This window comes from Melitaea cinxia, chromosome 8, assembly GCF_905220565.1.
Source record: "Melitaea cinxia chromosome 8, ilMelCinx1.1, whole genome shotgun sequence".
NCBI lineage: Eukaryota > Metazoa > Arthropoda > Insecta > Lepidoptera > Nymphalidae > Melitaea > Melitaea cinxia.
Window position 1 is genome coordinate 10281899 of NC_059401.1, and position 72089 is coordinate 10353987.

At 35.0% G+C, this 72089-nt stretch overlaps 4 protein-coding genes and 1 long non-coding RNA gene across 5 annotated transcripts in view; 4 read left to right on the top strand and 1 right to left on the bottom strand.

Moving 5' to 3' along the window:
- The first annotated feature begins 948 nt into the window (after nucleotides 1-948).
- Nucleotides 949-17350, top strand: LOC123656004. The gene is made up of 8 exons (XM_045591726.1): nucleotides 949-1072; nucleotides 2292-2471; nucleotides 3033-3051; nucleotides 3111-3237; nucleotides 3281-3671; nucleotides 3748-3980; nucleotides 15334-15439; nucleotides 15521-17350. Exons 1-8 carry the CDS (start codon nucleotides 949-951, stop codon nucleotides 17254-17256), a joined length of 2916 nt encoding a protein of 971 aa, XP_045447682.1. The 3' UTR covers nucleotides 17257-17350.
- Nucleotides 17351-28338: 10988 nt separating this feature from the next.
- On the bottom strand, nucleotides 28339-32904 carry LOC123655800 (mitochondrial import receptor subunit TOM70). The gene is made up of 2 exons (XM_045591554.1): nucleotides 31270-32904; nucleotides 28339-29906 (listed from the first exon to the last, which is right to left on the bottom strand). The coding sequence occupies exons 1-2, from the start codon at nucleotides 32757-32759 to the stop codon at nucleotides 29753-29755; spliced, it is 1644 nt and encodes a 547-aa protein (XP_045447510.1). The 5' UTR covers nucleotides 32760-32904; the 3' UTR covers nucleotides 28339-29752.
- A 4566-nt stretch (nucleotides 32905-37470) lies between these two features.
- LOC123656096 lies at nucleotides 37471-42305 on the top strand. Its single transcript, XM_045591820.1, has 5 exons — nucleotides 37471-37698; nucleotides 37770-37883; nucleotides 37957-38090; nucleotides 39585-39687; nucleotides 42013-42305. The coding sequence occupies exons 1-5, from the start codon at nucleotides 37672-37674 to the stop codon at nucleotides 42214-42216; spliced, it is 582 nt and encodes a 193-aa protein (XP_045447776.1). The 5' UTR covers nucleotides 37471-37671; the 3' UTR covers nucleotides 42217-42305.
- Nucleotides 42306-50525: 8220 nt separating this feature from the next.
- LOC123656005 lies at nucleotides 50526-54419 on the top strand. The gene has a single exon (XM_045591727.1). It carries the CDS (start codon nucleotides 50526-50528, stop codon nucleotides 54417-54419), a length of 3894 nt encoding a protein of 1297 aa, XP_045447683.1.
- Nucleotides 54420-60645: 6226 nt separating this feature from the next.
- The window catches only part of LOC123655963, a 13411-nt gene continuing 1967 nt past the window's right edge, over nucleotides 60646-72089 (top strand). The window contains exons 1-2 of the long non-coding RNA XR_006743475.1: nucleotides 60646-60743; nucleotides 66036-66042. This is a non-coding gene — a long non-coding RNA (uncharacterized LOC123655963). The remainder of the gene's footprint in view (nucleotides 60744-66035; nucleotides 66043-72089) is intronic.

Here is a 72089-nt window from a genome sequence, read left to right on the forward strand (position 1 = left end):
CCATTTGTTCATACAGTCGGAGGGTAATTTTTTTGTGCATAGGGTAAATTGCTATCTGTAGAGAACTCGGTGGTCGCGCTCAGTTCTGCCTCTCGACTCGTGCGGGTAACACATCAAAAAGTGTTTTGGCGCCAACTCTAGCCTACCTTAATCGCCCAGAAATTGTGTTTGGCAAAAAAAAAATCTCCTTACCGTTCGAGATTTCCCTGGTAAGTCTAATATTTTTATTTAACATTTTTATGCATTGTAACAGTCGCCATAGGATACTCTTTGAGTTGATTAAGTTTCTAATTTTTTAAGTTCTACAAAGAACCTATAATGTGAAGAAGTATACAAATATCTAATTACCGTTTATATAATTACCGTTTTTCCCGTTCGTATTTTGGCGAATGGTAATGAGCAATTTAAAATGGTAATTGGCACCAGCATATGCTGGTCTCTTATTATATTAAATCTTCTTACTCCGCTAGTCCAGCCCAAGGTAGAATTATTATTACCAACGCGTGACCCATTGTTGATCTTCCGGTATGAACTCGCACTTTCGCAACAAAAAACCTACTAACAGACTACCCACCTACCACTAACATATCATCATTTCAGCCTATTGCAGTTCACCGCTGGACACAGACTTCCACAAGTTCACGCCAAAAATGCGTGAACTCATGTGTGTAACCCATAGTCACCGCGGTGGGCGCACGAGTTGGTGACCGCAGGACTGGCTTTGTTGCACCTAAGACGCTACTGCCCGTCTTCGGCCCGTGTATTTCAAAGCCAGCGGTTAGATGATTATCCCCCCATCGGTCAGCTTCTTAAGTTCCAAGGATGTAGTTGTTATCCCTTAGTCACCTCTTACGACACCCACGGGAAGAGAGGGGGTGGCTAAATTCTTTAGTGCCGTAGCCATACAGCAGACCACTAATATGTATATATATATTTATCAGAGTAAAAATGCCTCGGAAGAAACAGCAATCGAAAGAGGAAACATTGGCCAAGGCTAAAATCGCGCGTCCGAAACGATACGCTAAAATCCAAGCTGAACCTATTTTGTATGCACTTAAAAATGAAAAAGAACGTCAGCGATACAAAAAACGAAGAGCTAGAAGGCTACAGAGGAAGAAATAGAGAGAGAACTTTAAAAAGCATTTTCAAAAAAAGAAATTAATGAAGGAAGGAGTTAAATATACAAGCGAAAGTCCCAGTAAAAGTGAAAATAATGGAAATAATATTGAAAAAACACCCAGAAGACAAAACTCAATTTGTGAAAATGGGCCACAATCATCTACATCTAACGATCTACACGAAACATTAGTCAATAACTTGAGATGAAAATTAAGGAAGATGCGCTACATAATACAAAAAAAGACTAAATTTACAAATCACAATTAGAATCTAAAATAAATATAAGACGAAAATAATTATAAGACTGAAAAAAACGACTGCAAAGTCCTAATTCTAAAGTAACAGCACTAGTTAGAGACAAAACCAAAGTAGAAGAAGCAAAGAAAAAAAAATATTTGGAGAAGCAATGAGAAATACGTTAGAAGCAAATTACAAAAATAAAAAATTGAAGAAAGAAAAAAGAGAATTTAGTGATGCTGTCATTAGTAATAAGCTGATTTTGAAAGATCTTAAGATTTTATCTGAAACTAATAGATTTCAAGTGCGAGAGATAAATAAAATTAACCAAAGAAATGTTAAATATGAGAAACTAAAAGAAGACATTCAATTATTTTTTGACCGCGACGACGTTTCTAGGGCGACCTCAGGCATAAAAGAATTTATTACAAAAAAGAAAGGGAGAAAGCAAAAGCGGTATTTGTTAGATACAATAACAAAACTTCACAAAATTTTTGAAACTGAATTTCGCAAGGTAAGTTACTCTTACTTTTGTAAACATAGACCATTTTGGGTACTTATATCTAATGTAAATCAAAGTGATACGTGTCTCTGCAAATTTCATGCAAACATAGATCTTTTGATTCAAACGTTGCACAAAAAAAAAAGATAATTAAATACAACAATTCTAGCAACTTAATTTATTAATTAGTATTAACATTCAGTTTTTGAGCAACATTGTATTGATTGATTATTGTCATTACATTGACTATTGTCTATTTGTTTATGTTGCTCAAAAACTGAATGTTTACTTGAACGGTGTAATTTGTGCAAAAATAAAGTCGATAACGAAGATCCAGTATCATTCAAAAAATGGGAAAACTCGATAAGCACTTACGTAGTTAAAGGCGTAGAGAAAACTAAAAAGATAGCTATTCCTAGATAAGCTATTGCAGAATTAGAAAATAAAATTCCTATATTTCTGAAACATGAAGGAACACGCAGGTGGCAATTTGCTGCAGTAAAAGATCTGAAGGAACATCTCAAGGGCAATGAAGCTATCATTCACATAGATTTCAGTGAGAACTATGCTTTGAAATATGGGTCGGAGGTTCCAGCTTTCCACTTTGGAGGAAGTAGGCAAGAGCTAGAACTTCACACTGCAGTTATATATATGATGGATAATATATTTTTTTAATTTTTATATAGGATCTCATCGTCTAACTTCAATTTCATTGAGTTTTGAACTAGTGTCTTAGTTGATTTTATTTCAATTACTAGACAGAAAGTATTATAAATTTTTGGGAAAACCGCTTTATTTTTGACTAATTATTATTATTCAATCACGTCGCTATATAGCTAAGTTTGAAATCATTTACTGTCACCTAAATAATTAATAAATATGTGATTCAAGTATATTATTCACTTTATTTCTAATTAACAATCACAAAGCATAATTACCCTTTTTATACACTAATTACCGTGTGTTTTATATCTCATCACCGTTCGACGGAAATTTTCAGCTTTAGATTCAGACCTATATATCATTTCAAATACTGTGCGCTTGATTTATTTCGTTAATCTGCACTATAAACTTTAGGTTAAATCAATAAAAGTTGTAATTGAAAGAAATATTTGACCTTAATTTACAAACCCTGAATATGTCTATCTTCAAATATTCACCCATATGTGCACAGGTGCAGCTATAACGTGCGGGTAATTCAAATTGTCCCTTTCAAAACATTATTTCATAAATTCGATCTATCCCGTTTCAGAGCTAAGAGACAAGTTTCCAAGCTCTCCGTTCTAGACGTTTTATATGCCGACGATGTTTGCCTTATGGCCGACTCAATAGAGTCTCTTCAAGCCTATGGTGGACTCCTTACACACGTCGTGCTGCAGGTTTGGTCTGGTTATAAGCAACAGCAAAACTCAGGTTTTAAAGCAACCTGCTCGTGGTTGTCTTGCTGATCAATCCGCTATCAACTTGGATGGCTCTGCATTGGAGGAAGTCCCATACTTCAAATACTTAGGCAGCAGACTAAAGCACGACAACACACTAGAATCAGAAATACCAGCCCGAATAGCAGGTGCTGCAGCGGCCTTTGGCAAACTTAAATCCCGTGTCTGGAATTCACACGATCTCAAATTGCAAACTAAAATATTAGTGTACAAAGCGATTGTCCTGCCTACATTATTGTACGCTTCAAAGACCTGGTGCTTCTATAAAGCAGATATAAAGAAGTTAGACAAATTTCACCTCAAATGTCTAAGATCCATATTGCGCATTAAGTGGCAGGACCGAATTTCAAACACCGAGGTACTACGTCGTACAGGTATGTCTTGAATTGAAGCTCTCGTAATGAAAAGTCAACTGAGATGGAGCGGTCACGTTCTACGCATGCCCGATAGCAGACTACCGAAGGCAGTCTTCTATTCTGAGCTTTCAAACGGAAAACGAATACAAGGCGGGCAATACCTTCGCTATAAAGACGTGTGAAAAACGCAATCTTGTGGCTTGTCATATACCAACTGAGAGTTGGGAGAGTCTGGCACGTCAAAGACCGAAATGGCGTCGAACCATTCACAAAAGTGTCGACCGTTTTGAATCTGCGCGTCTAGAAGAACTTGATGCGAAACGCCAAGTACGGAAGACTAGGCCAAAACCCTCCTACTTTTACACATACGATTCAGCTGGCCAACTATACTGTGCATCTTGCAACCGAGTCTTCAAAACTAAATTCGGTTTCGCTAGCCATATTAGAGCCCACCAGCGTAATTTATAGGAGTTGCCGTCACCGGATACGGTGTGGACGACATGATGATGATGATGATTATTTCATAAGCTCCTCTCCCTACTTATATTTTGTGTAGATCGTAAAAACAACAAAACCTATTTGTTTTTATTTAGAAATAATTAAAAACATCGTAAGCACAATGTATACTTAAAGATCATGGTCATATTGTACTCGATCGCTAGGTGTGTAACTGATATGTACGTCTGGTGTGAAGTAGGTACTAACATTCGTTTGGTAAATTGATACATCAATTCTCAATGTTTTCACCTGAGTACGTGAGCAGTACACATGATCAGTTTAATCGTCAACTTATAAATCTAGGGGATCGGGTTAACCACAATACCTTGTAAAATTAGAAATCGAAAGTTACACTCGGGATAGTGCAAATGTTTAATGAACGTGTTGAATGAATTGTAAATGCTAAGTGAAACCTAATTTGATATAATACTTGTTTTGTATTTTATACGCACCTTCGTTTACATCTTATTCATTACGTACTACGTTTTTCATCATATATTGCAGCTTTTTTTAAGAACTACCTAGTTCAATCAGGTCTATATGAAATCAATATCGCTTTTGTAAATATAGGTATCTATAGTTCCTACTTAGCATAGCCGACAAGAATACTAACAAAGGAAAACGTGGAATACAATAGGTAACTTCAAATATTTTGCGTGAAACTCAAATTAATTGATTGTGACCAAACTTTATTTGTAATTTATATACAATTTTTGGCGCGAACTTATGGAGGCCTATATCCAGCAGTGGACTGGGATAGGCTGAAGTGATATACAGTTTTTAGAAAAGTATTTTTTACTAAGTTGATTCTTTAATTCGCATGACACTGTTGTATATCGATATAGTATGCACGCAAAGACACACTCCCTCTGCCTATATGTACAGACTATGGAAACCAATATATCTTCCATGATTATATACAATATTAGTCTCTTAAGTTGTTACATATAGTTTTTTACCCACCTGGCTCTCTGCTGTGTGGCTACGGCACTAAAGAATTTAGCCACCCCCTCTCTTCCCGTGGGTGTCGTAAGAGGCGACTAAGGGATAACACGGTTCCACAACCACCTTGGAACTTAAGAAGCCGACCGATGGCGGGATAACCATCCAACTGCTGGCTTTGAAATACACAGGCCGAAGACGGGCAGCAGCGTCTTCGGTGCGACAAAGCCAGTACTGCGGTCACCAACCCGCCTGCCCAGCGTGGTGACTATGGGCAAAACACATGAGTTCACGTTATTTTTAGCGTAAACTTGTGAAGGCCTATGTCCAGCAGTGGACTGTATAGGCTGTAATGAAATGGCTCTCTGCTGGTTTTGGTCCGCGGAGGTCCGTCTGCAAGACCCCTACCACTCGCAGGCGAGTGGCGTTCCCCTATCCGCCACCTGCAGGCCTAGCATGCGTACAACGAGATATCTCTTGACGAGAGAGAGATAATGTCTACATCGAGTATTTTCTCGATTACCCTAACATGCGCACTACGAGAGACAAAATTCTCTTCCGAAGACTTCGCCTTGTCGAGTAGAGAAAATTGTGCTGCCCTTACAAAAAAATATACCATTTTTTAATAATGAAAAATATAAACACTAACTAAATATTACTAACTAACAACACTAACTAACTAACTATTAAACTAATTTAAAAAACAAGAAATACAAGAATCTTAAAATTTCGCCTATCACTTCCAAAATTCAAAACATTTTGTAATTCGTTCGATTATGAAATTTTAATAAAGAAGGAATTTAAAAAATTAAACATTATCAACCATAATCACAACTGAATATCATTCTTATTTCTTATGTCGTAAAGTTGAATTTACAAGGTTATTGACCAATCGTGCCAAACCGGGATGAACTAACGTTTGGATTCACAGTAGATATAATTGCAAACGAGTGACACATGTTTTATTTAACAATGTTCTCGGCCTTTTGGCTAAGATAAAAAGTGTATATCAAATTTAAAAAATCTAATATGGAAAATAAAACGGCGTAAGTAAATGAATTTAATTATATATGTAAAACAATATGCTCGTGTTGTACTTTATATCTTGTCGCACTTTAGATAATTGTAATTCTATCACGCATTGTTTTAGAATACGAAGCAACAGGGCGCAAATACGTTTTTTGTGCCATTATATGGCACACTTCACTCGACTTTTCGCGCTTCCCGCTCTTCGTATACCGAAATTATATAATTATAATAGGGAAACGCCATGGTATACAAAAAATAGGCACCCGGTTTTATTTATTTTTTACTTATCGTCTTTCTCGTCGATAATATTGAAGACGAGAAGTTTCTCTTCCTAAAACGACAAAATTCGACAAAATTACGATGTCATGTTAGCTTCCGTAGAGATAAATATCACAGATCACTAAAATTTAATGATTATCTCTTCTATTGACGTAACGAGAAGAGTATCACGTGCACGCATGTTAGCTACTGTAGACATAGAGAGATAATACGAGAAAAGGGGCAGACAAAATTTTATCGTGGCGCGCATGCTAGGCCTGCTGGGGACACGACCAGTAGAAGATCCAGCTAGTCTCTTGGGAAAAACAACCTAACCTTTTTTTTAACGTGGGGAAAATCCTCATGGACACCCTCCGGCGAGGGGGCACCGGAGTGGAGTCAGACTCTTACTGAATAAAAACCACCTACGTGTGAATAGACCTCCGCCTAAGTGGGACGAGATGGGGTCGCGTTAGCATGCAGCACCACGCCCCGGCGGCCGGCCCGACTGAAAAACATCCGGGCCCCGCACCCAGAGAGCAGATGCGTGGAAAACAACCTAACCTTTTTTTTTTTTTTTACGTGTGGAAAATCCATCATGGATACCCTCCAGCGCGGGGGCGCCAGAGGGTTATGTCAGACTTCTACTGACTAAAAACCACCACGTGTTAGCAGTCATCCGCCTGGGTGGGGCGAGAGGGGTCGCGCTAGCATTCGCCACCTCAAAACAACCTTTTTTTTTTTTTTACGTGGGGAAAATCCATCATGGATGGGTATCCACTGGAGGGTTCCAGCGCGGGGGCGCCAGAGGGTTATGTCAGACTCCTACTGACTAAAAACCACCACGTGTTAGCAGTCATCCGCCTGGGTGGGGCGAGAGGGGTCGCGCTAGCATTCGCCACCTAACCTCAAAACAACCTAACCTAACCCAACGTATAGGTACATACATATACATAAGGTACATATGTCGAATCAATATGATTATGGAAATTCGAATTATAATTATGTATTCCGCCCTAAGCATTATTTATGAAATGCTTTTTATTACAAGGTCCTCATATGTCTATAGCAAATAATACTATACAAAAACATTTTGCTAAGCGTGTTATTTGAAATTGTGTTTTATGTTCAGCAAGTTTGATATGCTAATAGGAAAAATGCTGCAAGAATAGTTAATTTGTTGTGCAATCAGTATATTTGATATGAAGTTAGTTTATTTTAGTTTATTTGCGTACAAAACAATTTTTTAACCGACTTCCAAAAAAAGGAGGAGGTTCTCAATTCGACTGTATTTTTTTTTATGTATGTTACATCAGAACTTTTGACCGTGTAGACCGATTTCGACAAATTTTGTTTTAATCGAAAGGTGGTGTGTGCCAATTGGTCCCATTTAAATTTATTTGAGATCTAACAACTACTTTTCGAGTTATGTCTAATAATGCGTTTTTACTTGACGCTTTTTTCGTCGACCTACGTTGTATTATACCGCATAACTTTCTACTGGATGTACCGATTTTGATAATTCTTTTTTGTTGGAAAGGGGATATCCCTAGTTTGGTATCATGATAAGGAAACCAGGATCTGATGATGGGATCCCAGAGAAATCGAGGGAAACTCTTGAAAATCCGCAATAACTTTTTACTGGGTGTACCGATTTTGATAATTCTTTTTTTGTTGGAAAGAAGATATCCCTAGTTTAGTACCATGATAAGGAAACCAGGATCTGGTGATGGGATCTCAAAGAAATCGAGGGAAACTCTTGAAAATCCGCAATAACTTTTTACTGGGTGTACCGATTTTAATAATTTTTAATTTAATCGAAAGCTGATGTTTGTCATGTGGTCACATATAAATTTTATTGAGATCTGATAACTACTTTTTGAGTAATCTTTGATAACGCGTAGTTACTTGACTATGTTTTCGTCGATCTACGTTGTATTACTCGTCGATGTAATTGAAGTCGGTTTTTTTTCGTTTGCGAGCAATCACAATTATTATTATTTAAATAAAGAAACAAATTTGTTGAAGTAAATTTTAATACTCATTTTTTTTTAAATGACAAACTGTATACAGCCTTTTATCCCCAAATTCAAACAAATGATAGAGAAAGATATTGTATAGGAAAGTTAGTTACTTGACTATTTTTTTTTTTCGTCGATCTACGTTGTATTACTCGTCGATGTAATTGAAGTCGGTTTTTTTTTCTTTTGCCTGCAAACACAATTTTTTTTTGTCTAGTATCTAAGCAAAAAAAAACAAGTGACTATTGATGTTATTTTTCGAAATATTGGTAATGTTAGCTTGTAGTCAATTGGTTTACTTGCTGTGAAATAATATATTTGATGTAGGTACCTAATAAAAAAAATCGGCTAAGGGCGAGCCGGGCTCGCGCACGAAGGGTTCCGTATCATTGACTAAGTAAATAAGACTGGGTACACAAATTTCATATTGTAACCCTTCATGACGTTATCGCTGCCCGAGCGGTCGTTGCCTAGCTACTGCCGCGCACCGCGCCGCATTTACCCCACCGCAGCGCTCCCACAAGTGCCCACAACAGTTTATAAACTTCATTTGTTGTATGGGAGCCCCCCATAAATATTTATTTTATTTTGTTTTACGTATTTGTTTTTAAAACGGCAACAGAAATACTTACATAATTTGTGGAAATTTCAACTGTCTAGCTATCGCGGTTCTTGAAATACAGCCTGGTGGCCAGTGGCGTGCATGAAGTTTTTAGACAGTGTAGGCAGTCAAAAAAAATATGAATAGCCACACTGCACCTACTTTCTCGCAATTTTTTCCTAATTTATTTCAATTTTGTCGGAAATAAAGGCTTTTAGATAATTTCAAGAACAGACAAGTAAATTATTGGACACGTAAAGTGCATTTATACTTATAATAATGCAGGCATACAAATACACGTACAGCAACCAACTGATACTTATCAAACAAATCAGTTACTTGGTAGACTGTGACCTCATAAGGCCGGCACTCGGATAATTTCGTTTGTGTCAAACATAGGAAATCATTGATAACACTATTAATTAGTTACGAAATTGTATGCTTAATGAAAGTACTTGTTTATTTATTAATAAATGAAAAATTATAACGTCATTGTTATTTATATGTTAAATCGATAAGCCTCAAGACTTTTTAATTTGTCTGTAAAATCAAACGTGTTGAATTTGAATGCACTACATACCGTTACATGTTTCCCAAGTAAACTTATTAAATATATTAATATTTTCACTAATAACAAAACGCACTAACGAACAATTCATAGCGAATTACTACTATTACGAAATTACTCTGTGGAATGTTGCGATTATGCGACCGTGTCAAAAATCATAATCTATAATATAATATATATAAAAGCGAAAGGTCACTCACTCATCACGAAATCTCCGAAACTAAACCATCTACAAACTTGAAATTTGGCAGGTAGGTGCCTTATAAGACGTAGGCATCCGCTAAGAACGGATTTTACGAAACTCGACCCCTAAGGGGGTAAAACGAGGGTTGGAAGTTTGTATGAAAGTCCTATGTTTTTGAAGTAAGAGACTTGAAATTTAAAATGTATGCTCTATAGATGGTGAAAAGGTGTCCAAATAATGTATCTTTAAAAATAACTCCTTTTTGGGGTTAAAACGGGGGATCGTAGGTTGACTCACTGATCACGAAATCTCCGAAACTATAATACCTACAAACTTGAAATTTGGCAGGTAGGCTTCTTATGAGACTTAAACATCCGCTAAGAACGGATTTTACGAAACTCGACCCCTAAGAGGGTAAAACGGGGTTTGAAAGTTTGTATGAAAGTCCTATGTTTTTGAAGGAAGAGACTTGAAATTTAAAATGTATGCTCTATAGATGGTGAGGAGGTGTCCAAATAATGCATCGTAATCTATATATATATAAAAGAGAAAGTTCACTTATCATGAGAACTCAATGACCACTGGATGGTCCATCCATCCAGGATGGACAAAGATGAAATTTGGCAGGGAGGTAGATTATAGTTAGTAGACGTCCGCTAAGAACGGATTTTGCGATATTCCACCGCTTAGGGGATTTAATTGGGGTTGATAGTTTGTATGAAACATATACAGCAGCTATAAGTTCGCCTGATAGGTTATTTATACTGCAGCCTGAAAATAAAACTAAAAATGTGGTGTATAGAGAGGTGTTATAAAAATAACTATTAAATTATACTAAATTGCACCTTTTAAAAAGTTACTCAGTGTGATAAGCACTTCAAATGACTGAAATAAAAAAATAATTTGCGTTAAACATCTTAATAGTAATGCATATCTTCATAACCACGCTAACGTAGTCGCGGGTGACAGTTAGTGTATTATAAAACAAAGTCCCCAAAAGAATATGTGAGCGATTCCTTCAAAATCTACTGAACGGATTTTCATGCGGTTTCACCAATGGAGAGAGGGCTTCAAGAGGAAGGTTTACAGAACGGCTAAGCCGATTTTGATGATAGTTTCACTGGAAGTTTGCTGGGAAAATTTGTGACACACTGATTTCTACGCGGGCGAAGCCGCGGGCACAGCTAGTTATTGATATAAACGGTATCGAATTCAAGACAATTTGATTTGACAGGTTATTCTTAGGCTGTGCCTACTCTCATTGTTAAACCGACCAATGTTAAAAACACAATACTTTGTTCGTATTCCATATGACGCGCGACATTATAAAATTGTAGGATTATATAATGTCCTACTGTCATTGCTAACATTTTGTTAGCGATTGTAGGCAGAAGTTTCATAAAAGGCCCGTTGTCGATTCGCGCGAAGCGCTGATATCTGATATGATTTAAATTGAATTACGGTTTATGTCTTTTTCAAAAATATGTGATGTTCATGTTTTATATATCATTTTTATTAAAATGACAAGGTAAGCAGTGCCTGTCTGCCTATATGGAATGCACGCTACGGCTGGTGGCAGACGGACGGTCGGACGGACGGACAGACAGCGAAGTTTTAGTAATAGGATCCCATTTTTACCCTTTGGGTACGGAACCCTAAAAATGATTTAATTCATGTACAGATATATATTGTTGGATGATAAGTTTTTTGATGTGCAAATAAAAATATCCCATAAAATATTAGTGGAGATTTAAGTGGCCCTCAACAGCCTCAACCTCTTTAGTAAGACCTCAAGTAAGCTCTTCAGGCAACATTGACTCTGTTACATACAATACACTGTTACGAGTGATTCATTTATATTATAGTCATAGATAGGCCATAACACCAATTTTCATTAATACCAGTGTTTTGAGTAATCCCAACAACAAGTATGTAACACATAAATTAATATTTCAGAGATAAACTTAATATTTTCGTTTTATATTGAAGAACGTCACTAAGCTCCTATATCGCCAATTGTATCCCACGACGATCACAGAATCGTTCGAGTTTTGTTTTTACTAAAATAAGTAGTTTCAGTAATTGTAATATTACCTAATAAATTAAGCAATGTTGTTTTATAAGCTTTGTATTTGTTTATTTACATTATATATATATAGAGTTTGCTTACATTAAAAAGATAAAAAGTTACACACCCTATTACGATTAAACAGACTACAGATCTCTGACAAAAATAATGAACTAACGGCTTTGTTTTAACGCACAGAACAAGTTGTCAAATATAGAATCAATAGCCTGAGTTGGAGGTTAAGAAGGAACCTTCTAGCAGCTCCACGATATTGTAGTAAAAGTACAAAAAAAACGAGTGAGCTTTAGACTACATGACTGAAGTAAAACTTCTTTAGCTTAAGTTATATCTCCTTAGCCATCTAACTTATATCTCCCTGTCAACTAACGTTCGCCTCGCCCGATACACTTACTTTTCATAACGCTCTCGTCACGCATTCGGCAGAAATTTTACTTCACAAATTCTTGAATTTGTAGTTATTTGGTTGAAAACATTATTATATATAGAACTATGATACAAGAGAGTGAAAGGACGTTGTAGAAGACAAATTAGATGCTAAACACCATACCCCTATTCCCGTCATGTAAGCTAATGTTAGTAATGCGGTGCACGCGCGGCTTTCACTGCGGTCGCGTCAAATGTACGTATCCTGGTAATCTGTCTACTGATCATATTTCTTACTAATTCCGTAGCCAAAATTGTTTCCTTAAAAGCAATATTTTTTTTTACTTGTGTGCTAAATAAGTTGTAGTTTTACTTAGTTCCGAAAAAATGTACAGTCTTTTATAGTTCGTAAATGCAGTAGATTTGCTGTTGATTATATAGGTAAGTATGTATCACAAATATTATTATAAAACATATTTTCATTTAAAATATTCTGAGGTCAATGACGCAAAAAGAATCCTTTGTAGATGGCCCGCTGGTAGTTAACACAAATTTTTAATCATTATACACGATAAATACGTTTTTCCATAATAAGTAATCGAGGTCACGTAATTCGCATACATAATCAAAGAGGATGGTTATAATGTTAAATTAGTCCGTCTTTCTTCCTGCCACGCCGCCCGGTATTTTAACGAGCGCGTTGCGTGCCAAAAAAATTCTTGTCAATCCACCATCGCTCTGATTGCATGAAATGGGTGTTATTAAACACTGAATTTTTAATTTTTAACCGACTTCCAAAAAAGGAGGAGGTTCTCAATTCGACTGTATTTTTTTTTTTTTTTTTTTTTTTTTTTTTTTTTTTTTTTTTTTTTTTTTATGTATGTTACATCAGAACTTTTGACCGGGTAGACCGATTTCGACAAATTTTGTTTTAATCGAAAAGTGGTGTGTGCCAATTGGTCCCATTTAAATTTATTTGAGATCTAACAACTACTTTTCGAGTTATATCTAATAATGCGTTTTTACTTGATGCTTTTTTCGTCGACCTACGTTGTATTATACCGCATAACTTTCTACTGGATGTACCGATTTTGATAATTCTTTTTTTGTTGGAAAGGGCATAACCCTAGTTTGGTACCGTGATAAGAAAACCAGGATCTGATGATGGGATCCCAGAGAAATCGAGAGAAACTCTCAAAAATCCGCAATAGCTTTTTACTAGGTGTACCGATTTTTATGACTTTGAATTTAATCGAAAGCCAATGTTTATCATGTGATCACATTTGAATTTCATCGAGATCTGATAAATACTTTTTGAGTAATCTTTGATGACGCGTAGTTGCTTGACTATTTTTTCGTCGATCTACGTTGTATTACTTGTCGATGTAATTGAAGTCGGTTTTTTTTTCGTTTGCGAGCAAACACAATTATTTTTTTTTTTATTTACGTTCATTTAATGTTCAGTTAATGTAACTATTGCACACTATTATGTTTTATGTTATACTTAATTATGTTTTTTTTTTTACCAAATTATGTTACTTTTAGTTTTAATATGCCTAACTGTACCTAGCATTTCTAAAATACCTATTTATTATCATGTGATTAAGAGAATCGCTTCAGCCTGTAATATCCCACTATTGGGCATAGGCGTCTTTCCCTATGTAGGGGAAGTATCAGAGCTTAATCCACCACGCTGCTCCAATGCGGGTTGGCGGATATATTCCCTACTATGAGTAACGATCGCTATCAGGCGTAGATGATAACAACCGGGACGGAGGGCTTAACGTGCCCTCCGAGGCACGGTGGGGAGACCCATAAGGACTGCAGAAACACCCAGACCACAGCAAACACCTGTATGGCCAATACAAATGTTTGTCATGTGTGAGGATCGAACCCGCAACCGCCAGCGCAACAAGCACAATCCATAGCTGTGACCGTTGCACCAACGCGCCGCGGATTAAGAGAATATTTATGGTTTACGATCAATATTGTAAAAACTACATTTATGCACATTCTTATAGACCTACATACTTATATTTTACAATATAGTAGTTATATTAGTACAAGTCACAGTATTAATAGAGATTTAATTTTAGGCAAATAAACCAGTTCTTATACTACGTATTCTTCGTAATTGTATCATAATTAGAGAGAATAAGGAAGGTATGTGTAACTGAAAAATAAATCTGACATACACATAACGTTCAAATAATAAAAATATTTTTCGCCAATAATAGCTGTAGGACTATTTCGCAATTTCTTCTTTTAAACTTCTTCATAGTTAATTTACTAATGCATTTCATTCATCGGTGTGATGTGTTGATATGGGTCGATAAAATATTAATTAAATTGTTGTGAAACTAGACATAAGTATAACAATGTTATGCATCATGTGTTTAAGCATCCCAAACCACGACAAATATAATTACGATGACTGTCAGACATTTGTCAGTTGAGGTGATCGTGTCTTCAACAAAAAGCGTATCATCCAACTACATGTGACTAATGCGACGATCAGTCTTTCGTTCATAGGAAATTCGACCATAATTACAAATTTAAATTAAACAAAACAAAAAAAAATCATGAACATAAAAGACATTTTTTTTAAATGTTCAATTTGACTACATACTTTGACAATCAACAAAAGAGTATGTGTGTGTCAAATACATGGTAGTGTGTGTAATGTATTTTTTATTGATTTAATATAGTTTTATACTCAATTAAAAAAAAAACATTCTGTACTCCTTCTCTATATAAATTATAAGTGTACGAAATTACATACTCCTCCGTCCGCGCAATTCTCGGAAAATGGGCTACTAAGTTTTTGTTTCACGTATTAATATATAGAAGATTCTCTAGCTTATTAGCAACATTCATTATGATCTAATCTCGAGAAACAATAAGAAACTTAAGATTCTTAAATGTTTAAATATTTATAACTTTGTAATTTATGAAAAAATGACTAATTATTCTAACAGCGGTGAAAAACGTTATTTTTTAAATCTTATCAGAACTTGAATTACTATGACCTTCGGTTTCAATCGATGGATTTTATGCATTAGGCTAAGTTTGTGTGCAAATCTTATATAAGTTTCTATTTTTTTAAATGATGTTTTTCTTTTTACAGAAACAGAGTAAAATGTTGCTGCACCCCATACTTTTGTTTTTAATTTTCGTTAAAGCGGAATCTGGGCGTATAGGAAAACTTTCAAAACAGCCAACAAATGCGTCCCGTAAGTTGAAAACGATGCATAATTCATATTGTTATTTATTTAGATATATATATGTATAACCTATTGCAATTTTTTTTCCAGATCTGACAGAAAACTTAAATTTAAACGGTATTGCTTCAATATTGTCACCTCGAATGGACTTCGATCAGTGGAAACCATTAACAGGACGTGGAGACCCTCTACGTAATGATCCAACGTACGATTATGAACCTCCCATTCTCGAAAAAGTTCATTATTGGGCGGATGAAATTCACTCTCAACGCGAAAAATATCCAGAGAAAAAATCTGAGGTCTTAGTGCTAGGTGTATCTTCTCGAAAACCAAGCGCTGCTGCAAGACCTGTACCTCCTGTTAGAAGGTTACCTCCACCACCTAAATTTCCCTCTAAATACGAAGATTTCTCTTACAAATTTAGCGATCACTATCCGATGACGATACTGGTTCCACCTCCACCGCCGCCTCACGATTATCAACACGCACATTTTGTAGAAGATAAATTACTATTGCATACTACACCTCCCAAGCAACATGACACAACTGTAACCTTCAAAGACACAACAACATCACCAGAAATATTGTCGTCTTTCGCTCTTCAAGAATCAAATCTTATTTATCAATCTTCCACAACCAAACAAAACTGGTATAATAACTACAATAAAACTACAAACTTACCAAACAATACGGTAAGTAGTGACTATGCAGGATGGGGTCCGACGACACCTTTTGACGATATAAACGAGGCCCACAATATTATATCTTATACCGATAGTTATAACAACGACATTACAAAACAAACCCTCTCTTATTATAAGCCTGTGTTATCTGAGGCTCCACCACCACCACAAGCATCATCGCACTTTGTTGCATTGCCTACATTTTTACCTACGGTTCTACCACCAACACTTTTTACAGTTGGTAACATACGAAGTACTTTGCAGCCTACCGAAGCGACTTCAGAAATGTCTACAGACGCTATAACCAGCTACATTGAAACGTCTACAGAGAACGTCAATGATGTTTTTGCTCAAACCACAGAAGAATCGTTACCCAAAATAAAACCAAATATAATTGACATGTTAGGTTCAATGATATCAATGCCTATGGTTACGGATCCAAATAGACCAGAAGATAATTTGTACGCTCATGCATCAGACTCTATACACATATATAAGTCGCCACCCGCTGAAGATTCTATTAATTTAGAAGTAATGCAAACTATGCAACCTCCGCCACCTGTGAAATCATCAGAAAGTTCAACAGCACCTCCACGAAAACAGTTTCAATTCAATCCTCACATTCTAAATAACCTACTTAATGAAAAACCGATGACGCATACACATGATCCATACTTACATATGCGTTTCACCACACCAATTTCGACTACGTTAAAGATTTCACAAAATATTAAACCTACAACCGAAGCTCCGTCTATACCTTCGTACTTAATTATACAAGGGCACTCTAAAGTTAAAACATACGGATCCAAACCAAAACCAGATAATAGTGGCACTCAAAATGAAATATCAGATCCGAATGAGACTAATGAAGTTAAGCACTTACATCCGCTTAAAGACAAAGATACAAAGAAATCCGACAAAAACAAAATAAATAGGGTCAGTAGAGCGCAAAATTTAAAATCATTAATAGACATTGGTTTGGGTTCAATAGAAATACAAGAAACTGATTTAGGTATTAAATACGATGTAAGTGATGGCAGTGAAGTACCAGTGGAAATATATAAGAAGGGCATAATCATAGATAGTGATGAAAATAATTACTCAAATAAAATCCAAGAAGAAAAGCGAAGTAAAAGGTAAACCACAAGTTTAAATTATATGATAAAAAATACAGTATATAAAATCGTAAGTAAAGAAATAAAATCTTAATAAATAATGTACAACAGCAACGAACTCATTCTTAGTTAACAAACATGGTGATTGACGAAGTGAAATAAGTGGAGGGAGACAACGATAGATTAATTGTGAAATAAACGAATAGATAAGTAATGTTTAAAACCTGTGTGTTAAATTTAAATAATAATGTGTTAGAGTCATTATGTAGCGTCGTGCCAAATATCGCTTTTATAAATAAATAAGTAACAAATGTAGTTATCTCAGACATTACACTACATACGTACATTTAAATTTTTAAAAGATATTTTGGTGAATTGTAAAAAAAAAATGTTTTAAGGTACTATAACTTACTAGTGCGCCATTCTGCTATATTTTTTCAATGTTACCTATTCAAAAATTCAGACAAGAATCAATTGCGCTAAAACGTCCGTATGTTTTTAAATTCAGAAAAATATATACCTACCTACTGTTAAGAATTTGCTTAAAAATTATTTGTGAACGGATATTTTTGCGTAAGTAAAAAAAAAAAACAATTTTAGACATTTATCATTAAAAATAATGTTATGTGATGTGATGTCTTAAGTGTTTTCTACCATGTGCCTAAAATGTTAATTTTGTTGGCTGGCTTACAGAGTAGGTAAGGAGGTACTTTTACTCCCATCACTACACACAAAAATATTTTGTTTATTTCTGTATAACATATTAAATTTTATTATTTACATTAAAGCTATTTATTATTAAGTTAAATGGAAAATTTAAAAAAATATTTATTAAATAAATGTTTCGTTTAAGACAAAAAAATAATATATTAAAAGTTTTACGTGAAAAACTGTCTTTTTATATATAAAAACACTATTACATAATCCCTTTATTAGTATACAATTTTTACTATGTAGGTTTAGATTGATACTCGTTTACAAAAAAAGATGTATGCGGCGGGCACAGCGGACGCGGCCCACTAACACAGACTTTTCTTACCATCCTTTTCGTAGAAAGACACAGGCAACTAAGATCAAGTGAAAGCTGTTTATAAACCCATAAAGTCAACGTTTATTGCAATCCATACAGCTCATAGAAAATCAAGAATAACAAACAGTCCATTACTTCCGTAGCCACCTTTTACGAGGTCGTATAAACGCATGCCGTTCAGGTACACCATAACATATGAAATATACGGATGAATTTTCTAAACATTACACAATAAGCAAGTAGCACAAGAGGAAAATGATAAGCACCTTTGTATATTTAAAAGGGTTTACATATCTGTATGCGGAGTTACACCAGTTAGCATTACAGAAACACACTCTATATTCTGCACCAGCAAGTCTGAAATCAATAAACGTAGTACTATATATATATATATATATATATATATATTAATAATTAATCGTTTTAAAAAGTACTTGTACTTTACGTAAGTAAAAAGAGACAGTACTTAGGTAGCTAGACACTAAAAGTTTTGTGAATAAACTTATTTTTATATTTCAACACTAGCTGATATCGAAGTTTTTCTGCTTAGCTTATTATTATGTTTATATTTATACATATGTATTACCTAGGCACTAAAATTTATACCTCATTCTTAAATTTTTAACATAGTGATTATTGGTTCGGTATGTTTTTTTTTAAACCTTAAGTAAACTAATTTATGTTTCACATTAAACGCGACATTACCCAATGTTAAAGCGTATCTTTATCACTTATTATAAACTAGCGATCCGCCCCGGTTTCGCACGGTTGCAAAAACTATCAGTGTTCCTCTACTATATTAAGCATATAATATACATATAAACCTTCTTCTGGAATCACTTTATTTACTAAAGAAAACCATATCAAAATCCGTTGCGTAGTTTTGAAGATCTAACATACAGACAGCGGGAAGCGACTTGAACAGCTTGACTATGTCATGAAATGGTATTATAAGTACCTATTGCTATTTATTTGCTTCTATCCTTGCTTGGGAGATCTTAAATTACGTAAACTCGTTGGCCCCAAACGTTATCATTTTCACTGAGATAAGCTCCAATTTTTACTTCACATAAGTGATCCTCACCTAACAGTTGGTCAGTTATATGCTATTTTAGTTTAGTTAATTTAATATAAATGTACATATCATATCAGAACTAAGTAATTTTCAAAACTAATCAATTCCACTTTTTTAATAATGGAAATGACCACTTTTGAAAATTACCTCCTCAATCACAACGTTGCCTATATTATTGCACTTGCCGTTCATATTTACAAGTCATCGCTCTGGTTGGCGTTGTCATAGCTCTTGGAAAAGGGTCTTCAGAGTTTATTTGGTAACATCCTCGTTGAACAATCCAGTGATGTCTGGCACGAGCTGTCCAAGATCGCACGAAGCACATTGAATTATCTGTATTGAATAGTTAAAATAAATAAAAAAGTAGATATAAAAATAAGTAATAATAATTAACGCTTCACACTCTATATCCTCCTGTAAGGTCGAAAGTATCCGGTGTCTGGAAAACAAATCCAAGACTAAGACATCTGTATCTATATCAGAACATAGAAAAAATAGCATGGTATAATGACGGAAGGAAAATCCAATTTATATTAGGTAAATTCATAAAACAATATTGTACTAGTTGTTTAAATAAATTATGATATGATGACTAGACAACTTCATGCCGTTTCAACTAGGTACATTTACATTGAAATGAACGTTAGTTTTTAGATAATAGTGTTAAATTTTACAGCCTATAGCTTTTCTCAAAATGGCGTGAACTCATGTGTGTTGCCCATAGTCACCCCGCTGGTGACCTCCTCGCTATGCCATTGGATGTTATGATTATCAAGTCCGATCTCTATACCTACCTATTAACGTTTATTGTAGTAAAGTGAAAAACTTTGTTTACATATGACTGTATTTTGAGCTATTTTTATGTTTATTAGCCTGCTTAAATTATATTATGCTGCTTATATTATACTGTGTGGTTACAGCATTAAAGAATATAGCCACCCTCTTTCTTCCGTGGGTGTCGTAAGAGGCGGCTAAGGGATAACACAGTTCCACTACCACCTTGGAACTTAAAAAGCCGACCGATGGTGGGATAACCGTGCAACTGCTGGCTTTGAAATACACAGGCCGAAGACGGGCAGTAGCGTCTTCGGTGCAACAAAGTCAGCCCCGCAGTCACCAACCCGCCTGCCCAGCGTGGTGACTATGGGCAAAACACATGAGTTCACGCCATTTTTGGCGCGAACTTGTGGAGGCTTGTTTCCAGCAGTGGACTGCGATAGGCTGAAGTGATGAGTGATGACACGCAAAAACAACCGACTTCAATTTCATTGACAAGTAATAGGTACAACGTAGGTATAGACAAGACAATAGTCAAGCGAATACGCATTATTAGAGAAAAGTCAAAAAGTACTCGTCAGATGTCGATCAAATAGAACCAGAGGACAAGCACGATCTTTAGATATTAAAAGAATAATTAAAGTTTGTACACCCCGTTAGAATTATGAGGTATAAATACAAAACAACGATGGACGACGGTGAACGAAAAAATAATCAAGAGAATACGCAATACTTATTAGATATAGGTAGGTAGCTCAAAACCTACTCGTCATATCTCAAACAAATTTTATTTGTAATAAATAAATAAAAGAAACATTATAATCGGTCTACCGAGTAAAAAGTTATTTTTTATATTATATAGTTATTGTTTATATAGTTATTTATTATATTCATTTAACACACATACAAATTGAGATCATCCTCCTTTTTTTAAGTCGGTTACAAAAGGAAGTATACACTTGGTTTTAGTCGGTATTCTGGACCGTTCTTTAACCAGTAAAACCAACATACTTGCTTATGATGTCCATAATGATTACGTAAAATAATATTCGTAAACCTACTCAGTAAATTTACAACGAAATGATCATAGTACATGAGGCAGTATCTAAATTAAACTAGCATTAATTTTTGATAATGAAAACACGCCACCTCCCGTACAGTTGATCAAATAATGTCGGCTGTTATTGAAAATAAACACTGGCTTTGTGAATACTCCTCCACATTGATTCCAACTTCTTTGAGTGGATGAACAATTATAGCAAAGTAAGTTAGGCGATGCACTCTCGATGACAATTATAACAAGTAAGCTGGGTACATTAAAAACATTTTTAGACATGATTATCTTTTTATCCAAACATATTATGAAGACCTATTAAATTCTTTTAGCTAACCTAATTGTAAATATTTATGATTTAACGTTTCGAATTGTCAATGTTCTTGACATAAAAAAGTCTGCAATATTTCACGCACCTTATACTTTTTTCATTAATTTGCCCTTACAAACTTCTAAGCGAACGACAATGCGAGTTGTGAGACGAACCGAAAGCTTAAAACACAGTTTATGAAGTGTGTTTGCAAACGAAAAAAATGGCTTTATTTACATGTAATACGACGTAGGTAGGCGAAAAAATAATCAAGTAATTTCGCGTTATACGAGATAACTCATAAAGAACTTGTAAAATCTCAATAAAGATGGGACCACATGACAAGTACAACTTTTGATTAATAAAAGAGAACTTCAAAATCTGTCCACTCAGCAATATAAGGTAACACACATAAAAAATACAGTCGCATTGATAACCTTCTCCTTTTTTTAAATCGGTTAAAAAGTAGGAGATACTGCCTTCCAGTGAGTGCTGAGGCTATTTGAGGAGGCAATAAAAACCAAAAATTAAATTTATTAGAGGGCTAAAATAGAAATCGAAGGAATGGATAATTGGAACATTAAAAATCTGAAAGTGAGTTAAAAAAAGGAGAATAATAAATCGAATTAATGACTAGTGAAGTGCTTCAATTCAATTTTATGCTGTTATTTTTGGACTGGGGCCAACAATTTTAGATGTTAAAAGAAATACTTCAGATTTATCCTGACTCGTGGACCATTATTGCACAATAATATCTTGTTTTACATCCCTTCACATACTCGAGTAGAAATTTTTTCGTCTTCCTTAGAGGGACCGGACCAGGCGTGCCTGATCAGGACTAGATAAGGCATGTAACGCAGATGATTGGTCTGGACCTGATCAGGATGAGATGAGATTTCCTGATCGGGTCCAGATCAGGAAATTTTATCTCATCCTGATCAGCCGGTTTGGTCCAGTCCTTTTAAAAAACACGAATGTAGATATATTCTTGAAAAAATTGTTTAACAAAAAAAAAAATCGAATTGATATTATAAATGTTACTTAACATAATTATGATGATATTTATTTCCATTTATTTTTTCCAATGTATTATTTATTTATGTTTTTACTTTAACTATTAATTATTTTTATTTATTTTTATGTTATTAATTAATTATTATTATTAATTAAATTTTATTTATTAACTTCTAATATTTACTACTAATTAACTATTTCCTATTACTTACATACTATTACTTACATAATATTACTTACTTACTGCTCCACTATGTAGAAATGGACTCCCTGCTAGACTGTCCTGATAACTGTATATATACTAAGTGCGCTTAAAAACATTAATAGCGCGATTCAGGCTCAGTTCGCGTAATTTCTTTCAGGCTATCCTGATCTGGACCGGACCGGGTCCTGATCCAGTATGCCTTACCATACTTGATTATATTTTACATCAGGCTATCCTGATCTGGACCAGACCAGGTCCTGATTCAGTATGCCTTACCATACTTCATTATATTTTACATCAGGCTATCCTTTTCTGGACCAGACCTGGTCCTGATAGAGCTTGCCGGATCTGGTATGCCTCAGGATACATCCTGATCCGGTCCAGATACATGATCTGGTTGAGCTTGACCTTTTTTCTAGTCGGGTAGCTTTTTAGTGGAACGCAGATACATAGTAGTAATATGACTCTTACCAAAAATACATACATCCGCTGAAGATAACTAATCGTTCTCCACGTTTAGTTTAACAATTGCGTTGCAGAAATATTTGAAACACTGGTCTAATAAATTAAAAGTAAAAAAAACTATTTAAAAGACAAGCTTTTATTTTAAATGCACTAAGTAGTATAAAATAAACTTTTCGTTTAAAAATTTTACTATCAACATAACGCATACACAATTTGTATGATAGAAAAGTTTGTCGCAAGATTTAAGTACCCACCTACCTACTTGTATTTACTTTGGTGAAAATTTTTAAAAATTAAAATCAATCATATCTAGACTCGAGAGCATCGAGAGCGCAGCACATCCTTACATTTTCTTTTTAACCGACTTCCAAAAAAGGAGGAGGTTCTCAATTCGACGGTATTTTTTTTTTCTTTTTTTTTTTTTATGTATGTTACATCAGAACTTTTGACCGGGTAGACCGATTTCGACAAATTTTGTTTTGATTGAAAGGTGGTGTGTGCCAATTGGTCCCATTTAAATTTATTTGAGATCTAACAACTACTTTTCGAGTTATATCTAATAATGCGTTTTTACTTGACGCTTTTTTCGTCGACCTACGTTGTATTATACCGCATAACTTTCTACAGAATGTACCGATTTTGATAATTCTTTTTTCGTTGGAAAGGGGATATCTCTAGTTTGGTACCGTGATAAGGAAACCAGGATTTGATGATGGGATCCCAGATAAATCGAGGGAAACTCTCGAAAATCCGTAATAACTTTTTACTGGGTGTACCGATTTTGATAATTTTTAATTTAATCGAAAGCTGATGTTTATCATGTGGTCACATATAAATTTTATCGAGATCTGATAACTACTTTTTGAGTAATCTTTGATAACGCGTAGTTGCTTGGCTATTTTTTCGTCGATCTACGTTGTATTACTTGTCGATGTAATTGAAGTCGGTTTTTTTTCGTTTGCGAGCAAACACAATTATTGACCGCAAATATCTTTTAAATTCAATGTTGTTTGCGAATGCAACTTAAATTAAATTAAAGCACCTACACATTGTTATTTTTCAAAAATTCCATTATGTGTAGCCTTGACCTTTGAAATAATTACAATAGCAACAAAACAATAGAATGACCAAATTCACTCGTTACAAGTAGCTCGGTTTGTGATACTTTGAGCAAGTATTAATTGTTAAAAAAAAAACATTTATTAATACGAGGTATTGTCTCCCCTACCCTGAATAACAGCTTCCTTTTGATATTTCATTGTAGAAATAAAAAAAAAATACAAAATCTTGCGGTATGCTGTCCCATTCTTCCTTAATTGCTGTTCGGAGTTCTCTTAGACTCGTGGGCGGTGCGTTTCTGACCCTTACTGTTTTTTTTAGTTCATCCCATAAGTACTCAATAGGATTGTGATCTGGGCTTCGAGCAGGCCATGCCATAGCGGGTATTTCAACCTCCTCCAAGTACTGGCGTACTATAGCGGCAGTGTGTGGTCTTGCGTTATCCTGCATAAAAATGAAATTTTAACACAGGTACAACACGTTCTTCCAGAATTTCTAGACGTAACGTCGGAAGCCAATCGTCCCGATCAACGGTCGGTATCGGTCCCTGTGATGAACACAAGTTCGGTCTTCGCTTCCAGTGACATGCCTGCCCAGAACATGCACGAACCACCACCGTATAAGACCCGTTCGGAGATGCTGCCCTGAGCAAAACGCTCACCAGATCCGTAACCTGTCCGTCGTTCCCATGGAGACACATCCTGGTTTCGTCAGAGAACAGTACCTACTGGCTTCCATCGATCCATTGTCCAATTTCCGTGATTTCGTACGTAATTTTGATAGGTACGTTATTAAAAAATACAATTTTTATCTGGGCATTTTTCAATCCAGATAGATTTATCAGGATCCCCAATGGAACTTAACATTTTAAATCGAAGTTTTTCCACAGAGTTAATAAAGACTTTAAAATAATAGGTCTTTATAACCCTGTAAAACTGAAAAGATCAAATATTCTGTGAAATTTCGTACTTTCGAACTTATTATTTTAAGTCTTATTAAGACATGAAGATTTTTTAACATTTTTTCAAGTAATATTTCCACCAGGGCGTTGAAAGAACAGCTGTACTTTAAAATAAATAGAGATTAGTCACGAACACACGCTTCAGCCTGTAATATTCCACTGCTGGGCATAAGCCTCTTTTCCCATGTAGGGGAAGGATCAGAGCTTAATCCACCACGCTGCTCCAATGGGCGATGGCGGATATATTCCCTACTATGAGTAACGATCGCTATCAGGTGTACATGATAACAACCGGGACCGAGGACTTAACGTGCTCTCCAAGGCACGGTGGGGAGACCCATAAGGACTGCACAAACACCCAGACCACGGCACATCTGTATAGCCAATACAAATGTTGTATTATGAATATATTATTACAGTTTGACAATTGATTTAGAGTATTGGTGTTGCTTTTTTCTTTTTCATTTACAATTTAACATTTATTATATTACACTGGCACTAAATTTGAAATATATTTTCCAGAAATCAATTATAATAAAAAAAAAATTCAGCAATTTTTTGTTTTTCGGACCATTTCCCGCCCATTCGGATCGAATCCGCAACCGCCAATGCAACAGTCACAAACCAGTGCTGTGCCCGTTGCACCAACGCGTCGTCTCAAACACAAATTGTTGCTAAAATAATAATATTTTGCTGTAACGATTTTGCTGTGCAATCATTTTTTTTTTTTTTTTTGCTTAGAATTGGGATTTTTTCTTAGTACAAAAATACATATTTTTATTTGCAATTAAATTCCACTCTTTACAATTAGTTTGATATTGAGAAAAAGAACGTATTTTAAGGACTTAGTGAACACATGACATAAATTTACTTAAATATGATATCAAAATGATATAAAATTTGTGTTTTATGTTATGAACATTGATATCAAATTTACGTAAATTTACATCATGTGTTCACTGGGGAATCATTTTTAGGGTTCAGTACACAAAGGGTAAAAATGGGACCCTATTACTAAGACTTTGCTGTCTGTCCGTCCGTGTCTGTAACCAGGCTGTATCTCAAGAACCACGATAGCTAGACAGTTGAGATTTTCACAAACTATGTATTTCTGTTGCCGCTATTACAACAAATACTAAAAAACAAAATAAAATAAATATTTAAGGTTTATCTTACACAAAAAACGCCATTTTTTGCCTATTTTTGCTCGATATCAATCAAAGTTATCAGGTAGGCACTTGAAATATTCACAAAATACTTAATTGTATACGTATTTACTTTTATAATAAATAATAATATTAAAATTAAAAAATTAGTCAATGGTACGGAACCCTTCGTGCGCGAGTTCGACTCGCACTTGACCGGTTTTCTAAAATATGTAGAAAACGCCAGATTACATCCCAATTTTGAAATTTAATGTTATTGTCAGTTATCTCTATCCGTGGTTTAACACTTCTAGAATAGGTGAAACTTTTTTCTTCTAATGTTAAATATTGTTAAATAGAGAGAAATAAATTTCAACGAGGGCAAATACAGCACCGAATCCGAATGAGATCCATCCCCAGTAGTGGGATAACTAAGGCTGAATCAATTATAAAAGTCGGTACTGGTGCATTCTTAAACCTACCTTAATTAATAAGAAATTCAAAAAGATTCAAAACAATTTAGAATGTCAAAATAATTGTAAATATCCAAAATTATTTTATGTTAAAAATAAAAATAATAGCAGTTTTCTAAATAATGAATAAAAATTATTAAATAATATGTACCGTTACACAGAAACGTAAGCGAGCAACGAATACGAGTCATTAGCTTTCTGGATGGATATAATGAAGTTCTATGCAGAGGATCTTCTCCATAAATTGTATTATTAAAAGTACCTTTGTAACAAAACAAACTGTGATTGAATTTAATCAGAATTAAATAAATACAAAATAAGGTGACATGCATGTTGACATGGCCAACTGGTTTCTCTTTATATTTATCGCAATTTATTAAAAAATATTATTACCATGATATAATATAGATTTTATAAAAATTATATAAAAAAACTATTTTAAAGCGACTACTCAAGATCCGTCACCTAGATGGAAAAAGAGGCTTATGACACCCCTGCCAGAGCCTGTAACACCCCAGTGCTGGGCAGTTACAGGCTGAATTTATTTGATTGACTAATCGAGAGTAAATGAAAAAATAAAAAAAATAAATGTAGTTTATATTTTATTCTTAAGTTTTCATAAATTGATAACTATTCACTATCGGTGAGGTAACAATTTAAGTAGAACCTTTTTGAAATCTATGTTCTAAATTCACAATCTAAATTTTTAATTCAAGGTACATCCAAATTAAGTCTCTATAAGACTTAAATGCTTTCCCAAATAGCGCTCTATTATATTTACGTTGTACATTCAGAAATATTAATAATGGATTTATACCAGGGTCTTACTCACACCACCATTTGACTCAACTCATCGCTTTGACACAATTTTATATTAAACTAGCTGACCCGGCGAACTTCGTATCGCCTAACACAAACTTTATCGTATGGTATTAAAGTTCAAATTGACCTTTAAGTATTATCACAAATCTTTTGTATGGGAGTATAGAAAAGTGTTGTTTTTAGACTTTTTCAGGAAATTAATTTTTTTTTTTTTTAGAATTTTTCTCTCCGTAAGAACCATCCTCGTACTTCAAGGAATATTTTAAAAAAAGAATTAGCGAAATCGGTCCAACCGTTCTCGAGTTTTGCGCTTAGCAACACATTCAGCGACTCATTTGTATATTATAGATTAGGTGCAATTTTCGAGATCTTTAAGTTCTTCATTAGTTTTTGGACCCAATAAATAATTAAAAATTTAAAAACAAACTATAAATATGTACAAAATAAAAAAGAATAGAGACTATTTGTTTTAATATAACAAATACGTCTTTTTAAAATACAAATTACAATCATTTATTAATTTTTAACTGAAAATAAATGCAGCAAAATACATTAATATGAAGTTACATGCGACCTTTAAAAGAAAATAGTCTATGACTATAGTAATTTTATTATATTTTTTATATTTTACAACCTTAACGGATTTATGCTATGATATTAAAAAAACGGAATATATATATATATATATATATATATATATATATATATATATATATATATATATATATATTTATTTATTCGGTTTCTATAAACCGAAACAATTATGAGTTAACAAAAACGTAATAATCGGCAAGAATTATACTAATGATAAAATAATTTACTTTTCGGTTGTTCTGGTGCAAATATACATAAATACTTAACAGTTTGATAATTTATATATTTTGTTGCATATCGTTCACACTCATGATAAATTTACGTAAAAAATTTAATAGACATTATGAATCATGCAAAATATAAATGACAATTATCAACATACAGATTTACGGATGTATACAGTATTTATAATAAGAATAAAAAATAAGCGATTATAATTATAATAACAATTTGATTTATACAGACAGTGATGTCGATAATCAATTTAGATAATAATTGGATATGCCTACTATTCATATCCATATAATTGTATGATACAAAATGGCAGTGTTAAATGCAATATTAAATTAATATAATATTTATAATGATGCACAATAATCTTATTTTTTTTTTTACAAATTTCAACGCTTATTGTATTGCGTATATTAAACATACAATACCAATGTATGAAATTTGACAAAACTAATCTAAAATTGTTTCAACTAGATTTATAGTATTAATTACAGTTATTACTTGGAATAAAAACAGCTTATGTGATTTATGTTGGAAGTGCTGGGTGGTTTTGTCACCATTTAAAGATTATTAAGAAATTTATTCAGCAAAGTTAATAGTAAATTTGAAAGATAGTTTGTTTTAGTACTGGTTAACTTTTTTACATGAATCTTTTTATTTGTTCGATTGTCAAAAACTGCAAGTATTCTACAAATATTTATTTACAAGTATGGATGGCATTACCCACTTCTATATTAAAAGAATTTAAGAATATTACATAATATTCAATTAACAGAATATGAATATTAGTCTGAAATATATTTTAAAATCACTTTTACACACAAGCAATCATTTTATATCACCTAAAAATTGCTATGCTTATAGCATATATAGCATAGCAAGGACAAAATTTTAGACATATTAAGATAATAACATTTTTTAACTGTATGGGAAAGGCTAGCACAGAGTCATAGAGCGACGAGTTGGCCACGGTACAATGTATTACTGTAGTAAAACAACACAATTAATTTTACAACAACATTCCAGTATAATATTCTGATACTGACCAAATACACGTATCTTTTAAGTAAATTGCAATTGTTTTTAAACTTACATGCGACAAGCAATAGGCTTCAATTACCATTCAAAAATATTCGAATATTGCGCAAATTTGCAATTCTGCTGTGAGCATGAAAATTAAGATTAAATATTATCACACATTAGATTAAAATTTTAAATGAAAAACTTTTTTCAAGCTATTTGGATGTATCACAATCATACTGGACTTTATTCTCATTGTGTAATTGAAGCAAAAAATTAATAAGGTCTAACTGACAGTCCAATCAAGTCCCCAACGCTCTGAAACCTTCAATTGCGCAGCAGCAGCATCTTTTAACGAGAACAAGTGTGTCATTTCTTGTTCAGTCTTCGCTAATGCAATTGCTTTCTCGAAAAGCTCCAATGACCGCCTTAAGTTACCTCTGTAAAAGTATAATTTTACTTTTAATAACAAATACAACTTTTACTTAATTTACTCATAAATAATGTATTATAATATATATATATATATATATATATATATATATATATATATATATATACTAGCTTTTGCCCGCGACTTCGCTCACGCAGGAAACCCTTCCTAAGGTAGGTTTCCTGCGCGAGCGAAGTCGCGGTCAAAAGCTAGTTAATGTTATAATGATGTATTTGAAGTGTGAAAACTTATAGGTAATTACTTATTTTTTTATTGGAGTACACCTACGAAGGTTCGAATTGAATAGTCACCCCATAGAGGTGAAACGGGAGTTTAGTTTGTATTGAGAAACAATTTAATTAATTTTGTCATGTCCGTCGCCTTAGACTTCGAAATAACTGCCATTTTCGCAATCAAAGTCCAAAAAAACATTAATAACGACACCCATGTCGATTAATACGTTTATTTACCCCATAAGGGGTTGATTTTCGGAAAATCACGAAAGACGTATTGGCTTATTTATTTTTGGGAGTAGTCCTATGAAGTTTCGAATCGAAATATCTATTAGCAGTTTAGAAAATAGCCACCCCTCTCTTCCTGTGGGTGTCGTAAGAGAAACTAAGGGATAACAAAGTTCCATTACCATTGTGAAACTGGTGAAGCCGACAGATGGTGGAATAACCATACAACTGCTGGCTTTCAAATGCACAGACCGAAGACGATCAGCAGTGTCTTTGGCGCGATAAAGCCAGCACTAAGAAACTTGATAAACCACGATAAAATCCAAAAAAAATTGTTTATATTATATTGTTTTCTGATAGTATCACGAATTTCACTCATTATAATGATTACATATATATATATATTATTATAATAAACAAATCCTTTATAAACACAAAACAACACAAGTGTAAGCAACCCATGTTGATAAATACCTACATGGACCTTACAAATATTTATCATGTGGGAATCTAAACCCACAATTACTACCACAAATACAGTTTCTGTAACCACTGCATCAAAGTATTGTCAAATAATTGATATTTTTGTCTTTAATAAATAAATATATTTTTTAATAAGTGCTCTCTGCCCCTACTATAAAGAAATAGCAACAGTCACATATTATGTAACATTATTTTTAAAAAATTATATTAGAATTTGGTGTTAAAATTAGTCTTAAAAAATTTATCATGCTTTTTTTTAGTCAAAGGAATTAAGCTTGAACAGTTATTTGGTTACAGTATAATTATGTACGAAAAAGTCTGTTATTATGTAACAGATATCAAAATCTAAAATCATAACTGGATAATATTTATTTTATTATTTTGATCGTAGTCCAATAAAAACCTAAATATACATTTCAAACTTACCTTTGAACTTCTATTGTTCCCAGGGTTTCATATGCAAAATCACATTTGTCATCAATTTCTATTGCTTTGTTAATTAATTTGACAGCCTTATCAAAGTCTGTGCTTTTTTGTAATTGCACTAGACCCTTATGAACATACAGTGTAGCATTATTGGGATCAACAGCTAGGGCAGACTCAAATAGAGCTTCAGCTCGACCCCATTCCTGTTGATCTGACAACACTTGAGCATATAAAATATAGACTTCTGCACATCTTGGAAATCTTTCTAAAGCTTTTTCAAAGTCAGCTCGCACTTGAGTCAAAGCTCCTACATTTTTATGCAACTGAGCATGTCTGTAATCAGCGTAACACTTCTGGACATACGCAATAGAAAAGTCAGGATTCAGTTCAACGGCTTTAGCAAACTCTTCAGTTGCTTCATCCATTCTCTCTAAGAGTAAATAAACTTGACCACGGTGATGATATATGTCGGAGTTGTTCGGATCTAATTTTGATGCATATGCAAAGTCTTCTAAGCAACGTTCAGTGTTTTCTAATTGAGTATACAGTGATGCACGCTTAATGAGAGCATTTACCTTAACCTTGACTGGAATGTCACTGTCTATAACTTTAGCAAGATCAATCTGTGCATCTTCATGTCTGCCGAGCAAAAGATAAAATGTTGCTCGTAAGAGTAAAGCTTCATACTTAAATTGTCCATCTGATTCTAACTCTTCAGTACAAGCATCTACCACTGATTCATAATCCTGAGCTTCTAGAGCACGTTTTGCTTTAGCAAAACCACTTGTCGAATCATTATCCACTTTAGCTGCCTTTATGGGGTCTTCAGAAAACGCAGAAAAATATGTTTTGATAAAGTGCTTGGATGGCATTACTGGGCGTCTTTTAGCAAGTGCTTCCCGAGCATGTTGCCTGCCCAGAGCTTTAAGGATACGATCGGCGTTGACTAAAGAACTCTGCACTTGAAATCTTTCTAATATACAAGCAGAAGTAACATCTTCTAAAGCAAGTACAAGATCACCACTTTTCTCAGCCGCTCGAGACCGCCGAAGGAATGCCTTAACATATTTTTCATTCAGTTTAAGCGCAAAAGTACAGTCTTCTTTTACCTGTTCCCACATTTCTCGTTTTTCATAACAAGCAGAACGATTTTGATAGAAAGTAGCCAAGTCGACGGGACGATCAGGTGGACAAGCTTCAATTGCTTCATTGTATAGAGCAATGGCTTTATCGTATTCACCTGCATGAAATGCTCGGTTTCCGGCTCCCTTCAGTTTCATGGCACGGTCAATAGCACTTTCTGCCGCCTTAGCATTGTCTTCATTGTCTAATGAAATGGTCGTCTTTGCTTTCAATTCAGCAATTTTCTTCTTTTCTGGATCCTCTAATCTATTTCTAAGATAAAGATAACCTAAACCGATAGCTAAAGGAGCCCCGAGTAGGATGGCCAATTGCCACTTTGGGAAAGGAGTACTACCCGTCGACGCCATCCTCGTTGTTATAAGTAGATGTTAACGTTTCAACATTTATTCCTTTTCAGGGAAATTCTGACAAATGAACACTATGATTTTACGAAATAATTCTTTCTATTTTATAACCTTTTCATTTATTAGTCTGACATTAACAATAGATAAAAAACATTTGGATAAATATTCCTAAAAAATAAGGAATGTACTCACTATAAACTATAAAGCGTTTTAAATTTAAATGTAAACAACTCTATTTATCACCATTATGTCTTATACTTTATAAATTTATTTACTTTACTAAAATATACAATTATACATATTACTAATCTGATACTGAAAAACTATTATTATTTAAATGGATGTGTAAGTCATATCCGCGCAGAATGGCGGCAAACATGCTAACAACATTGAACATTTACCAGTTGAATAAATCTCTCTCTCTCTCTATTGTCGGTCCCTCATGTCTGCTGAGGATCGTGGTCAGCATCAGGGTTGCATCTGGAGCGGATGATATGCGTCCACCGGTCTCTGTCCATGGCATCTCTTACGACCGTGTAAAACTTAGTGGCACATGAGTTTTTGACTTGGTCTGCCCATCTCGTTGGTGAACGATCGTGCGATCTTTCGCCTCCGTGTTCCCAACCACAATCAACCTCTCCAGGTTTTCATCGCCTCTGCGTATCGTGTGACCGAAGTATGACAAAATGCGTTGTTAGCATATGGTGGACAACCTGGTTTTTATATGGAGCTGGGCCAGGATCGATGCATTAGTGCGTTTCGCAGTCCAAGGTATTCTCAGCATTCGCCTCCAGCACCACATTTCGAATGCATTGATCCTTTTGTCTTTCTCGGGCCAGGATTGTCCATATCTTAACTCTATAGAGGAAGATACAAGGGCTCGTACCAGTCTGGTCTTGGTTCTGATACCGATTCCTCTTTTCTTCCAAATGTTGTTCAGACGCGTCATAGCATCTTTTGTCATCTCACTACGCCTTTTTATTTCGGGGACAGAACTGCCGTCATTGCAGACTTTGGCGCCTAGGTAAATGTAGCGATCGACGGTGTCAACACCCGGAATATTGAGAGTTTCTTTTGATAAGTTTCCGGCTTGATCCACTATCATAACCTTGGTTTTCGTTCGATTTACTACAAGCCCCATATTTTGACTTTCTAACTCCAGCCTATAGAAAAGCACTCTCATATCTTCTACAGATGTTGCGAGAAGAATGGTGTAGTCGGCATACCTGAGATTTGATAGTCTTTTTCCACCTATAGGAAAACCTTTCATCCAAGTTTCAATCGTCTTTCTAATAATGTACTCTCCGTACATGTTAAAAAGTACGGGAAACAAAATATAACCCTGTCTTACACCTTTCTTTGTTTAGAATATACTGGAGCATTCTTACCAATCCTGACGAAAGAACGGTTTTCAGTGTAGATATTCTGAATAAGGGTAACGAGGTGTTCCGGAGTTCCCATCCCAAGTAGTACACTCCACAGTTTGTCCCACTAGACGCAATCACAGGTTTCAGTGTGGTCAATGAAGCATAGGACCACGGGGCTATTGAATTCTCTACTCTTCTCAATGATTTGGTGAACGTTGAGTATATGCTCCCGCGTTCCTCTGCCTCTGACAAATCCTGCCTGTTCTTCGGGTATTTGACGGCTTAAAAAGTAGTTCAGGCGTCGGTTAATCCCATGGAGGAGGATCTTGTCCTGTAGTTACCATAATCTTTTGAAGAACCTTTTTTATGTAAGGGTATGAACACCGATTCTGTCCAGTCTTTTGGCCACCTCCCAGTCTTCCAGATGGTGTTACAAATTTTAGTAATTGCATGCATGCCTCGCCGACCTAAATTTTGAAGTATATCGGCTGTAATGGCATCCTTACCAGGTGACTTCTTACACTTAAGAGCTTTGATGGCATGCTCAATATCAGATGGAAGGATATCTGGTTCTTCTTCCGACCATCTAATATTAGCGTTACTGGACTCTCCCGTGTATAACTCTGCGCAGTAGTTTCTCCAGCGCTCTAACACTTGGTCCATATTGATGAGTAGACGCCCGTCTTTGTCTTCAATGGCGCAGGCTTTTGGCTTACGAGTTCTACTTAATTCTTGTATTTTTTGAAAAAGATATCTGGATTCGTTATTCATCGCGTTTTGTTCAATTTCGAGACAGATTTCATTGATGTGTTTCTCATAATCTTTCCGACAGCGAAGTTAGACTTGGCGGTTCAGTTCCGCGTAACGCTGCAGATCTAGATTAGTCAAAAAAATAAATTCAAAATATTTAAGTAAAAATAAATAATTTACTAATCAGTCTTAAAGTGTCTTTTTGGTTTGAAAGTGATCCCATTAGAAATATTTACCATTCAAGACTAATATGTAGTCGATTTGGTTCCTACATCTATCTCCAGGAGATATTCACGTGTATAATCTACGGACATTATGTTTGAAGCAGGTGTTAGTGATGGTGACATTCTCCTCACAGCAGATCTGTATCAGACTCTCGCCCCTGTCATTTCGTTCCCCAATGCCGTGTTTGCCCATAGCACGACTAAGGTGATGATTGTCTATTGTATCTCCAATTTTGGCATTGAAGTCCCCTATTATGATACTAATTTCTCGTTTTGGTTTTCTTTTCAGTGTCGTAGTCAGCGTATCGTAGAAGTCTTCCACCTTCTCTTCAGTCGATTGTGATGTGGATAAACTTGCACGATATTAAGTTTGCATGGTATGGTGTTAATTTTGAGTGTTATTATATGATCGCTGACCGGCTCATATCCTATGACACACTTGTTCAAAGATCGAAGCACGATGATAGCCACCCCTCTGTTGCTACCATTTTCTGGTCCCGAAAAATACACGGCATTTCCCAGGTCAGATGTAAAATGATCCGTTCCATTGTGTTTCGCTAATTCCTAGCAGGTGAATATTTTCCCTCTCCATTTCGTTTTCCACGATTCGGAGTTTTCCTGGTTTGTTAAGGCCGCGTACATTCCATGTTCCGATGCGGTGAGGTATTCGGAATGACTTGAATGTTTCCATGCGGGGCCTGACGAGTAACGAGCGCATGGCCGGTAGCATATTTCACATCACCTCTCCCGGGAAGATAGTACCGGGCGTCAGCCGTGTCGCCAGACATATTATTTCCTGTTCTTTCGCCTTTCACGCTGACTCTCTTGGGAAGATAGCAGTGGTTTCCCATTGCCTTCTGCAGCAGACATTTTAGAAGTTATTTAGACTTCAAGGTCGCTGTTGCCTCTTCAGTCAGTTGCCCGACTGGATGGAATGGTTATACCGCCATTGCTCGGTTGCCAGAGCCGACGCGTGCAGGTGAGATTGACTATTGGGTCGGATACAAGTGTTTATTCCATTCTCCCCTTACTCCCCTACAGTTGAATAAATTTATTTACTTCTATAGGCAAAAAAATTAACACTCCTGTTAGCAGTGGATGATATAACTCATGGGATCAAATATTTCAGAACATTTTTTGCACTGTTATTCCAATGTTCATGTTCTAACTTTTGAATACGATACAATAATATAATTTAAAGTTGTTAATCTTGACATGTTTTGTCGTGTTTGTCACTGACTCACTCCTTCTACACTATTGCTGAAATGGCTGTTCCACTAACGTAAAAAAAACGCCGCGGGCATTGTAGGCGAATTTTATAAGTGGAACTCATATTTGGCCCCTGTCAAGTGTCAGGTGTCAGATGTGTTGTCGCCTCTATGCTCCATGGTTGTCGCAATATGGCAGCATGACCTACCCCACCCCAGCCTGCAAAATAATGATATTTGTAATAAAAAAATACTAATTGATAGATTTTGAATAGCTTAATTCAACTACGTTGTCCTTTTAAATTGCTCACCTCAAATTATATAATTAAAAATCAATTTTTTTTTAAAAAATCATATATTTTCAAACTTCAATCTTTATTTTTAAACTTCATCTTTTGATGTATACAATATTTTAAATTGCTCAAAGTGTTAAAAAACTGCTCAAGTTGCATTTATAATTGCTCAAGTATAGTTTGGAACAGATCCACTTCCCTCAATCTGAATGTGTTGCTAAGCGCAAAACTCGAGAACGGTTGGACCGATTTCGCTAATTCTTTTTTTAAAATATTCCTAAAATATTCCTATAAGTGAAAATATGCAGCTGCGGGGGTCATGACTATTATGAGTGAATATTTCACGAGGATTGGAGTAAAACTTAATTCAACATAGATTCCCGGGAATTAATCGTTGCGTTTTTGCAGAATCGAATGAGAGATAACTTGGAGATAATAATTCACAAGATTCACAATTTGACATTGACAGTTGTTTTTTAAAATTCCAGCCATGATTTGATAAATACAATAAATATTTTTTTTCTTTTTTCTTTTTATTTAACTTGTACTTCCACAAATCTTGATAAATATCAAAGTCAGTCTTGTCAATGTCTTAACTGAACAACAGACACTCACCGAACATTGAAGCATCTACTCTGATACTGGCCATTTCGCAAGGGTGCTAAAGCCAAAGAAGAAGAAGAAGAAGACCAACCTATATTTTGTGGGCGATGTGGTCACGAACAGTGACTTTATCTATGATGTCGAGTGATCGCGCGCGACGGGCATTAGGTGGAACGATAGAATGGCCGCCATGGGCGTTGCGGTCGAAACTTACAAAATTCAAACTAAGCTGTATGGATTATAGTCCTTTGCCTTTCCCTATTGGGGATAAATTTTAAAACTACTTTATTCATTCTTGATTGTCAATGTCAAATGTACATCAATGGTACAATTTGGGTATTTTACAATAAAATTTAACCTTATTTGTTTTACCTACTTTGATGAGAAGTGTTTTCAATATATTTAGATTATATTTATGGCACTAAAGATTTAATTATATTACTAAAAGCCCTGAAAATAAAAGATTCATAATGATTTCAAGAACATTAATTAATTTTGTATGTTTATCTAAAAATATACGATTTTTTTTTATATTATACTTTTATTCTATATATTAATTTTATTTCAGCTTAGATTAAATCGTAGCAAAGCGTCCAGTCGATTACCTATTGCTCCTTCGCCTTCTTTATTTCAACAAGAACGACGATTTAAAAGCGATTTGTATGAACCAGACTATTTAATTGTATGTATTTATTGTCATATATTTTCGTAATCTTAACCAGTGTTTGTCTTTATCTATTTTTTGTTTGTTTCAGAGTATGCAGCCCGATGAGCCAACTTATGACTGTTTAAATTTGCAAATAAAAGGTTATGATTTTGTGTTACTTGAATCCTGCCAGAAAGAAATACATAGATACGCTGAAATAATGGGTATCCAAGTGGAGGAATGGTTATTATATTGATATATTATTTGATGTAAAATTAGTGTTTACACTTTTTAACCGACTTCCAAAAAAGGAGGAGGTTCTCAATTCGACTGTATTTTTTTTTAAATGTATGTTACATCAGAACTTTTGACCGGGTGGACCGATTTCGACAATTTTTTTTTAATCGAAAGGTGGTGTGTGTCAATTGGTCCCATTTAAATTTATTCGAGATCTAACAATTACTTTTCGAGTTATATCTAATAATGCGTTTTTACTTGATGCTTTTTTCGTCGACCTACGTTGTATTATACCACATAACTTTCTACTGGATGTACCAATTTTGATAATTCTTTTTTTGATGGAAAGGAGATATCCCTAGTTTGATACCGTGATAAGGAAACCAGGATCTAATGATAGGATCCCAGAGAAATCGAGGGAAACTCTCGAAAATCCGCAATAACTTTTTACTAGGTGTACCGATTTTGATAAATTTTAATTTTATCGAAAGCTGATGTTTATCATGTGGTCACATTGAAATTTTTATCGAGATCTGATAACTACTTTTTGAGTAATCTTTGATAACGCGTAGTTACTTGACTATTTTTTCGTCAATCTACGCTGTATTACTCATCGATGTAATTGAAGTCGGTTTATTTTTGTTTGCGAGCAAACACAATTATGTTTATAAATATTAATTACAAGTTTAATTATATTAATTGACATGTAATTGCTATGTAAACAAACAAAAAAAAATTAGAAATTTTTAAGTGTTTCAAATATTTTCTCTAATTCACTCAATTTTTATTATCTTTACATGTGTTTCATAGAAAAATTATTTACAAGAAAGCATTCTGATAATACAATCAATTATCAAGTTATGTTCTTCACATCACATTTAGCTATTGATATTTATTTATAAATGGAGTTCGACTCCTAACTGCATTCCTTCAACTAGAGGGTTCTTTAGGTGTAATAATTTAATAATCATGTTCCACTTGAAAAAAAAAATCCTTGATATTGTGTAAATAGATGAGCTAATTTAATAGACTCGTTCCACATGATTTCCTTCATGAGCTCATAAGCACACCTACAATTTACTTTGAAAATCATTCTATGAGAAAAAGAATTTGTTTCCGTATGTGGTTCTTCAGATGTATGCAGCAGTTAGTATTAATATTTCTAAATTATTAAGACAAAGTCAAATTTAAAAAAGGGCTCAGTAGAATATTTTTTCATGCAGAATGTGTCTTATAGCACCTACATTTGAAGGAACGGAGATAGAAGTCAAACATCCTATATAGATTATGAGTATTTGTATTGTTGTGGGCTCGGTTTTCCGAATTTAGACACAAGGGTGGTCCGTTATGCGTGATAGATTATGAGTATAAAAATCCATGTTTTACTTATCACCACATTATTACAATACCTATATTTGATCTTATTAAACAAACTATGTCATAATAGGTAGTATATGCCAAGCTTATAAATTATTTTAGTTTTTATGTATCCTCTTCTAGTTGGGCAACTCCAGCAGAGCGAACAAAAGTACAAAGGTTTAAACCAGGAAGCACAGCTGTTGAATCAGAATACCAGCTAAATATTTATGAAAGAAATGTTCAGGTAATTTGTTTTTTAGGTCTATTTTTCTTGTTGCTGTGAGTTTATACTCTTAAAAAACTCTTGAACATCGATTTTCATATTCAGCTTGTAGCATCCCACTGCTGGGCATAAGCCTCTTTCTCCTCTCTCTCCTCTTCCTCTCCTCTTCCTCTCTTCCTCTCCTTTTTCTCTCCTCTTTCTCTCCTCTTTCTCTCCTCTTTCTCTCTTTCTCTCCTCTTCTCTCTTTCTCTCCTCTTTCTCTCCTCTTTCTCTCCTCTTTCTCTCCTCTTTCTCTCCTCTTTCTCTCTTTCTCTCATCTTTCTCTCCTCTTTCTCTTCTCTTTCTCTCCTCTTTCTCTCCTCTTTCTCTCCTCTTTCTCTCCTCTTTCTCTCCTCTTTCTCTCCTCTTTCTCTCCTCTTTCTCTCCTCTTTCTCTCCTCTTTCTCTCCTCTTTCTCTCCTCTTTCTCTTTTACCACGCTGCTCCACTGCAGGTTGGTGGATATGATCCCTACTATGGGTAAGTGGAGTATTAGCTTTAGAAAAAACTATAATTATCAACTTAAGATAATTGAAACTTGAATTAGTTAAAATAATTGATAATTAAATATAGTGCTATTTGCTGATGACACATCGCTTATATTTAAAGTTGAAAGGAAAAGTAAATTATGATGACGTGAACAGTTCTTTATCGCGAATTCAAGATTGGTTTAAACCAAACAACTTTGAACGCCAAAAAACCAAGTGTGTTGTGTTTTCGTTGCCTAATGTTAGCATCCAAATTATAATTTGGAAATAAATGACGAGAGGCTTATTGTCAATGATACTACAGTTTTCTTAGGGATATATTTGGACTCAAAACTTCAGTGGAATTTCCAGTTGTCATTCTTGAATAGTAGACTCAGCTCCGCAGCATTCGCAATTAGAAAAGTACGACAACTGACCGAGGTTGCTTTTGCACGTTTAATATATTTTAGCTATTTCCATAGTGTTATGTCTTACGGTCTGTTACTGTAGATTAATGCTACATATATTGAGACTGTGTTTATTTTGCAAAAAGGGTTATTTGCGCCATTTACGACCTTGGAGCTCGCGTCTCCTTACGGGATGTTTTTCAAAGGGTAGTAAAAAATATTAGCAATTGCTAAATATTCTGGTGAATATAACAATATTAGTTATATTCACCAAAATATTCATTGGTTTGAAATAAAAGAAGGAATAGCAAAATTGCAACTCCAAGTTTCCGACGTCTCCTTTTTGGGATATGGTATTCGCATGTATAATAAAATCCCACAAACAATTTTGGAATTGTCTCAACATAAATTTAAAGTTTTTTTATAAAAATAATAATAAATACTACAACTACAATACTACGACTACAACCGGAAACAACATGTCTAATGGATTCTCCAGGCTTATGGCAAGCTCGACATATGTCTGGAGTTCCGTCTTTCATGATATGTTTCCGGTAGTAATTCGTCTTAATAACTTCATCCATAGACAAAACCTTCGGTTTTTCCGAAGAGGTTCCCGTGTTGTAACCAGGATATAGAGCTAGGCTGATTTACATCTGGGTCTGTCAGAACTTTGTAGATCCGGCCATGTAATTCCTTGCTCTTCCATACGGCCACGCCGTCGACGGTACGCATTATTATAGGCTTATGCCATTTCTCTTTGCCTAAGATCAGTGGAGTAAAGCCCCTATCAACTGCAACAACGTCATGTGCATATCACTCTTCATATTTAAAAAGTACTCTCTGAGAATATACACCTCACGATTGTGGAGATTTTTAGCGTTTAAAAAGCCACGACAAAACCCAAACAGGTATGAAATTTTATAAACAATCTTAAGTAATCTTCAACAATATCACGATAAAATGTCGGCTTCTAACACTGGTACAGTGAGATAACTCACTAACAAAACAATTTAAATTATAATTTTGTAAGTTCTTAGAGATATAATAGAGAAACCCTATCTCCAAACAGTGGGATTTTACAGGCTGTATCGTATTGCTATCATTACTCATAGTGGGGAATATGTCTGCTAACCCACAGTGGAACAGCGTGGTGGACTAAGCTCCAATCCTTCTCCTACATGGAAAAATAGGCCTATCAATTGGGATGTTATAAGCTGAATCGTGATGTCTTTTATTTTGTGTTTTCAAAACTATTAATTTTTTTATTTATATTATTGTTATTTTATAATGTTACATATATAATATTATTATATATTTTTTTTACCTAATTGTATTTTCTGCTTATTTTGTTCTTTGTGTGTAAAAATTGTCTTTGATTTTTGTGATGTCCCAAAAAAATATGTATTTTCTTTCTGTGGTAAATATTTTTAAGGTGGTGGACGTTCCTGCGTGGGCACTTGGTACTCTACTTCGAGTATCCCGCGCCTTACTCCCTGAGGGTTGCACGCTCAATGTACACGAGCACACCCCTGAACACGAGGAAATTCGATACGTTCCAGATAATGAACTACTTGAACTGAAACAACAGCTTGATGATATGGGCGGCAGTCGCCCTGAGAAAAAGAAGAAAAAGTAATTTTTGAAATACATAACATCAATACTCGTATGTTAGTGTTTCTGTAGATAGTTATTATATAATAAATAGGTTTTAATATTTAAAAAAAATATTTTGTTTTTCTTTGAAATTTATGATATTATATTAAGCCACGTTCTTTTCAGTATTCATTAAAAAGTTTAGCCCAACTATTCATTTAGGTATTTCTTATTAATATTATTTTTTTTTCAACACCTTGTTTTGCAAAAGCTACCCAAATTTTGAAAAGTGACAATAAATGGGCAAAAGATATTCCTTACTTTTTCAATAATTTGTCTTACGAAATGAATGTGATCGGGTGTCGAAAAGCCACTTCTGCGTCGTGTCTGATAATGTGTTAAGTTCTCGTCTAGCTTACTTGTTATACGTTTTAGAATTAATTTGGCGAAAACTTTATGCACATTTTAGACATTAGACTGAGCAGCCTATAGTTTTCTACGTCACTTTTATCTCTTTTTTTTATGTATTAATATTATAGTCGATGTTAGCTATTGTTTTGGAATATATTCACTTTCTGCAACCGCTTTAAATTATTGAGTATAAATTTTGGTAATCGGTTCTTTTGCTGTTAATAGAAGATAGTGATGCTATCCTCTGTTCCGGTTCGACAGAACTATTTCTTTTCTGTTAATTCCGATGTTTTTTAATCGACTTCCAAAACAGAGGAGGTTTTATTTCGATTGTATTTCTTTTACGTCTATTACCTCAGAACTTTTGACTGATGGGTAAACCGCTTTTGATGATTTTTTTAATCGAACGGTAATGCGTGTTATGTGGTCCCGTTTAAATTTAATTGAGATCTGACAAATACTCTTCGAATTATATTTAATAATGCGTATTTAAAAAAAGAGATTATTATATTATATAGGAGTTTCAATTAGATACACGTTATTTCTATACTATACTGAGCAAGATTTTTTGATATTTAATATGCTTTAATCATTTCATTCCTATCAGATATTTTAGATCTATATTAATACAAAACGTGATCGGTTTGTATTGACCTAACGCAACAACGGTGTATTTACATTGCTGTAAGAAGTGGGTCGACAATCCTTTCCCCACATCGAAATAGCCACCGTTTAACTTGCAACATCAATCTGCACGGAATGCTTTCAAATATCCCGAAAATGATAACGTTACCTACACTATCATTCAACGTTACGCGGCTTCAACTACCGGCTAATAAGTATTTGTCTAGATGTTGTAAATCTCTAATTGTTTCTAGCTACACCTGCCATGTATATTATTTGATTTTATTAGAAAATTCTGGTTGTGCAGAACTATAATACAAACAATAAGTTAATAATATGTTGATAATGATGCATGATAGATGTATCAATTTACTGTGTTTTGAAATATGTATCTATTCGATGTGGTCGAACCTGACCATTTTGTTTATATTAAGTATATATCGAAATCCAAAAGTATTTCGTACATTAGAGTGCGCGGTATGATAATAATTGCTTATTACTTACAAATAAATATCTGTTTGATACCCACACATATGCATTCATTATTATGATGATTATGACACTATAATGTTTCTACTTCAAGGCAGTGTGTAGAGAGAGATCAAAGGTAAAACCGGACATTTTGCACGAGAGGTTAACCATCTAAAATTTATAGATACATAGAGTACTGAGATTCATGGTAATGCAGAGTACATATATTCTATTAATGTAAAAGTAAGTAATGAGTTTCCATCCTTGTATATATATTTCTTTTTTAAGTAAATTGGAAGTAGGAGCAAAGTACTGAAACCTTACGAGGGCCCCTAAATCATCACTCACTCAGAAGATCACAGCTAAATAACACTGCTTTCAAAAAGTATTGTGTTCCTGTGGTAATCTGTGGACTTCTGGGGAGGGTCAAGATCGTCATTACGGTAAACGCTTACCATCATGTGGATCTTATTTGTCGACCTGCTAGTATAAAAAAACCTAAAAGCATTAGCCAATGAACTCACGTCATGACTTCTTGGTTTGATTTATCTCTGATGACTGAGAAAAATACATAAATTGAAATTTGAGCGGTGCGTGCTTAATTTGGTCCGGTACTCAGTGCCGGATTTATATTTTATGAGTGTAGGCCACTTTATTTTTGCCGCCCCATGTACACCTTTACCTTTCTAAAATAATAATTTTCAATTTGTAGTAAAGCGATAATATAGGTTTCGATGGGAATAAGTTTCTTTCTATAGGGATTTATTGAAAGTATAAAAAACCATTAGAAAACCAGTGGACGTGTTTGACTTTTATCCTCTGAAATCAAGTTACCGTCCTCTGAAATCTATCGCCCCTAGGCCGCGGCCTATACGGCCTATACGGCCTATTTATAAATCCAGGACTGCCGGTACTGTATATCTCGTGTACCTGTCTTCTGTCTTTTTTCGTATACAACTACGACGTAATTGGTTATAATTTACTTTATATGTTATTCATATTCCAAATTTGAGTGTGACCAAGGGCCCCGACAAGCCCAAAGGCGGCGCTGCGTTTGATCTTTACTTAACCCAAATTATGTGATACATGCAAGGATATGCTCTATGACTTTCTACACTGTATATACTGTAGCTGATTTTTTTTTGTAAACTTTGTACTTTGGCAGTAAATAAGCACTACCAAATATGTGCGTTAGGTCTCGGGTTTTGCGTCTATCGTGATGTTTATTTTCTTCACGGAGTCAAATATAAACTAACAAGTTTTCTAACAGGAAAAAGAATTTTTCAATTTATTTCGGTTGAAATTGACATACATACCGTCCACGCCATTTTCGTAAAACATACATACATATAATAACGCCTGTTTCCCGTAGGGGTAGGCAGAGACCACTTCATTCCACTTGCTACGATCCTTACATACTTCTTTCGCTTCTTCCACTTTCATTATTCGCTTCATACATGCTCTTCGGTTTAGGGTCTACCCCCTTCCAACCCTTCCATCCACACTCGAATTATACATTTTTTTCGTCAATCGTTCTTCACTCATTCTCTCGACATGACCAAACTATCTAAGCACCTTTCTCAATTTGTGTCACTACATCTTCTTTCAGACCACAACGTTTCCTCATCTCACTATTTCTTATCCTGTCACTCAGTTTAACTCCTATCATAATTCTTAACGCTCGCATCACAACTGCATTTATTCTGCTTTCATGTTTCTTCTGCCATACCCAACTTTCACTTCCGTACATGAGTGTCGGAACCAACACCCCCCCGTGCACAGCCAAACGAGCCTTGTTAGACACCTCTCGACTGCTCAAAAAGGAGTGCAAAGCTCCATTCACTCTGTTTCCTGCATTCACTCTTCTTTCAATATCACTCTCACACTTTCCATCTCTTGTAAAGTTTGAACCCAGATACACAAACTCATTCACGTGTTCAATTTGTTCATCTCCAATCACGATATTGCAGTCTGTCACTGAATCGTCTATTTCAAACACCATCACTTTCGTCTTCTTTACATTAATCTTCATTCCCTTTCTTACAAAAGCTCCACTCATATCAGTTATCATCTCCTGCAACTTCTCGGCGAAGACGCAAGTAATACTTGATCATCAGCATAGAGAAGACATTTGACGAGTAACTCATTCATTCTCAACTCACTTTCATTCTTTTTTAAATCTGTCAAACAATTGTCCATGAACAGATTATACAGCCACGGTGATGCTACACATCCCTGTCTAACACCTTTTTCGATATTAAACCATTCTGTGTATGCCCCATTTATCATTACACAAGCACTAGAATCCCTATAAAGAGATTGCAATGCTCGTATGAGGACACTTCTCACACCATTCACGGACAATGCTGACCACAATTCATTCCTCATCACTCTATCATCAGGCTATGCACCGCAAAGAAAAGACCCGATCCGCACATCCCATTTCCTTTCTAAATCCCGCTTGTACATCCCATACTTTATAGTCTGTTTCATTCATCAACCCTCTCAATCAACAATTTGCATACAATTTACCGACAACGCTGAGGAGGCTTATACCGCGGTAATTCCTGCAGTCCTGTCGTGACCTTTTTCTCTTGTACAATGGGACGATTACGGCTTTGCACCAGTCTCCCGGTACTTTCCCATTTCGCCAGCACAAATTGAAAAGGCGGTACAGCTGGCTAGCCACTATGCCATGTCCCGTCTTCAGCATTTCGACGGTAATCCTGTCATACCCAGCAGCCTTACCTAATCTCATACTTTTCAACGCTTTCACTATTTCATTCATGCTTATCTCACTTTCATCACCACTTATACTCTCTTCCATGGAAGGTGCCGTATGTTGTACCTGCACTTCCTCTCTTTCGAACAAACTTTCAAAATACTCTTTCCATCTCTTTAACACACATTCTTCTCCTTTTATAATGCTCCCATCTTGACTCCTGATTGTACTCAGTTGCAAGGTGGAAGTTTCTCCTCTGGCTGTTCTTGCTTCCTTTATCTCGTCATCCGTTGCGTTTTGAACTTTTTGGTTAGCTTTTATCGCCAATCCAACCACGCTTTCTTCTTTTCTTGCACAGCCTTTTGTACATCTTTATCCATCCACACGTTATAGTTCTTTCTTCCTTTCCTTCTTTTAGCTACCCCGCATACCTCAAAAGCAACATTCATGACCCCTTCCTTAAATTTATCCCACAAATCTGCAATCAAACCTATCTCTTCTATGCCTTTAAAACTTTCTTTCAGTTTCTCTACATACTCGTCTTTCTTTTCCTTTTCTTGTAGGTTTTCCACTTTCACTCTGTCCTAAACACTCGTAGGCTCGGCCCTTCGATGTCGCCATCGTTTAAAGAGGCCACGAATTCGGGCTACGACCAGGAAGTGGTCTGTGTCGAGGCCTACACCGCGTTATGCCCGAGTGTCTAGCACTTTCTTCCTCAGTGTTTCATCCACTATTACAAAATCAATTATACTTCTAGACTCACCCTCATCTCTTGTGTACAAATTTCCTCAAATAATTCTTTCTCAGTATTTCATCCACTATTATAAAATCAATCATACTTCTAGACTCACCCTCATTTCTTGTATACAAATGGATCTTTTAGTGGTCTAACATTGTGTTGGCCACGCAAAGATTCCATTCCAAGCATACTTCAAGCAGGCTTCTCCCATTGTCATTCACTCTCTCATCCCCAAACGTACCCAGAACTCTTTCATACCCATCACGCTTCACTCCAACCCATCCATTAAAGTCGCCTAACATCACGATCCGTTCATTTTATCCGCACTTATTCAAGACATCTCTCACGCTATCCCAAAATTTCTCTCTCTCTCTTGTTGGGCTTTTGATGACTTACCTCCGCGCAGCTCTGTCGGTGCATAGACCCCAAGGATAAAAAAGCGAGTGAGTCCGACTTTGAGCCTGATCCAGAGGAGTCTTGGGCTTACACATTCATGCTCCATCACACATTCAACCATTCGAGAGGAAAGAGTCACACCAACTCCCTGACAGCCTCGACTGGTTTTGGGGACTCCCGACCAGTATGCCGTGTAGGGACCATGTACTGTGGTGTAGTTTCATTCACGCATAGAAAACGCATAGAGTAGGAAGATTGGTAAGTTGGTGTAGGGAATAGGAAATGTAGGATATTACCGCCCAGAGGGTAAGGGATAGGACAGTAATAGCTAGGGAAGCCTGGGTCGCATACTCGTATACTATACCACAACTACTGGACAGTTAATTGGGATGAGTATCCCATGACTTCTGACAAACTAAGCTAAATCAAAAAAGCTGTGAAGCTAAAGCTGTGAAATTGACATTACTAAGCTAAAGCAAATATACAAACTTATCCGCTTTATTATATAGTTATATAAATTTCGTGTCACGATGTATGTTCCAGATAAACTCCGAAACTACTGGACCAATTTTTATCAAATTTTGTAGTTATCTGTAATTTGGCTCAACTTGGAAAATATAGTAGTTTTTATCTCAATGGGACCCAGTAGGTGGCGCTGCTATCGGTATGTAAGCAATCAAATTTGGTAGCTGTTTTCCAGGCAGGACAACGTCTGCCGGGTTCGCTAGTATTATTATAGACTTATATCGTTGTTCTAGTTTTCTCTAACCGTTAAATCTACATATATTTATGTATTTATAAGCACAAAGTAAATTACACGTAGTATATAAATGTTGTTGTTGTTGTTGTTCATAACCATTTTTAAACTTTACCTTCGTGTATCAAATACACATTTTGTAATACACATTAGTTTTGAAATACATTCATGGTCACTACACTCATATTCTATCGTTAACCCATTCTTTATAAGTTAAAAAAATTAACAGTCAATGAAAAAAGCGTTTCCAATCACTTTTAATCAAAATACTAATTCACCTTGCAAACAATTTACATACTGGTATCTATTAAAACAAATATTCGTTTAGTTGCAATAATACGAATGTATAAAATGATGAACTGTTATTAATAATTATGACTATTGGTGGTCCTGACGTATATAATATATGCTAATGAGATTAGATGTCAGCACAACCTATCTGAAAATCATATTTGGTAAACAAAATTTAAAAGAATGGAATCAATGTATTTTAATGAAATTTCCATAGGTGAGTGCAAAATTAAAGAAATACCAACCCCAACGTTAATTGCATCAGTATGAAGAATATAACATACTATTATGGGAGTCATTAATAAACTCAACGCGTAAACGCAAAGGTTCTCTTGTATTACGACAGATGCAGCTTAATTATTTATCTTAAATCTATCCATGACCTGCGTCCGGCAATCTACGTTTTGTTCGCTTACTAGTTTTGGTCCGGGAGCCAGGTACAAATTTGGTCAATTATTTCCTCCCATTCGAAACTTCATAAAATGCATTATTGATTTATATTATGAATATTCCCAACCGTCAGCTGCGACTCCGTGGGTGGGAGTGATAATAGCAGCCTCCCACGCATGGAGAAAAAAAAGCTTTTTAGTCAATCGTTGAAATTTATATTTTCAATGATTTCCTCTCAACTAAAAAATTACCTGGTGATAGTTTCTGTGCTACTATGAATGAAAATTGACGTCAGCTGGCTGTATCTCAGTGCAAGCTCGTCAGCTGGTATCCTTAAAACTTTATATTGCATCTTTTGAGGTACCAGAACTACCAGACTTTATTTTTCCTTCAAGATATTAGGTAAACTATAATCCGACAAATTTTAAAGTGGGAGGAAATGATAAAAAAAAACTTTTTGTTGCCACTGCCAGTCCCACCCACGGAGTAGCAGCAGACGGTCACGAATTTTCATATTATAAATCCCTAATACATTTTACGAAGTTCGATTGGGAGGAAATTGGTCATGAAAATCTGTCACTGGCTCCCGGACCAGTTTAGTCTTATCGTTAGTCACATTTGCAATAAATATTCAGGGCGCGCAACTTGCTCATTGTCGGCGCTCCTACATCGTCTCGTTTCGTCTTCTTAAGATAATAATTTACACTTTTGTATGGATAATAGCAAATAAATTTAAATAAGTATTCGGATTTTCTACTAGACTGTCTACCTACTAAAACAATAACCTACTATCAGTACAAGCTAAAAGTACTTAGGCTAAAAAAGATAAATTTATCGAAGGAAACGCCTAAAGCAATGTGAATTGAAAAGCAATTTAATGGGATTATGCTTCGTTATTAAAACGTGGCTTTTGTATTCGCCTCCGTCGCGCCGTTGACTTCTCTTTTTCCGTTCTGCTCATACTATTCCATTTTTAACCGACTTCCCAAAAATTAGGAGGTTCTCAATTCGATTGCATTTTTTTAAATGTATCTCAAAAATTTTCATTGGGTGGACCGATTTCGATGATTTTTTTTAACGAAAGGTGATGCGTGTCATGCGGTCCCGTTTAAATTTAATCGAGATTTGATGAGTTATTTTTAAGTAATTTTTGATAACGCACATTTTTTTGTCTACCTACGTTGTATTAGTTGTCGATGTAATCATAGTCGTTTTTTTTCATTTGCAAGCAAACACAATTACATAATATTGCTAAATATATATCTATATTGCATATTAGGAAATAAGTAAAAATAGTCATCTTGAAAAATCTATTGATCAGGATAGATAGTACCTATCTAATGCAAATAATAATAATAATAATAATAATAATAATAACCCCCCCAAGGGACCACCTTGCCGTGGTGGGGGGGCTTAAGGAAGGCTTGAACAAATTGTCATTAACATCTTGACCATACCCTACCTCGTTGAAGTAGCAGGCACAAATACCTTACAAAGACACCAACACCTAGACACACCTTTCCAACCAACGGTCCCGACAACCCGTTCAATATGGAGACACGATCAATGAAGAAACGTAAAGGGCCGCTTCCCGGGGGCAATCGCCGGGGCACACCTGGAGCTGGCGCTGGGTGTTTCAGCATGCGAACCGCCAGCGGTGAGGAGCTGAACAGGCGGGCTCCCACCGGGTCAACCGAAAATACTACAGCCGATGCTGACAGACTGACTGACAGGACAACTTCAACAGAACCCTATAGTCCAAGTACCATCTCATATACACCATCAATTCCCTCCTCACCCCTTTCAAACAGAGATTCACCCACACCGACCTTGGATGTTGCGCGGGAGGCAAGTGCCTTTTTACCCACGTCCACCAAAGCCGGTAAACCGAGAGTGCGCATGAAATGGAGTAAAGAAGTAAACCTATTTATCATGCGCACCTACTACTACATCACTAGATTAGAGACCGACCTAACCACCTACAGAAAACAATTGCACGAACTTTTTTTACGAAAATATCCGGAATTAAACGTCACAGAACAGAGAATCGCAGATCAAAGAAGAGCAATAGTAAAAAACAACCTTTTAAATCAGGAAACTTTAAATATAATTAAAGAAGAAATAAAGTCACAACTAGAAACAGAAAATGAAAATCAAATCTATATTAATAGTAATGTATCAACAAACAATGATATTCAATGTTCCTCTACTCACCCAAAACCCAACACAAGGCACACTTCGCCATCAAACATATTCACATATAATACTCAGTCAACATGCACATTTTCTAATAACACTCAGACATCACACATGTCAACACAGACTGAATTTGTTACTATAATGATGGATAACGATATTGATACGGTATTAGACCATAACCTAGGAACGAACACTCAAATAGAAGAAATCTGTGACAAATTCAGGACAGCACTAACACAATATTCAGGAATGGACCCACGAGTCCGACCAAAATTACCTAAACTTAGATACAGTTCTCACCTATTTCAGCTAGTCAATATGTTTAATCAAGATATTCTGTTCCAATTTATTTCCGACGACACAAAACTAACCGACATACATACAATAGTGTATTGCGTAGCCTTAGTTATCTCCGAAGAACTTAACTATAAGGTCACAGAAAATATTAGAAGCACAAGGCCCAAAGACTGTAATAAACCACCATGGCAAATAAGATTAGAAAAGGACATAGAAAAACTCAGAGCAGACTGTGGGCGAGTCACACAGTACATAAATAACAATAGATCCCGTAAAATCATTAAGCATGTCAAAAGAATATTTGAAACAAGAAACACACACACTAAACACGAAAATAGAAATACAAAACCGGAAGAGTTCTTAGACACTCTAAAACAAAAGTTAGCACTAAAAGTTCATAGACTTAAAAGATACAAAAAGGCACAGCAAAGGAAAAACGATAACACAATGTTTAGCACAAATGAAAAAACTTTCTACAGAAACTTACACAAACCAAAAATAGACACAGATACAGTAAACAGTCCTATTATGCCCACACAAATACAACTGGAAACTTTTTGGTCAGGCATCTGGGAACAACAAGTACATCACAATGATAAAGCCGATTGGATAACCGAAGAAGAAAATAAATGGAATTCAATTGAAGAAATGGAATTCACAGAAATAACTGAGACAGAAATAAATAACATTACAGCTAGATTACATAGCTGGAAATCACCAGGAATAGATAAAATTCATAACTTTTGGTTCAAAAAATTATTTTCTTTACATAAGATCATTGCTAAAAATTTTACAGATATCATTATTGGTAAACAAAAAATTCCAGATTTCATTGCCACTGGAATAACCTATATGCTGCCTAAATCACAGATTTCTTCACAACCTTCACAATACCGACCTATTACATGCCTACCAACTATATACAAAATCTTAACATCAGCAATAACAACAAAAATCAATAAACATGTTGAACAATATAATATAATAGCGGAAGAACAAAAAGGATGCAGGCGAGGCCACATGGGATGTAAGGAACAGCTAATAATTGATTCTACTATTCACAAACATGCGACTTCAAAAAATAGAAACCTACATTGCACATATATAGATTATAAAAAAGCTTTTGACAGTATCCCACATTCTTGGCTAATTAAAATATTACAAATATACAAAATAAACCCGAAAATAATAAACTTTTTACGTGATATTATGTCCAGATGGAAAACCACACTTTACCTGACCGCGAATCGAACTAACATCACAACTAGAGAAATAATCATTAGAAAGGGGATCTATCAAGGCGATTCCTTGAGTCCTCTGTGGTTTTGCCTAGCCTTAAACCCCCTGTCATATTTGCTGCGTGGTTGTCGGGCCGGATATTGCCTCAAATACGATAAACAAGATACAATAGTCTCTCATCTCATATATATGGATGATATTAAGCTATATGGAAAAACAGAAATGGAAATGCAAAAATTAATAGATACTACAGCACAATTTAGCAAAGATATTAATATGGAATTTGGTTTGGATAAATGTAGAACACTTCACATTAAACGAGGCAAGATACGGCCAGGCCATTATGTAGTTAATGATAAAGATATAATTACAGCCATGGAACCCACCGATTTGTATAAATACTTAGGATATAAACAACTTAAAGGATTAAATCACACAGAAATCAAAAACACTTTAACAATAGAATTTAAAAAACGAGTTAATGCTCTTTGTAAAACTAAACTAACAGGCAAACATCTCATTAAGTCTATAAATACATACGCTATCCCAATTCTTACATACTCATTTGGTATAATAAAATGGACAAAAACAGACATAGAACAAATAGAGCGCACGATACGCACCACACTCACTAAACACAATAATCTACATCCAAAATCTGCAATAGAAAGACTTACTATCAAAAGAGAATATGGAGGAAGGGGCCTTATTGATTTGAATCATCTCTGTCAAAAACAAGTCGGCAATTTAAAAGCTTTTTTTCTCTTAAAATCACAGACTAGCGAAATACATAAAGCCGTAGTTCAAAATGATTTTAACTATACTCCACTAAACTTACACGAAGACATAAGCTCTCTAAATACCGAAAGTAACGATCTTCAAACACAAAAAATAGATAGCTGGAAACGAAAAGTATTACACGGCCGCCATCCTCACGATCTAGAACAATCCCACATAAACACCGCAGCCTCAAACAAATGGCTTAAAATAGGAAACCTATTTCCAGAGACCGAAGGATTTATAATAGCGATACAGGATCAAATAGTCAACACTAAAAACTACAGAAAATTCATAATCAAAGACTCCTCAATACCAAACGATAAATGCCGCAAATGCCACGTTCAACCAGAGACCATCCAACACATTACCGGGGCATGTACAACACTTACACAAACAGATTACACACATAGACATAACCAAGTAGTCAACATAATTCACCAAAAGTTAGCACTAAAACACAAACTCATACAGAACACAAACACACCTTATTACAAATATAAGCCACAAACAGTCTTAGAAAACGACACACATAAGCTCTATTTTGATCGCGCAATACTTACAGACAGAACCATTCACTACAATAGACCGGATATAACGCTCCAAGATAAATTAAATAAAATAACCTATCTGATAGATATTGCTGTTCCCAACACTCATAACCTACAAAAAACAATTTCTGAAAAAATCAACAAATATACTGAACTAAAGGAGGAAGTAGCTAGAATTTGGAACCAAAATAAAGTATACATAATCCCAATAGCTCTTTCCACGACAGGTGTTATCCCAAACCATCTGTTACATAGTCTTAAACTACTAGAATTAAACGAAACTCTTTATATCACCTTACAAAAAGCCGCCATTTTAAATACATGCCGAATCGTAAGAAAGTTCTTGCAAATTGACGAACACGAAATCCCACACAACACATAATTTTAACACACCACACGCTGCATTTACTTGGTTTTGACCCGTAAATGCAGAAAAACCAGCCAAAGGCTGAGAAAAAAAAATACCGAAAATAATAATAATAATAATAATAATAATAATAATAATAATAATAATAATAATAATAATAATAATAATAATAATAATAATAATAATAAAATATTTATTTAATCATTTCTGATTAAACAAATCAAAATACGAATTACTTTGTACTAAGTAAATTTATTTTTCACTTTTTAGTTTCCGTTTTGAAGTCGGTTTTTTTTGTTAAAAATTATTTTATTTTACAATTTTTAGTGATGGGTAGATCTAACAAGGATGCTTTTTCTCTTATGTCGGGGGTTCGGAAACATACACAATACACAAGCACAAACACCCAGATCATGACAAACATCTATGTGGCCAATACAAACGTCTGTCGTGCGCGGGGATTGAACCACTAACGCCAGCGCAACAGCCGGTGCTGTGACCGCTGCGCTAACGGGTCGACATACTATGAGTAAAGTTCGCTATCAGGTGTACGTAATAACAACCGGGACTGACAGCCTAGCGTGTTCTCCGAGGCTAGGTTGGGAGAACCACAAGGATTAACAACTAGACCGAAAATAAATATTTGTATAAACATAAATATCCACTCCGAGCGGGAATAGAACCCGCGACCGTCGTTGTTTAGGCGCCGCCGACACGGCATATGCAACATTATATCAAAGCGGTCGTCAAACAGTAAAAGGTAACTGCTGTAAATTGTTGAGAAATTCCCTCGAGTGTTTATGGGCTCCATCATCAAACCTGGTCCTGCGACACAGATGATCACAAAGTTCTCATCAATAGAAACGAATTAAGTTCAAACAGCAGGTAATTGCTATAAGTTGTTGAAGAGTTCCCTCGACTATCTTTCGTCTCCATCATCAGACTGAAATGGCACTTATAACTCATATATATGCAAAGTTCTCATCAATAGAAACGAATTAAGATCAAACAGAAGGTAATTGCTATAAAGCGTTAAAGAGTTCCCTCGACTATCTTTTGTCTCCATCATCAGACTGTAATGGCACTTATAACTCATACAGGTGCAAAGTTCTCATCAATAGAAACGAATGAAGTTCAAAAACCAGGTAATTGCTATAAATTGTTGAAGAGTTCCCTTGACTATCTTTCTTTCTTCTCCATCATCAGATCGACTCCAGACCTTTATTAAATAGTATTGCTTTATAGTACTTAATGAAAACGTGATTAAATTTGCTAGTCACCCTTACGATTTTTGAAAGTTTCCCTCGATTTCTCTGGGATCCCATCATCAGCTCCTGGTTTCCTTATTATGGTACCAAACTATGGATATCTCCTTTCCAACAAAAAACGAAAAAACGAAGAAGTTATCTCCGAACATACATATATATATATATATATATTCGTTCGTTCGTCGAATTGAGTAACCTCCTCCTTTTTTTGAAGTCGGTTAAAAAGGGCGATTTTTTCTAGATAACCTTTAGGTATAGGACAGGGCATGGAAAAGCGGTTAGGAAGTGTACAAATAATTGTTATAGAAATTAGAATAAATTACAATCTATTATTATTATTACATATAATAAAATGGTAGGAAAGTCAAAACTGTACATTGAATATTTTTTTTAAAGAATACTTGGGGTGTGATCTACAATCGATACCGAAGCCAAAAATATAGTTTTTAGAATTTTTGTCTGTTTGTCTGTTTCTCTGCATGTATGTCCGGGATAAACTCAAAAAGTACTGCATGGATTTACTTCAAATTTGGCACGAATATTATTAAGAAGTCGGGTCAACATATAGGCTACATATAATCACGCTATCACCTACGGGGAACGAGCAGTGAACGTTTATTTCTTCAACGCATTCTGTAACAACGTGTAATCTAACGACGCATATTTGAATGTTGTTGTTATTATGTGAAGTACCTGGGTGACCGAGCTCAGCTCGGTATTTTTAGTAAATCGTGAAGGATTAGTAGTAGAAGAGAGAGTTAAAATGATTCGCTGCCGGTTTGGATGAAGTCTTTTTTAACTGAATTCAAAAAAGGAGGAGGTATTCAATATATATATATACAGAAATATATATGTATATATTGATTTCTTTTTGTTGTAAAGGTGGTATCTCTGGTGTGGTACCATGATAAGGAAACCAGGATCTGATGATGGGATCATAGAGAAATCGAGGAAGACTCTCGAAAATCCGTATAACTTTTTACTGGGTGTACCGATTTGATGATTTTTAACTTAATCGAAAGCCGAAATTTATCATGTGGTCATATTTCATCGAGATCTGATTACAACTTTTGGAGTAATAAATATATATACACAATATTAACAAGTCATACATATTTATATTATTCAAAGGTAAAAAGACAATAACAGAATAAATATGTTTAATAAGGCAAACTAATGATAACAAATTGTGGGCCAAATTAAAACAAATTTTAAATAACATCTACTATTTATAAACGGCATTATTCAGATATCGGTGGTTAGTTTTGTCTAAATGGTTGATAGAGTATATACTATAATGAAGTAATATACACCTGGAAGAGTGGAGTACCAAACATACACGAGAAATACACGTGGTATACGTTTAATATAGAATTCAATAGACTTTTTTCCTTACATTACTTCAATGAACATATCGTGCATTGATGATTAAATAAGCGTCTCAAACATTACTTAACCAAGGTAAGAGGTGCAAGATTACGCAAACTGCGAAATGTTAGGATCAAATTGAGATGTGTATCGAGATGTTTCGTTCAACATTAGAATGCTCAGTGCTCACCATTAGTACGATCTATTATTTATAGTTTTATGCAATTTTTAGTGGCAGCATAAAAATGTATGCACTTATTTGTGAAAACACAATACTTAGGTATCATATAATTTAATACACTTAAAATAAATCACTATATTCATTATTTTTGTTTACAGTAATAAGTAGCTTCTGCGCGCGACTTCGTCCGCGTGGAACAGAGGCGCGCGCAATACCTGATCATTATTTTGCTGCGATGTTATTTTAAAACTGCGATATCTCCTGAGATACTCATTGAAATCAAATTATGTAAAAGGCTATTTTGTTTTAAATTAAATACTTGTAATGAATAACGTATTTATTTAGATAAGGATTAATATCATGTTTATAAAAACATCTTCGCAAATAATGCATTATTTTAGAACAAACTTGGTTTAGCATAGAAAAGGTTATAGTGAGCCAACCTTAAAAGATAGATATATGCTGTCGCGGACTTTTTTTTAGAACTTTTAAAGAGGATCAATTCTGTCATACATGATTTTTGCGAAACTTTAACTGTTTTCACAGCGCACGTAGCGGAAGCTCTCAAAAGGAAAAAAGAACCCCCGATTTTGAAACATTCTTCATTGGTGCTCCGCTCCTTTTGGTCTTAGCGGGATGATATATAGCCTATAACCTTCCTCGATAATGGGCTATCTAACAAAAAAAGAAGGGCATAAATTTAGACAACGCTCTGGTGTAACGGTGCGTGCGCGCACCTAAACATCGGCGATTGCGGGTTAGATTCCCGCTCGAGATGCATTATTTTATTTGTTCAAATATTTATTTCCGGTCTTGGCGTCTGTCTTTAGGGGTTATTTACGTGCATTAACTACGTGAGCTCAGCATGGGGGGAGGGGTCTAAAGCAATCTCACCAAATCTCATTTAAACCGAGGAGGTAAGGTAATCGAAAATCTAACCTCAACTTCAAAAGATAAAATATTGCACGAAAAACTATACAAGCCTCCATGGAAGTAAGAATTTAAAAAAAAGTATAATAATAATAATAATAATTACTCTTTATTGTACACCACAAAGAAATATTACAAAAAACTGATACATGCAAAGAAAGATGTACAAAGGCGGACTTATCGCTAAGAGCGATTTTTTTCCAGACAACCTTTGGTCATAGGACATAGCGTAGAAAAAGAGAAGCGGTAGGGAAGTGTACAAACAGTTGATAAAGAATTGGCATATAGTTAACAAGCACATATATACATAGACATAAATATGTACAAACAAATATATACATATATACTACATATATATATATATATATATATATATATATATATAATAAATAAATATAAATAATAAATAATATAAAATAATATAAAAATAAATTTAGTTAAAAAAATTTTAGCGTCAATATCACGTAAGGTGAAGGGGTCCAAGTAAATCTCATTAAATCTTAATTAAAGGGGGAGAGGGGTCTAAACTGATCGAAAAATAACTCACGTAATTAATGGATGCCCCCTTATCGTCGTGGCTCGGAAAGCACGTTAAACTGTTTGTATTAATAAACTGACAGCGCTCGTTGATCATAATAGGAAATGGGTATACAATAATTGGTATATAATAATTGCGGGTGGTGTATACCGGGTGGTGTATGCGGGGGTTAACTTTAATTAAAAAAAAACGCTTTGACAAACAATAACTGTTGCGCTGACAGTCGCGGGTTTGATTCCCCATTATGGCTAACATATGTATAGACTACACAGGTTTTCACCGTGGTCTGCCCGTTAGTGCTTGTATATTGTGTATGTTTCCCGATCCCCGACACACCAGTAAATTTAGTGCGGCGTTTGTTATATATAATTAGGTATATAATTTTTAAAAGATACCTTATTTTGATTTATCACTAGGTATGTTTACTTATTGTACTTCGGTATTAAGTAGATTAAACGGTTACAATTAATTGTAAATGAGACTTTCCTTTTTGTTCATTTTGTATGGGAAATTCGGGATTTAAACATTGCAACCTAGTTCTCGCGTTTGCCGTTAGATGACTTTGTATCGATAGTATAATAATAATAATAATAATAATAAGATTTATTTATTTTCTCACCACAATATTGCTAACAGGACATTAGATAGGTACATAATAACATGAGCACTAATATTGTGGGAGACTGGTGCCTAAGCTAGGCTCGAGGCCTGTGTTTCAGGACACCAGGTCTCCACCCCTTAAAAAAGTACATTTCAATTCTCATCATACGGGCATTAACAATTTTGTTGTAAACAATATTATATGAGATAGTAACTTTATATATCTAAGGTTAGTATATTTTATGTTATTCGTGGTAAGATATGGGTTAGGTGGTGTGTGTGTGTGTGTGTGTGTGTGTGTGTGTGTGTGTGTTGTGTGGGTGTGGGTGCTAGTATGTTAGAAGTACTCAAGTAAGGGCAGAAAGAATCGCTTCCGTGTCATCATAGTTCAGTTTCTGTAACCAGTCAGTTAATTTCCGTTTACACCTATTTTTAGTGAGGTTGTATATAGGCAGAAATCGATTGATTTTGTTGTACAAAAAGCCACCCAAGCTGCAAAAGAATCGCCTTGAGAACCTTGTGGAAAACTTGCTACACTGTACAGGATTGTACCGCCTTTTGGCGTCTGACACTGACGGGTGATATTCAAGAAGTGTGTGTTGTCTTAGTAGGGTGTCAAGTATAAACAATTGGCGCACCGTTAAGACCTGGCACTCTTTGTATAACAATACAGTGGGGTAACGATACGGTTTAAATAATGATACCTTCAGTATAGCTCTTTGCGCTCTCTCCAGGTCAATCAGTCTGGTTTTCGATGCACCACCCCAGGACGTGATGCAATAAGTTAGCACCGATTGAGCGAGGGCAAAATAGACAGATTTCAATCGGTTAGCATCCCAGACATTTCTTATTGTTTTAAAGACGTATATAAGTTTTCGTAACCTGTTAATAATCGCATCTATATGTTCGTCAAATCTAAGATTATTATCAATCACTACTCCCAAGTATTTTACAGTCTCTTTTTTTTGTAAGCGTGTGCAGTCGCATGTAGCGTTTTGTGGTTCAGAACACGAGTGAACTTGTATGGCGTGAGTAGTAGACTGTGGTACAATGCCTTTAAGGGAGAAAGTGATGTAAGTGGTTTTCGCGCTATTTAAAGTCAATAGGTTTCCTTGTAACCACTTTGAGATAGTATTGAAACCCGACTGAGCATACCTGTATGTTTCGGCCCATGTATCTGCAGTGAATAAGAGAGCAGTGTCGTCGGCAAAGCTGATTATTTTGCAACCAGGGAGGGTGAGCATACTCAGGTCGTTGATGTAAATAAGAAATAGAGTAGGTCCAAGTACGCTACCTTGAGGCGTGCCATAAGTCAATGTACGCTCGCTACTGATGTATTCGTCTATTCTAACTCTCTGGGTACGCTCACTCAAGTAATCTTCAAAAAGGCACAGAGGTACACCTCTAATCCCCAGATTTTCCATTTTCCGGATAAGGAGGGGTACAGAAACCGTGTCAAATGCTTTGGCAATATCCAGGAATATACCCAAGACTTTCCGCCCTCCATCCATCTCTGATACTATAAAGTTGGTAAGTTCATTTACAGCATCAGAAGTGGATCTGCCCGCACGAAAGCCAAACTGCGCAGGTGAGAGAAGATTGTTCTTTTCCAGATAATTAGTAAGCCTGCTATTCATAATCCGCTCCAGTATTTTTGAGAGAGCAGGAAGTACGGCTATTGGCCTATAATTATTAACACAGCCTCGATCCCCATTCTTATAGATCGGGTGTATGATGGCCTTCTTGAACACCTTAGGAAATTTGCCTGTAGAGAGCGCAAGGTTGCAAATGTATGTTAGAGGTGGTACTATAGTGAGTTCGTGTTTTTTTAATAAGTTGCTGGAAATGTTGTCCCAACCCTTTGCACAGTCACTACGGAGTGCCCTCAACAGCCCAGTGACTTCCTCCTCGTCAGTTGGCAACATGACCATTGATTGCGGGTTTATATTCTTTACCAAGGTGTTAAGTGGTACATTCTGTGAGGTTATATTTTTCTCCGCAAGCTGCTTACCAATGTTAGAGAAAAAATCATTAACAAAGTTTATCGAGAGATTCGGTGTGGCTAGTGTATTCAACAAATTAGTAGATGTATTTTCTTTATGTTTGGTTCTGCCTGATATGTTATTTATCACTGACCATAGTTCTTTTGGGTTTCTGTCTGCTTTGATTACTGCTTGTCTATCATATTCTAATTTAGTATTTTTTAATAGCCTATTACAAAAATTTCTGTACCTAGAAAAGGTGATTCGCAAGATCTCATTACTAGGTGCCTTTTTGAGGTTTTTATGTAAGGCGTCCCTGTGTCTGATACATCGAAGTAGACCAGGAGTAATCCATGGTTTTATGGTTACTTTTCGATTTGGTATTTTAACTGTTTTAGAATTTAAATCAATCAAATTTTTAATTAAATTTATCATCGTCTGAGCGGCATCGTGAGGGTTTTGCGTCTTATACACTTCGCTAAAGTCAAGTTTCATCATGTGAGCATCCAATTGTTCATAATTAACACGGACAACAACTTTTTTTGCTATGGTTTTAGTTACTTTTTTAGCAAGATATAATAAGATTGTGTCATGATCAGTTAAAGCAGAATGTGCGACCAAGGTAGAAGCAGGTAGCCCAGTTTTGAGGATAAAATGATCAAGACAAGCATTTTGTCGAGTGGGTAAGTAATGGGCAGGCAGCAGGCCATGTGATGCTAATAGATTTAAGTACTTATATTTGATTGTATCTCGGCATTGTTGGTGAATGTTAATATTTATATCTCCCGTAATTATAATATTTTTATAATGAGCTATATTTGTTAGTATGTCATTTAAGGAAGATAAAAAGTTGGTAATGTCTCTATAGCTCGGAGGTCGGTATATGACTAGCAGTACTGTACTAGAGTCAATTGTTATTTGAAGACAATTAGCATCCATAAAAGTAGGCTCTGTCACCAGTATCGTATTCTATTCTTTATCGTCTAGGCTGTACTGTTTAAATTCCCATACAAAATAATGTCCACGTATAAACACGTTTCTGTGAACAAAACTGGCACTAGGCACTCAGCGCAGCTTACCGCGCGCAATGATCATTCATTTGTCTTATATCATTCAAAATCGTCGTTTTCCGTCATATCACGCACTCGCATATATTCTGATTTAGAAGAAACCTTTGCAGAAAAATGCGACCATTTGGCGTAGTTTTTAAAATCTGACACCTAGGCCGAGCATTCTATTTCTGCCAGAACCCCAAAGAGTTTGTTGCAGTTAATAAATAGTTTTAATATTTCATGCATGTTCCCTAATGTGGAGATATTAAGATTGGTTTTTTTAATACAACTTTTTTTCACGTAGGATATGGTCTATAACACCTACAGAACCCCCCATTTGAAGAAACGTAATTAGGAGTCGATCAAATATACGCGTAGTCATGTCCTTTTCATGCTAGAGGTTGTCTGGAAGAGATCGCTCTTTTAGCGATAAGACCGCCTTTTGTACATGTCTATATTTTCTTTTACGGTGTAAAATTTTTCTCTGATAGTGTACAATAAAGAGTATTTGTATTGTATTGTATTGTATTGTATGTACCTATAATACGACGTTTAATATAATGCCGACCTCATTTATTCTATAAATTATAATATAATATAGAGCCCTATAATTACATCGATAGCATTTACTCAGATTTTGAAGAATTTCACGCGATCATGATTCTGTCTGTAACATCCCACAGCTGGGCAATATGCCTCATTCTCTTGTAGGAGAAGGATTGAAGCTTAATCCGCTACGTTGCTCCACAGCGCGTTTACGAATATATTCCCTACTATGAGAAACGATCACTATATTAAGTATTTATGATAACAACCTGGACTGACAGCTTAACGTGCTCTCCGAGAAATCTTCTTCGATTCCTCTTTGAAGAATTTACTGCTATTTAATAAGTCTGGAATAATAATAAAAATTTGCAAATCAAATTATTACTCGGTAGTTCGTAAACGTTTTGTAGCGTGAAACCCTATTTAATCAGTGACACGAAAAGGTTAAACACATTTAATATTTCTATCTAGGTGTCTATTAGACTGTTTCTATCTAGGTGTCTATTAGACTGTTTTCTACTTTACCTATTTTTCATATTCTCTATTTATTTCTAAACAGCTTATTGCGCATCGGACTTCGGTCTCGTGGAGTAGTAACATAAGGCAAATAATACACTTCTAGGTACTTCCTACCAATAACGACACTCCATACAAGAATTCATAAAAAAAAACTGAAAGTGTAATGTAGGTATCTTACACTTACTCTAACTAACACTCTTGAGTAAGAATTTTTAGACCTATGACGCTAAAGGATGAGCAGCCTCTTCACACGGCGTAACAAAATACAGTCAACCATATACTCACCTTCGCAGCTTCCGCTAGTACCATGGATTATATACACCGTATCTACAGCTGCACACTACTATACTAGCACAGTATTTGCCCCTTGTTAAGACAGCCAGCGGCCGTTTTCTTGTCTTCTTATTTTGTGAACTTGGTATTTGACTTTTCACACGTCTCTGAAGTTAAACTGATTAGTTAAAGTTAAGTTAACTAACAACACACCATGAGATTTACCAATTTTGTTTTGTAGTTAACAATATCTATCTAATATATAAAATTCTCGTGTCGCGGTGTTTGTAGTTAAACTCCTCCGAAACGGCTTGACCGATTCTCATGAAATTATGTGTGAAGGACCCACTAATAAATCCTACCGGGGCCGTTGAGTTTGGGTTTGTAGTGAGTGGGTTTATTTTCTTTATTAGATACAAGAGAGAAAAAGGGTAACATAGTATGTGTTCGTTTATTATGCTACAGCTAATGTACGTTAATAAAAATAATTTGTTAAATTATGCAATTATGTTTAAACCAGACGACAAAATATACAAATTATGCTAATATTATGCCAGTTACTTTAAATTAATATTAAAATTTGTAATATGATGAATACGTGTTTCTCTATTTTTGTAGTATTTAGTTCTGCCTTGTTGCCTATTTATTTCATGCATCACCTAGTCATATACATGTGTATCCTTATTTATTTGTAATGTACTAGCTGATCCCGCAAACTTTGTTTTACCATATATGTTATTAACCCTCCTTAGTCCCACCTCCCCCCTTATAACTTCGGGGTATAAAAAATAAAAAACAAATAGATGTTGGCCGATTCTCAGACCTACCCGATATGCACACAAAATTCCATAAAAATCGGTCCAGCCGTTTCGGAGGAGTATTTTAACTAACATTGTGATACGAGAATTTTATATATAAGACTAGCTGACCCCGCAAACGTTGCTTTGCCATATATGTTATTAACCCTCCTTAGTCCCACCTCCCCCCTTATAACTTCGGGGTATAAAAAATAGATGTTGTTCGACTCTTAGACCAACCCAATACGCACACAAAATTTCATGAGAATCGGTCAAGCCGTTTCGGAGGAGTTTAACTACAAACACCACGACACGAGAATTTTATATATTAGACTAGTAGTCACCCAGTGGTCGAAATTCGACCATAAGTAATTTAAATTATAAGTTTAAACATTATTAAGGTTCTGTTGTCAAAGACTACTTCACTAATAATAAATAAACATACACACTTCTATAATAATAAATAAAAGAGTATATATGCGTGTGTGTTAAATACATGGTAGTGTGTATAATGTTTTTTTATTGATTTAATGTATTTATATGCATAATAAAAAAAAATTAGCATTCTGCACTCCTTCCCTATATAAACTATAAGTGTGCAAAGTTTCATATCCCTCCGTCCGCGTAATTTTCGTAAAAAGGAGTACAAAGTTTTTGCTTGTCGTATTAATATACCTGTTTATAATTCTATACTAGATTAAGAATATGTGTTGCCAATAATGTGCTATGTAGGTACGGCATTAAAGAATATAGCCACCCCCTCTCTTCCCGTCGGTGGCGTAAGAGGCGACTATGGGATAACACAGTTCCACTACCACCTTGGAAATTATAAAGCCGACCGATAGCGGGATAACCATCCAACTGCTGGTTTGGACTTTGGAAATACACAGGCCGAAGACAGAACAGCGTCTTCGGTGCAACAAAGCCAGCTCTGCGGTCACCAACTCGCCTGCCCACCGTTGGGACTACGGGCAACACACATGAGTTCGCGTCATTTTTGGCGCGAGCTTGCGGAGGCCTATGTCCAGCGGTGGATTGCAATAGGCTGAAATGACGATGATGATGATGATGAGATTAATAATATGCGACTAAAAAATCACAAGTGAGACAGGGACAAAAAAAAACAAAAAGACAATAACAGTAATACACAGTAACAGTTTTACATTAACATTATCTTTGACCTTGAAAACTATGAACCTAGTAGAGCAAACATGGCTGTATTTTAAGACTTTTCATTTGTAGTAAACCCATAATTGTAATTTGTGAGAAAACTAAAAATACACGATAAAACCGAAAGTGTGTACCTATAGATATCGTCATATATAAACAGATATCGATATAAATAGTTTCTTTAAATTATCATTTAAATGATCGAAGATTGTAAAATTTTTTTTTAATCATTAGCATATAATAATTTTGCAATAGGTACATTTTGTATTAAGTAGTTAATAAATGATTATTGTTTTTATGGACACCATTTTGGTTAAGTGGTACGAGAAGTCCCCTTGACGCTGTGGTTATGGGGTTGATTTACTCTAATTCTAGAAATTTGTATTTGTACGAATATTTTGTAAAAGAAAGTAGGTACATCATTGTGGGTGTCTCCATAGTTCCGTGGTACGGACTATGGAGACACCCACAATACGGATACGGATAGATCATCTGATAGCGAACGTTACTCAAGATAGGAAAATTATGCATCAACCCGCACTGAAGTACGATGGTGGATTAATAAGGTCATTCTTTTGTTCATTCATTTCCATGGAGAGGCACGTGAGCAGCAGAGTGATGCTTACGGGTTGATACAGTTCAGTATTTATATGAAATCGTAAATAAGTGACAATTTTTACACAAGCGGAAACCTTTAATTGTGCTTAGCAAATGCACTCAGAGCTTCCATTTTGGGCGTGTAGTCACGAATTTAAATCGGGACTACTTATTCGATGATTTTTTGATATAGTTTTTTTAACCAAATTTCAATACTATCTCTACTAATATTATAAATGTGAATGTAAGTTTGTTTGTTACGCTTTCACGCAAAAACTACTTAACCGATCATCATGAAACTTTGTAGGGTGCATTGTTGAACAGTGAACCAACTAGATACTCTGAACCACAGCCATATTGGCAAAACTGCGACGTTGCCACTGTGACCGAGCTTGTTAATACATGCCTCTTGGGCGCCCTTCCACTCTCCCGTAGTTAGCCACTTAGCCAGCGACCGCGGCTTGAGCATGATGTGTAACAGCGGCTTGTTTTCGCCAAAAAAACGTAGTATTTTTACGTAAGTATCTTGATTTTTGTATATTTTGTTATTAATGATAAAAACAAAAGCTGTATAGTGTCAAAATGGTTGTAGTTTTAGTCGTTTATGAACATATAGCGTTGTGACACTTCAGTGTATAAGCTATTTTTTTATTTGTTGAATAGTGTGTGTATTGAACAGTGAACCACATCTGCATGCTTCTCAGTGAACCGGTTCACTGTGTACCTTACGAGCCTGGTTCACTGTTCCTTAATAGTGCCATGTTGAAAATCAATCATATATTTGTTTATTCTAGGATGCCAAGACCAAAAACTAAGGAACGGAAAATAGGAAAGCACACAAAAGAGGACATGATGTCAGCTTTACAAATGGTAACTCCATTAGAATGGCGGCAAAAAATTGTGAAATTCCGTACCTTACATTGGCCGTTATGTGAAAAACAAAAATCACTTGTACATAGTTACGATAATAATAAAGCGTTCACTGAAGAACATGAACAAATATTAGTAAAGCACTACAAGGATTGTGCTCTAATGTTCTACGGTTTAACCGTTAAAGAATGTAGGAAGATGTCTTATGAAATGGCAATGCGTAATGGCATCAAAATGCCAAGCTCGTGGAAAAGATATCAACTGGCAGGTTTGGAATGGTTTCGTAGCTTTAAAAAACGACATCCTGATATTTCAGTGAAGAAACCATAAGCTGTAAGTCTCGCACGAGCTAACTCATTTAATCGTCAAACTGTGGCAATATTTTTTAATAATTTGGAAGATTTACTGAAACGAGAGCCTAGATTCGCGGATGGGACTCGTATATCCAACCTTGACAAAACCGGCACAACCACCGTCCAGAAACCTCACAAAATTGTGCTCCAGCAGGAGCTAAGGTAGGTAAAGTCACAAGTGGAAAAAAGGGCACTCTTGTGCATGCTGTATGGTTAGTGCTACAAGCGACTCGGAAAAACTTTAAAAACTTGATGATGCACGGTGCTCCTCCCGGTAGTTTAGGGCCCGCGAATCCATCAGGTTGGATGACTAGTGACTTATTCGTGGAGGTGATGAAACATTTCATAAAGTGTTCAAGCACGACACCAGAAAATCCATGTCTGCTAATAATGGATAATCATGAGTCACATTTGTCCATTGAGGCTTTAGGTTTGGCGAAACAATTTGGTGTTGTGGTTCTTACGTTTCATCCTCACACTACTACAAACTGTAACTCTTAGATGTGGGTTTGATGGGCCCATTAAAGATCTATTATTATTCTGCACTTGAGTCATGGATGCTACAGAACCCAGGGAAACCAGTTACAATCTACAAGATAGCAAGATCATTGGTCATGCTTATCCCAGATCTATGACAGCACTAAACATATCGGCAGCTTTCGCAAAATGTGGAATTTTCCCCTTTAATAAGGATATATTCTCCGAAGAAGACTTCATGCCAAGTAGCGATAGACAACCCCGTTCCTGTGGTGTCACAAACATTGCTTGATGCTAAAGCTTCTCCAATTCTCGATACGAATAGTAGCAAGAATTAACATAATACGACTCCTCTAGAGACATATGGTTCAAGTTATGGTCCTGTTGTAACCCCTGATCGAGAAAGTCCATCTATACTATCACAAGAACATAGTTATTACCAAAACATGACACCACCAAAGAAACCAAATGAAGCATGTAATAGTGAAAATCATCCACCAAAGTCTGAGCATATCATCATTCCAGTAATGTTCTGTCCACCGCTAAAGGCCGGCTTACGAACTGACAAACGGAAAGGTAGAAAACTAGGCAAAAGCATGATAGCAACGGACACACCAGAAAAGGAAAGAATAACTGAGGAACGTACTGCTGCCATAAATAGAAAAGGTCTGCATAAGAGAAAAGTTCTACAAGATCGTGGAAATGAAATGCTTCCATCGACAAGTAAAATTAGAAAAATACCAAATAAGAGAAACAATAAAAGAAGAGTTATACTAGACGAAGACAGTGAAACGAGTGAAGCAGAAGATATAATTCTTGAAAGTGAAACAGACCTAGAATCGAATGAGGAAGAGGAGCAAATTATAAACAAAGATTTTTCTGTTTTACAGCGTAGGCCAATGATTGACGAATATGTCATTGTATTGCTGCAATCGAAAAACCGGGTTGTTCACTATATTGCGAAGATTGTGGAAGAATGTGGTGATGATGAATATGGCGTTTCGTACTTGAAATTAAAAGATCGTCTTAATAAAACGTTTATATTTCCATTAGAACCTGATATGGCAAATGTGACACTGAGTGATATAAAAATGATTCTCCCTCCTCCTTGTGTGTCTGGTACAAAACGTCTGATTAAATATTCCTTCAACGTGAACTTATCTTTACTAAATAAATATGGCGTGAATATTTAATTTGACGCATTTTGATCTTTTTCTTTTTCGCAGTTCCTTAAGTGGTAGGTACGAGTAGGTGAATGTAAATGAATGGACATTGTTTATCATAATAGGTACTTATCGAAAAGGCTGATTTTTAAATATTCAAAGAGAAAACTTTAATTATATTTAATTAAAATTCAAACTATAAAAATATGTTAATTTTTAGTTCACGTTTAATTATTGATAGTTATGTTGTGTTATTTTTTTGTATTCCGCGGTCCTATAAATGAAGGCTGTTCGTAATGCCATCCAAAAGGCTGTTTGTTAATAATCTAAAAAGGTTTATTTGATAATTGAAAGTATTTTTTTTTTTTAATTTAAGAAACAATTTATTGTTGGTATTTTTTCAATTCAGTTTATTATCAAAAATCGCGTGATTTCTTTTCACATATAAGCATTTTTACTGGTAATGAAATTTGGTTCACTGTTGAAATGCAGGTGGTTCAGTGTAAACAACCCATAGTACACAGTGAGCCAAATTTAATTTTTTTTAAACCTTCTATAAGGGTTTTAGTTTGTTTCTCTGGCTTTCGGTAACTTAAAACTGAGAAACCTTATGAAATCACTTAACGATGTCACCAAGACCAAAATTTTAGCTTTGTTTTCTAGCAAGTTATACGACTTAGAAAAAGGGGTGGTTCACTGTTCAACAACGCACCCTACACATATTCTTGGAGGTATGAGAAGTAACATAGGATACTTGTTATATAAAAAAATTAATTCGAGCGAAGCCGCGGGTTAAAACTAGTAGAGTATAAAGTATTTTGAAAATAAAAGAAAAAGCGGTTCAAAAACGTAATGGTTCGTATTTTAAATCGTAGATATTTATTATACCTACTTATTAAAGTAGGTCTAGGAAGAAATAGGTAAATATTAAATACTCCGTAGGAATTTATTACCTATTTTAGTCTATTACTTAAAAATATCACAAAATATCATTAATTGCTTTATAACGCACATAGGCATTGGATATTAGCACCTGCACAACATAAAGAATCTACGTTTATTTTACGGATTCAAATAAATAATGTATCTACCTAAATATTCATTTTTAAGCCTACATATAAGTTCGTGATAATTTTAAGGTAATTATTTAAACTAAAATATAATTACTAAAATAGTAATAAATTTTATTTGCTCATATAATTATAAAAGTCGGTGCGATTTGCGTATCATTAAAAAACCAAAATGCCGACTGAACCTTGAACGTAGAGATCCAGTTGTTTTTGATCTTAAGTTATAATTACTGTTTACTTGACTTTTGTGACCTTTCTGCATTCAAAGTATTAAAATAATTAATCATCACCATTCGCTTATAACGAAATCTGATATCGTCAAAATTATATAAATTTGGAAATAATAGTATCTAATTCTTGTGTTTTAAAATAACATTTTATTTCACAAATTATGCATTTCGTAAGATGAACACACGTTTACAGTTGTAAACGCTTTGCAACTAATTATAAACTATTTCAATGTAGACTGTTATTCGTAGGTATATTAGGTGCAGACATGCATGAGAAAAATCATATTAAGCATTATTATTAGAGTAACGTTCCAGCACAACGTTACAATAGTCTAAACTAAAAAGTTTATAATTGGAATATTATAAACAAAAAAAAAATGTTGAATAAATTGTTTAATTTAGTACCATTTACTGTTAACTGAGATATTAATAACATAAAAACTATAATTACAAATTATAAGTGTCTTTTGTTTAATTTCTCAATTCCTAACATTCAAAGAAATATAGGTACATAATTTAGTGAGTGGCATGTGCGTACTTATACTATGAGAACGTGATCTAGTAAAATCTGACGGCAATTACTTCATCACGCACTGCAGTGCAATGTTCGTATTTGAGCACAATGTTCGTATATTCACACTGGGATGTAAGACTTAATTATGCGATCTTAGACGTAAAAGAATAATGCCTGAATTGAGAAATATGACTGTTATAATTTTTGTGCTTTGGCAAATCAATTCAACAAAGAGGATTACCTATATCCTTAATTCTTTATTAATCTTTCACATGAACATGGAATAAGCAATTATCACAACTGTTGCTTTTCACTATTACCTCATTCCCTTCTTATACTTTTTGAGTCACTTACTTAGTTATTTTACTATCAAATGTACACTATATTTACAGAAGCATTACATATTATATTATATATTTGCATAAGTTTTTATTTATTAGCTTTCTAAGGTGGACTTTTTAAAGATAACCAACCAAAATTTATTTATTTATTGCCATAAATATACTATCATTACAGGCTTATTACCTAATGCGATAGTACATATTATACTAAAATATTGTAACCAAAAAAATTAATAAATATCTTTAACATTCACATAAGGCCGTCTGTTCCTAAGGTAATATATAAATATCAAACTTAATCACAACCAGACTTGGGCGGGAATCGAATCCGCAATCCCCGGAGCAGAAAGCAGGGTCACTGCAAACTGCGCTAGCGAGCTAGTCAAATTTATATTATGGAAAAATACTGTCATTACTAGCCGTCAGCTGTCGTTTCTAAATACTCATTGTCAGTTACTTTGCGTAATTGTAGCGTCATTCCAACCGGCTGAACCATCTACGCTATTTTTGCTAAGACTTTTGATTCATCTTTACTTCGAAACTCTCTTATTAGTCGCAGGATGAAAATAATCATATTTTATTTTTTTATTAATACTTTATTGCACAATACATTAAAGAATTGTGCAAAAGACAGACTTAATGCTAAAAGCATCCTGTATCAGTCAACCTTAGGACGTACAAGCAGACGTTTGTAGGTGTGCAAAAACGAGTATTAGTAAAATTCAGATAAAGAAGAAAAGAGGGAGGAAATATAAAGTAAAGTTAATGGCTTAGTATATATATCAGCAAATAAGTCATATATATATATATATATATATATATATATATATATATATATATAACGAG

Coding starts and splice junctions, on each gene's coding strand:
- LOC123656004 (XM_045591726.1), top strand. CDS start 949: ATGCCTCGGAAGAAACAGCAATCGAAAGAGGAAACATTGGCCAAGGCT. Junction 3,238..3,280: donor TTACACACGTCGTGCTGCAG/GTTTGGTCTGGT, acceptor CAGGTTTTAAAG/CAACCTGCTCGTGGTTGTCT. Junction 3,672..3,747: donor CGAGGTACTACGTCGTACAG/GTATGTCTTGAA, acceptor CATGCCCGATAG/CAGACTACCGAAGGCAGTCT.
- LOC123655800 (XM_045591554.1), bottom strand. CDS start 32,759: ATGGCGTCGACGGGTAGTACTCCTTTCCCAAAGTGGCAATTGGCCATC. Junction 29,907..31,269: donor GGAACAATAGAAGTTCAAAG/GTAAGTTTGAAA, acceptor ATACTTTTACAG/AGGTAACTTAAGGCGGTCAT.
- LOC123656096 (XM_045591820.1), top strand. CDS start 37,672: ATGATTTCAAGAACATTAATTAATTTT. Junction 37,884..37,956: donor ATGAACCAGACTATTTAATT/GTATGTATTTAT, acceptor TGTTTGTTTCAG/AGTATGCAGCCCGATGAGCC. Junction 39,688..42,012: donor TTTATGAAAGAAATGTTCAG/GTAATTTGTTTT, acceptor AATATTTTTAAG/GTGGTGGACGTTCCTGCGTG.
- LOC123656005 (XM_045591727.1), top strand. CDS start 50,526: ATGGAGACACGATCAATGAAGAAACGTAAAGGGCCGCTTCCCGGGGGC.